This window comes from Diabrotica undecimpunctata, chromosome 8 (genome assembly GCF_040954645.1).
Source record: "Diabrotica undecimpunctata isolate CICGRU chromosome 8, icDiaUnde3, whole genome shotgun sequence".
NCBI classification, from domain to species: domain Eukaryota; kingdom Metazoa; phylum Arthropoda; class Insecta; order Coleoptera; family Chrysomelidae; genus Diabrotica; species Diabrotica undecimpunctata.
In genome coordinates, this window is record NC_092810.1 from 113,493,766 (window position 1) to 113,565,854 (window position 72,089).

Genomic DNA, 72,089 nt, shown 5'->3' on the forward strand with positions numbered 1-72,089 from the left:
GAAAATAGTTATGAAGGCAGCTCCAGGGATGGACCTCGACGAAGTAGAAGCAGAGTTGAGAGACCAAGGAATCGTAGGAAAAGTGACAGAACTAAAGACAAGGAAGCCAGGAACACAGAGCAGCTCTTATCTCCTCCAGCTGGATAAGCAACAAGATTTAAAAGAAGTGAAGAAGATTAATGGAGTACAAAATATCCGTGTAAGATGGGATGCCTATGCCAAACCGTCAAGAGCTACGCAGTGCTTCAACTGTCAGGAGTTCGGCCATTCTGCGAGGAATTGCTACAAACAACCCAGATGCATGAAATGTGCCAATAATCATCAGACGAGACACTGTCCACTTCCAAAAGGACAGATCAACAAAGTCAAATGCTGCAACTGCCTGGAGGCACATACGTCGAACTACCCGATGTGCAGCAAGCACATCGAGTACCTGGATAAACAAGCGGCAAGAAGAGCGAGGAATCAACCACAGCAGAAGATGGCACCACCACCACCACACCCATCCACATTCAGGACAACTACCAGCGGAATATCCTACGCTCAAGCAAGTAAAGGAGGACAACAAGCATCCACAAGTAGGTCAGATGGAATCAAGAGTACCTGGGCTGAAATAAACCAGATAGTCAACGTCGAGAAGATGATGGCAATACTGCAAGATATAAAGAAAGAATTACTCCAGGCAAAATCATTCGCAGAAAAAGCAATGATTTTCATGAAATACGAGGACATCTACAATGAACCTTAAGCATCTGAAGATACTCCAGTTCAACATAGCATCACTACGGCTAAGGATCAGCGAACTTCGAGAGGCAGTCATAAGGCATAATCCAGATGTCATATGCCTGTCTGAAACACGCTACATGACGGACTCACAACTACCAAGGATTACAAACTACGATGGATTCGGAAGAAGAGACGAACCAAACGACAGAGGAGTAGCCATTTATGTTAAAAACAACATAGAATGGAACCAAGTTTTGATGGAAACACGCCAATTTGAAAGTGTTGGAATTAAAGTAGGTATAACTAATATCTTTTCAATTTACAGGAAGTAGTCAGAAGATCTAGCCGTAGAAGAATTAGATGCCTTACTCAACTCAGCACCAACCGTAGTCGTAGCAGGAGACTTCAACGCCAAACACACAGCATGGGGATGTATGACGGATACAGCACCAGGAACAACTCTACTAAGATACTGTGAAGACAGAGATAGGATGTTATTCGCTCCAGACGAACCAACAACGACCAGCCCAATAAGAGGACACAACAACTCAATATTGGATCTTTTCATCACCAAAGATGTAATAAGAGAAGACGTCAGGGCCTACTTCGAATGCAGTTTGGATCACAAACCAGTAATAGGAAGGATGACATCAAGAGTCGACTTGCCAAGGATAGAACCAGTGGAAAGATGGAGATGGAAAGATGCTAACTGGCCTAACTACAGAAGACAGCTAGCTCAACCAAATGGAAATGAAGAGAGAGTTCCAATCAACAGAAGAAGTAGAAGAAAAAATCGAAAAAATCACAAGAAGAATTCAACGTGCCATGGAAGCCAACATTCCAAAATCCATGACGAACAACAGAGGACTGGTCATCCCAACAGAACTACAGGACATCATCAAGGACAGAAACAAGGCCAGAAGAGCATTCCAAAGGACTAGAAGACAGGAATTCAAGGAGTACGGAGACATCCTATCTGAAGAAATAAGAGTAAGACTGAGAAGTCTTACTGAAAACCAGTGGTACAACAACATCAGAAGAGCTGAAGAAAACCATGGAAACGTTTGGAAAATGCTGAAGGCAAGAAGAAGAGGAAAACAAAAGATGCCACAAATCATGGACAACGAGGGAACATACTACGACACCCAAGGAAAAGTAGATGCAATATCAAGGAAGATGGCAGCCACACACAGACAAAACCAGGATATGTCGGATGCAAGAACAAGGAGGCAAGTCGAACAAGAATACAACAGGATCAGAAGAAGGAACGAGTTCCAAATAGACGAGGAAGACCATACCAGCCCAAGCGAAGTTGCGAAAATCATCAGGAAGCTGAAAGGAAGAAGAGCCCCAGGACAAGAAGGAATCCATAACATCACCCTCAAGGAACTTCCGAAGAAGATCATAGTACAGCTGTACTATATCTTCAAATACTGCCAGGAAAAAGGACATTTTCCGAACAACTGGAAACACGCCAAGATCATACCTCTTCTGAAGCCAAGGAAAGATGGAAGAAGACCGGAAAGCTACAGGCTCATATCATTCCTGGAATCGATGGGAAAAATTTTGGAAAAAATCATCTACAAGAGACTGGTGAAGCACACAGAAAGAAGAAGAATTATCCAAGAAGACCAGTTCGGATTCAGAAAAAGAAGAAACTGCAAACTTCAACTAGCAAGGATTATCAGCGACACGAAGATAAAATTCAACAGGAAACAGAAGACAGGATTAGCCATACTGGACATAGAAAAAGCATACGACACGGTTTGGAAGAAGGCACTAATCTTCAAGATGGACAAGGCTAGACTTCTACACTACCTCATCAACATCTGCGACATGTATCTATCCAATAGAACATTCCAAGTTTCAGCTGACCAAAAGATGTCGACGATCCAAGAAATCCAGGAAGGAATGCCTCAGGCAGCATTTTATCACCTATATTATATAACATTTTTGTTTCAGACCTTCCAACAGATCCAAGGACTTCTACAGCCCTGTATGCAGACGACACAGCAGTGTATGCATCCGGAAAAGACGAAAGAAGAATCATAGATGACATGGAGAACCACCTGGAAAAAATCACGGACTACACGGAAAAATGGAAAATCAAGATCAACGCAGAAAAGACGCAGTTCATCATATTCACCCAGGACAAAGGACCACCACTGAACGAGAACACAGTAGGAGGCAACAGAATTCAGGAATCAGAGACGGTCAAATACTTAGGAGTCCTCCTCGACAGAAGACTCAACTTCCGGGTGCATACACAAAAAACAAAGGTAAAAGCTAATGCAGCTAAAAAACTAATACTTCCTTTCATTTTTAGGTCCAGTCCACTTTCGAAGGCAAAGAAAATTCAACTCTACCAAGCATATGTTAGGTCGGTGATTCTGTATGCTATACCAGTGTGGAGCTCCATTGCGGAATTACACTGGAAAAAGTTAGAATCAACTGAAACATCATGCTACCGAATCATCGACGGAGCATCATGGGAGGATAGAGTTACCAACGCGACAATCAAGAACAGACTAGGATACACGCCACTGAGGGAGGTGGCCGAGAATAGAACCAGGTGGTTCTTCAACCAGGCCACACGAAGACTACGTAAGACCAGGGATATCCTCGAGAAGAACAGGATCCAGAGGATATTTAGATCCACCCATAGACTGATCGACCACCTGATCAGGGTCTAGAAAACCAGGCATGCAGGGAAGTAGGTACGTTTGCCGATACAAGTACCTACAGAAGCAGACGAGGACACCACCAAGGAAAATCCAGGAGCCGAGAGGAAGAAGCGACAAACGCTGGCGGTGCAAAAGCGGTACGCCGAAGAAAGAAGGCTGAAATTTTATTTAAGTTTGACATGTACATATATTTTTAAGGCAATAAACGTTTTTATTTTTATTTTTATTTTTATTTTTATTTATTAGGAATCTTTCTATGTTATCGAGTCTTAGGTGACTTGGTACGTCGGTGTATCTCCCAAAAATTTTCGCACGCATCTGGACGTCGAAAGTAGTACAGCATGATCTTATATAGATGTTCATTTAGACCCAGCTTTTTTATGTTGTCGAGGAGGTTCTTCGGGATGACTCCAGTGGTAGAAAGAATAATAGGTATCGTCTGGGTACTTTCCATTCTCCATTGTCTCCTTAATTGTATTTCCAGATCTCTGTACTCGGCGATCTTTTCGTTATATTTAAAACGCAGATTATTGTTGTTAGGTATCGCCACATCGATTAGTGTTGTTTGTCTTGTTAGTTTATTAACTAGCACGAGATCTGGTCTATTATGTGCTACAGTTTGGTCTGTGAGCATAGTGCGATCCCAGTATAGCTTGTAGTTGTCATTCTCAAGCATACTCTCAGGAACGTATTGATAATATGGGAGATGGTTTGTTTGTAGAAGTCCCAGGTTAAAAGCTATCTCTTGATGGAGGGTCTTCCCTACTGAGTCATGCCGTTCCTTATATTCAGTTTCAGCAAATGCCTGGCAGCCCCCGGTAAGATGTTGGATAGTTTCTTGGGCTTGACATCCATATCGGCATTTGACGTTTTGGACCTGAGGCTCTTTGACGATATATTTCAGGTAATTTTTGGTTGGTATAACCTGATTCTGAATGGCGAGTAATGAACCTTCTGTTTCAGGGAACATCTTTCCTGATGTCAGCCAATAGTTCGACGCTACATTGTCGACATTGTCTTGACTGACTTCATTCGGATGTCGCCCGTGCAGAGGTTTACCCATCCATATGCGCATTTTTTCGTTCTTAGTAAGATGGTTTATGCGCATTGCTTGTTCCCTCAGTTTGATCGGTGTTGTGTGATCTACTGCACAAATCGCGCGATGAAGAGTGGATGTCTCCGCCTGCACCTGAAAATAAGTTCGTAAATTAGTAATCTGTTTTTCTAATTGCTCGCTTATATCAATAAGTCCTCGTCCTCCCAAATACCGCGGTAATGTCGTTCTTTCTACTGCACTTCGAGGATGGTGTTTTTGTGCCTTTGTGAGGTGTGTTCGTACTTTTCGCTGAATTTCGCTGTTTCTATATCCGTTTTAGTCCACTTAATAATCCCAAATGAGTAGCTAAGCGCGGAAAATGCGTAGGTGTTTAATGCCTTAAACAAATTTTTACTATTAAGATGTGAGCGGAGTAGCTGTTTTACTCTTCGTATGAACTCTGATGTTAATTCGATTTTCATTCGTTTATGGTCAATTTCCCGAGCTTGCTTTACTCCTAGATATTTATACATGTCTTTTACGCCCATAGCCTCGATGTTTTGGCCATTTTGCATATCGAATCCTCCGGGCTGAACCTTTCTCTTGACTATATTTAGTACACGACATTTGTCTAACCCAAAGTGCATACTGATATCATTTGAAAACGTTTCTACAGTTTTTATCATTTGATCTAAGTGATTTCGAGTGGAAGCCATTAGTTTCAAATCATCCATATACAACAGATGATTAAGCTTCGCCCCTACAGTATTGTTGTTTTTAATGCTAAAACCTGAGTCAGTTTAGTTCAATAGCTGGGATAATGGGTTCATCGCTAGACAGAACCACAATGGATTCAGCGAGTCTCCTTGAAATAGGCCGCGGTTAATTTCGATATTTTCTGTTTTGATATTGCTTTCACCAGGTATTTGGAGGTGAATTTTAGTCTTCCAATCTGTCATTATATGTCTTAAAAAGGCCACTATATTATCATTGACTTTATATATCTACCAGCCATTCATGCGGCACTGAGTCAAAGGCTTTCTTATAGTCAATAAAGGCAGTAAAAAGGGTCCTTTTTTGGTGTATGCCTGGTTAGAAATGACTGAGTCGATAATAAGTTGTTCTTTGCAACCCATGGAACCCTTAGCGCATCCTTTCTGTTGAGGTTCTATGATATTGTTTAGTGCGCAGTGTTGGTAGATACGCTGGGCTACACAGGATGTGACCAATTTGTACAGAGTTGGAAGACACGTAATTGGCCGGTACTTGGCTGGATCTTGGGTATTATTTTAATCCTTCGGTATTAAATAAGTTGTTCCCTGAGTTAGGAATGATGGTATTTCATGCGGATTAGAAATAACACGATTAATTAGTGTTGACAAGCACTCATGAGCACTCCAGAACTTCTTAAGCCAGAAGTTTTGAACTCCGTCTGGTCCAGGAGATTTCCAGTTATGAAGCTCTTTGATGATATTTGAGACTTCTTCTGTGGTGAAGGGTTCATAGATAAGTGTACGGTTGTGTTGACAGCTGTGCGCCGTATCTTCTATCCATTCAGCATTGGTGTTAAGAGCAGCTGGTGTGGAAAGTTGGAGTTGTGGCTTGGGTATGTTTTATTGGCACTTTTGACAGTGGAATTGAGTTTCCGATAGAACGCCTTCTCGGCATGCTCAAAAAGCGCATTGTCACATTTCCGGCTGTTACTAACTTTGTACCTCCTTAGTCGTCCTGAATAAATGGAGAGTTTTTGTTTTAATGTATCCAGGCACTGTTGGGCTGTATTGTTTTCTGGATCATATTGCGAGTGTCTTGCAGTGCTTAGCATTATTTGATCAACTTTTTTAATGACTTTTCTACTTGTTGTTCCCCGTATATATTCTGTCATTTGACCAATGTCCCTACGCAATAATTCAATCTTGTGTAAAAGCCGTTTCTCCCAGGGTGCAACTCTGTTATCTATCCTTTCGACATTGGTACCCTGTCGTGTTCTGATCTTAATTCCCATTACACTAGCTGTTGCTGTTGCTGCACAGTAAATAAACATGTGTAAATATTCCAGTGTATGGGCTTCTACGACGTAATTGGGTAGGACTTCGGTATTTATAATTTGTAACAGAGCACCTAGTTTTTTAGAAGAGTTTATTTTTGGTAACGGTAGTCTGCTAAGTGGATTTGTTCCATTAAACTCTTGTACAGCACATGCCATTTCGCTTACCAGATTATCGCATAACTCGTTGTTGTCCTGTAGTGTATTATCAGGTTAAGTTTCTTGTATGGCAAGCTCAGGAATCTGCTCATGTATTTCATTAGGGACTTGATTCACATTTACCTCTTGGTGATTAATCTTCCGTTCGACTTCGCTTCTGATGGTATTGCGCCTAGTCTCTGGGATAAGATTGTTTCTTATAATTACACGGTATTGATCAGCAACTCGTTGTTCAGTTACTTGAATTTCTGGGTACTCCCTGCAAAATTTGTCATGAAGATTTTGTCGATACCCGATCGTTTCTTGACCGAGGTTTGTCACCTGGTAATAGAAGCGCAAAATATTTTCATTTATGGACGCAGTCCATTTCATGCGCTGCCTCGGTCGTCCCGCTTGGGTGAGCGCCGGCTGATGTTCCAGCGCAGCACCTTCAGCGAGTCGAGCTATTGATATTGTCCGAGCGTTATTCAGCGACCCTAATTTCAAACTATTTAACTCCATTTTCATGGGTGTGCATTTTATACCTACTGCCAGGTGCAAGTTTTTGTTCCACGTCAGGTATCCCTGCTACCCTCTAGGTATCGGTTCTAAGAATACCCAGAGAGCATCCCCCATTCGCAGGGGGCCGCGCCTGATAGAAGAACTGACAAAAAACTCCCACAGGAAACTCTTATTATTATTATTATAATATAACGCCCCAGGAACGCCACCCATTGCCTAGAAACAATATATTAGTTACACAACAGAATTCCGTGCGGCACTATGAGTATCAACCTCATTCTCAGTATGGATATACCACATATCCTCAAACAGAGTCTACAAATACAAATTCACAATATATACTATCACCACTATCTAGTGCAGAAACTCAAGAACTTGATTTGTTTAACAGCGATGAAAACTGTACTTAACGAACAAGTGTAAAAATGTTTTTGATTTATAATAAAATAGTATGCCTTATTTACTATATTAATACTTATATTTAATTAAAAGCTTACCTTAACGTAACAATGACTTTTTCTTTCGGCGATATACAGTATCGTATAGCATTATCACTGCACTTTAAGTCGTTTTCAATAATGCTCATTAAACAGTCAAATGGCGTGACCGACATCCTGAAATAGTTCAAAACCTTATCTCCATGTCTTCTCAGCTTTGGATATAAGGTAATATATTATAGACTCAAAGTGGTTCTCTCGCTTAAAATAGGAAGCACCCAATATCTTCTTTCTCTTCGTCGACGTCGATGTTTCAACCTCCGATACAAAACCCATAAACAGATTGCCTCATCAACTTCCATTTTCGACGACTACGACGCTACAATGCTGCGTTCTCGCAAACTTGAAATAAAAAAAAAACGCGCGACTATCAGATACATCATCCCAACGAGCTACAAACGTGCGTTATCGAGCGACTATGGGAACTTAGCCTTAGTGCTTTTTTTACTTTTTTTATTCTAATGTGGATGTGATTCATAAAAATACTATGGAAACTGAATATTTATAGCAATACTACATTATAATTATAATACCCTGTCAGTAGAAAAAATTAAAATAACAGTTTATAATGTCAGCCCCCAGACATTTCGACGTATTTGGAGTAGAGCAGAACCTAACAGCAGTTGCCGTTAATAATAGAAATAGAAGAATTCAAACAAATTCCGGACGAAACCATCCGTTAAAAGATAAAGGTTTGTTTGATTACCTAACACCAACATCGCTTATTCTATTTTGGACAATATTTACATTTTTAGCATATACGTTATGTTTTGTGACTGCTTTGTTAATCCTGATGGTGGATTTAGAATTTGTTTGTGGTGCTTATGGACCTAATTGCACAACACCAGGCAAATAGTGAAATTTAAAATTTAAAATTAAAATTTAACAATGTTCAACCAATAAGCAATACGAAATGAAACTTGAAAAACCTTTCTAGTGAATCTTATATTTCTTAGAAGGTTTATTTAAATGTAAATTAAAAATTAATTTAAAATATAGTTTTACACATGATTGATATATTTCTGCTTTAATAAATGAAGACGGATGAAAAAGCCGATAGAATAACTCCAACTGATTTATATGATAATACACAGATAATGCAGACAGAAAATAGAAAACCTATTGAAATAATTTAGAAAATTAAAAATAGAATGTAATACATTACATTATAATTATATTATTGCATAGAAAAGCAAAAAAAGCATCTAGCCAAGCAATGACATAAAATTGAAGAACTCTAAAACAGGTACAATACATTAAATATAATAATAAAAAAGTAAAAGAACATGGCAGGCAAATATCTATATATATAAAAGAAAGTCGTGTTAGTTACACCACTTATAACTCAAGAACGGCAGAACAGATTTGGCTGAAAGTTGGTAGGGAGGTAGCTTAGAGCCAGGAGACGGACATAGGATACTTTTTATCCCGTTCGACAGCGTTCCCGTGTGACTTGACATGAAACGTCAGTCACTATAAAACGTGGTATAACAAAAAAGAATCAGACTTGGAATAACAAAACGCAAATGACAGCTATGTAATTGACGTAAAATGACAGCTATGTAATGACGTATGGATGACAATTTAATATTTGTAAGAAATCAATATTAAAACTATTTCTATTAAATAAATAATTAACAAGTGGATTGAAGTGAAGTGAAGTTTAATTAATAATGCCGCGACCAAGACGATCGAATCTTTCCCGACAAAGCCGTAATTGAAGTGAAGTGAAGTTTAATTAATAATGCCGCGACCAAGACGATCGAATCTTTCCCGACAAAGCCGTAATGCAAGAAGAATACAAAATACTGCAAATGAAAGGACTGAAGAAGAACAAGAAATTGCACGTGAACAGCGCCGCGATAGTATGGCTCGACTTCGTGCTTCTCAATCACGAGAGCAAAGTGAAGCAGCCCGTGAAACAGCTCGGTTGGCAATGCAGAATCGTCGAGCGAACAACAGAAGGCAACAAATAGATAATTTGCGACGCAGAACAAGATATTTAGCTGATTTGAATCGAGCAGCGTTTCGATACGATTGCAGCAATGATTACAGCTTGCATCCTAGCGTTTGCATTGGGCAAATGGACGTTGTTTGCGAGTATTGTGGTGCATTAAAGTTTTCCGGAGAAACGCCTGGATTATGCTGCCTTAATGGTAAAGTGAAATTGCCAGTGTTGACTCCGCCACATGAGCCATTGTATTCATTGCTTTGTGGCGAAACACAAGAATCACGCCACTTTCTTGCAAATACTCGAAAATACAATAGTTGTTTCCAAATGACGTCATTTGGGGCAGACATTATCGAAGAAGGAGGATTTAATCCGACATTTAAGGTATTTATTTTTGTACTTACATAGAATGTAGTTAAAGAATAACTTACTTTATCTATTGGTATGTATTATATTTGCTAATACTGAACTCTACTCTCCCACAGAAAAAGTGTTTATAACCCAGTTAATACTGTCTGGTTTTTATTTTGTAGATACAAGGACAGATTCACCATCGAATTGGATCATTACTACCTTTCGAAGATACACAGAATAAATTTTTACAAATATATTTCATGGGCAACATGGAAGAACAACTTGATCGACACCTAGGGATCAATGCAGGAATGAAGCGAGCAATTATTCAAGACTTGCAGTGTCTGCTTCATGAACATCATGCGTTGGTCAGGTTGTTTAAGACTGCTTTAGAGCGCATGCCAAATGATGACTATAAAGTTGTCATCAAAGCAGATAAACGACCATCTGGAACACACGAACGCACATTTAATGCTCCAACAGTAGAAGAAGTTGCCATCCTGATTGTTGGTGAACAATTGGAAAAACGCGATATTGTGCTTACACGTCGCGATACTGGGCAAATGCAACAAATATCTGAAACTCATCGATCATATGACGCATTGCAATACCCACTGATGTTTTGGCAAGGAGAAGATGGATATTATTTTAATATTAAAATGATAAATCCATTGAATGGTAAAGTATCAGTATCTTAATAATGGTTAATGTCTGTATTATTTGTCTTTGAAATGGTTAATTATCAAATTTTTAATTTCAGGTGAAGAAACTACAAAGAAAGTTAGCTCAATGAATTATTATCCATATCGTTTGATGATTCGTCAAAATGCTGACAACTATTTGCTGCGGTTTCGTCGATTGTTTCAGCAGTATTGCGTTAACATGTATGAAAAAATAGAAACGGAACGTTTAACATTTATTAGGTTGAACCAAGCCAAACTGCGTTTTGAGGAGTACATCCATTTACGTGATGCAGTTAGTACTGAAGGAAATGCAGCTAATATTGGTCGATTAACTATTCTGCTGGCGACGTACATTGGTAGCCCACGTCATATGCATGAATATGCACAAGATGCAATGACATGTTCGTCATTACGGCCGGCCAGATCTCTTTATTACTTTTACCTGTAATCCAAAATGGATAGAAATTACTCAATTGCTGCTTCCCGGACAAACATCAAATGATAGACACGACATCACAGCACGTATATTCAGGCAAAAAATTCGGTCCCTGATGAACTTTATTGTTAAACAACGCGTCTTTGGAGATACTCGATGCTGGATGTATTCAATCGAATGGCAAAAGCGAGGCCTGCCGCACGCACACATTCTTATTTGGTTAGTGGAAAGAATTCAGCCTGACCAAATAGATGATATCATATGTGCCGAGATTCCTGATCATGAAGTCGATCCAGACCTACATGATGTTGTTACTACTAATATGATTCATGGACCGTGTGGTGCCATCAATCCCCAATCACCTTGCATGGTCGATGGAAAGTGCTCTAAACGATATCCACGGAAATTAACGGCGGAGACTGTCACTGGCAACGATGGGTATCCGCTGTATCGGCGTCGATCACCAGATGACAACGGTCGAACTGTCACAACGAAAGTGAAAAGAATGGATTTCGTTGTCGACAACAGTTGGATTGTTCCATATTCGCCACTTATTTCTAAAACGTTCAAGACACATTGCAACGTTGAATACTGCAATTCAGTTAAGTCCATAATATATATTTGCAAATATGTCACGAAAGGCAGTGATATGGCGGTTTTTGGATTGCAATCCTCAAATACCAACGATGAAATTTCACGCTATCAAGTTGGTCGTTATGTGAACTGTAATGAAGCGATTTGGCGTATATTCGCATTTCCAATTCACGAACGTCATCCTACTGTTATACATTTGGCGGTGCATCTGGAGAATGGTCAACGAGTATATTTCACGGCTTCGAATGCTACGCAACGTGCTGAAACACCTCCAGCAACTACATTGACCAGTTTTTTTGCAATCTGCCAAAGCGATCAGTTTGCACCAACTTTGCTTTACTCGGAGATGCCACGTTATTATACTTGGAATGCTTTATCCAAGAATTTTCAAAGACGAAAGCAAGGTGATGCGGTTCCTGGGTATGCAGATGTGCGTTCTACTGATGCTCTTGGTCGTATGTATACAGTTCATCCAAAGAATGATGAATGTTTCTATTTGCGGTTGTTGCTGGTAAATGTGCGTGGGCCAACTTCATTTGAGACACTACGAACTGTTAATGGTGTAATATTCCCAACATATCGTGCTGCATGTGAAGAATTGAACTTATTAGAAAACGATACCCATTGGGATACGACAATCGCTGAAGCCATTATCTCTGCATCTCCAAGTCAGATACGCACATTATTCGCTATCATAATTTCGACATGTTTTCCATCAAACCCATGTAACCTGTGGCACAAATACAAGGATAGTATGTCAGAAGATATTTTACATCAAAGTCGTGTCAGTTCCAGAAATCACGATATTGAGATGAATGAGGAGATACATAATCGTGCTTTCCTCTTGATCGAAGATATGTGTTACCTCATGTGCGGTAATTTATTAATCAGGTTAGGAATGCCAGCGCCAAATCGTGAAATGAATGACGCATTTAATCGAGAATTGGAACGGGAACGTGAATATGATCACCAGGAATTAGATTTAGTAGTTCAAAGGAATGTACCCCTGTTGAATTACCAACAAAAGGAAGTTTATGATACTTTAATGAAGGCAATCGATGATGAAAATGGTGGTTTATATTTCCTAGATGCCCCTGGTGGAACTGGCAAGACATTCCTTATGTCATTAGTTTTAGCAACTGTTCGGGCGAGATCCAACATAGCCGTACGGCTCATTCAGCATTCAAATTACCGTTAAATCTTCAAACTATTGAAGAACCAACGTGTAATATTGCAAAACACTCAGCAATGGCCAAAGTTTTAGCGGCATCGAAAATCATCATCTGGGACGAATGCACAATGGCGCATAAACGTGCATTAGAAGCACTTAACCGAACATTAAAAGATTTACGCAATGACTCGAGATGTTTTGGAGGAGCAATGATTTTACTGTCTGGCGATTTCCGCCAAATACTGCCAGTAATTCCAAGATCTACGGCTGCCGATGAAATAAATGCTTGCCTCAAATCGTCAAATCTATGGCGCTATGTGAAGAAACTGCAGCTGACAACAAACATGAGAGTTACATTGCTTAATGATACATCTGCTGAAGATTTCTCGGAGCAATTGCTGACTATCGGTAATGGTCAAGTACCTGTCGATGAATCGAGCGGATTAATATCATTTCCAAATAATTTCTGTAATTTTGTCTCATCAAAAGACGAACTTATCAACAATGTATTTCCAAATATTATTTCTAACTACAAAAATAATGAATGGTTGAGTGAGCGAGCAATTTAAGCGGCTAAGAATAAAGATGTAGATGACCTGAACTACATAATTCAAAATAAGATCATTGGAACAATGCATTCATTCAAATCTATTGACTGCGTCACAAATGAAGATGAAGCCACCAACTATCCAATTGAATTTTTAAACTCTTTGGACGTGCCTGGCTTACCACCGCACAATTCATGCCTAAAGGTTGGCTCCGTAGTAATCATGCTTCGAAACATAAACCAACCAAAACTGTGCAACGGTACGCGTTTGGTGGTTAGTAAATTGATGAACAATGTAATTTACGCTACGATAATGATAGGAAAATTCAAAGGTGAGGAAGTTCTCATTCCGAGGATCCCGATGATCCCAACCGATATGCCGTTTGAATTTAAAAGACTTCAATTTCCGATACGTCTTGCATTTGCCATGACCATCAACAAATCACAAGGCCAATCCTTAAAAGTTTGTGGTTTAAATCTAGAACATTCATGTTTTTCCCATGGTCAATTATACGTGGCATGTTCACGGGTCGGAAGACCATCTGCGTTGTTTGTTTTTGCCCCTGATAATAAAACAAAAAATGTCGTGTATCACAAGGTACTTAAGTGAAGAGCAACCTATGTACTAAAATACAGAAATAATAATGAATGATTAATGTAGTTATTTAATTTTTTTTTGTATTTTTTCCAATAAAAAAATAACACAATCTGCTTATTTATTGCCATTAAGGCGGAACAAAGTTCGCCGGGTCAGCTAGTTTGAAATAAAACATAACCTAAAATATTGGGAAAAATAGATTCCGAACCTATTCAACGACGATAGGATTTCACCTATGGATATTACTAACAGCAACGGACTCCTAAAAATACGCTCTGAGGTAGTACAAGCCATAGTCATCAAAAAATGGCAAAATGACAGGTTCTAATAAAATTCCAAGCACCATATATCGTCGGCCTAATTAGCAAATCACATTAGTCCACTTTTTGTCGAAATTGACATTGTGCTACCATCTGGTAGAGAATAAAAACATCTTTTAGTTAAAGAATATCCCACAAGTCCCAAGAAATCTGCAATGGAATAAAATTGAAAATAATACTTCACACAAGTCCAACGTCAGATGTAACAGATATGAAAATCACATAAAACTTCGGTACCGCGGTATTCACGCGGTAAACCCACGTGCGTGCTAAAGGTCTTGTTAAGTTGTTAAATTTAGGCTGAAAATTGTACATTAAGAACTAATTCACCATTTCAAGTAAGTTATTGTACTAATATTATTAATATTTTATAAAAATTAATCAATAAATTATCTGATAATTCGGCTTAAAAGGAGTTTTTGTCAGAAACTAATGATACAACAGAAGAGATCCTGCATGAAGAAGAGACCGTCGAACCAATTGTTAAAAAAAGACGCAAATGCAGACATGTTGACAAAAAGGATTGGTAACGAGAGGAGAATAAAAGGAAGAGAGAGTTGGACTCCGAATTTTTTGGGAAGAAGAAAGAAGGTAATAAATGGACATATGACTTCAAGGGATCCAGAAAGTCCTTGGCAGAGACATGTAATTGCAAGTTTGAGCCAAAAACTACCAAGTTAAAATGTCGTGCCTTTTGTGAAGAACACCGTAATAACATATTTGATACATGTTGGAAAAAAACTTGGGACGAAAAGAAGTTAATCGTTAATCTACTAACCCAACCAGTAAATACTTCGAGGGCTTGAAATATAAAGAAAGAGCATTTTCTTATAATTATTATCTTAAAAAGAATGGATTAAAATTAAGAGTTTGTAAAAAACTATTTTCAAACACATTAGGCTTAAAACCCTGGACAATACATAATTGGTTAAAAGATTACCATATTATTATAGAAAATAATGAGGATATCAAAAAAACAATTAATGAGAACACGACAGGATTAGAAAAAACAAGAAAATCTTCTTAGAGATAACACTTGGAAGATTTTTTTTAATCGCTTGCAAAAGTTGAATCTCATTATTGTAGAAGTTCATCCTCAAAACAATATCTTGAACCAATTTGGAAATCTAAATCAGAATTGATACTATTCTCTCCATTCTCTCCTGTTGCCGACAAGAATGTAGCGTAGAAGAATTTTTAAATAATTTTAAACTGTTTGTCCTTATTTTAGTGTAGTGTTTATTACATTCTGCGCTTGCTGGATAGCAAAAATTTGACGAAATGCCCCTGATAATGCTGTAGAAACCGAAATTACTTATTAAAATTGTGCTCGATATTTGCCTTTCATTTTTCAAAATAAATATTCTTCCTGGAACTTCTATGATTCGTAATAACCTTTCCATTTTGGGAATACAATAAATAAATAAACTCGAACACAAAATACAACCAAAAAACTGATATCTTAATAATGTTCTTGTCAAATAATGACATTGATTAGCCATATTATTATTTTAAGGTTACTGGTATGAGAATGAAGCGCGGTATTTAGAACCAGCAGTCGCGAGTTCGATCCCAATATGGGGAAAATATTTTTTTAATTATTATGTTCTGATTTTTGTCAAATTCGTTTTAAAAATCAAAGAATGGAAAAATCATAATATCTTTTTTAATATTGTTTCGATAATTTTTTACATTATTTAATTATCTAAACTATTTTATTTACTATTGAATATTTAGTACATATAGTAGTCATGGGCGTAGAGATGAAAGGGACAAATTATTATTATTTTAAATTTCTTTTATGTATATGTTTATATGTATGAAGATAAATCTCAAAAAAGTCGATTTTATTTTTAAATTAAGATTTTTTGGCATATATATGACAATAGTGACGTTATCCATCTGCGAAGAAAGAGTAATTATTTCACAGAGAGTTAATTTAATAAGATTTTCACAATTTAGTGGGGATTTTGAAACGGTACCACAAAGAATAAAAAAAATCCAGGGGCCTAATGATTTATACAAGTGCTCTCAAATAATATATTAATATCTCCATGGTCCCATTTAAAAGTATCTTACAAAATGGTGCCAAGACGCTATTAATAAAACTGAGGCTTAGTTCAGTTACCTAAAAATGTAGTAATTCAAGTTTTAAGGTTCAGAAAAGAGTTATTTGGGTTATTTCGTTTTTTTCCACGTTAGCATATTGAATTAATTCATTCATTTTCCCTAGAATATATATTAAATATGTTATAATTATCTCCACAATTTATGAGAACAAACTATATACTAAAATTTTTGACAGTTTTAATATTTATTATTACGGACTCAATAGTTATTTTTTGTCTGTTTTTCTGCCTTTATGTGCTATAAATATAAAGGAAAAATCCTAAAAACTTGATACTTGATACATAGCTTCGTCCAAGGTCGAACGCTATTGAATTTCTTCTTCTTATTCTTATACTTTATAAGAAATTCTGCTTGTTCATTGGCGAATTAATACATCTATGGAATCCGTCTTTTGCCTGGCCGACCGATACTTCTGATGACTTACCTCTTGCTATTTTGACGACACCGGTCTCCCCCATTCTGCTTATGGGGTTATTCCATTTTAATTTTTTCTATTTATTGTCTATTCGCTTATACACTGTACGGTGCATTTTCTTCTAATGTCTTCGCTGCTCTTTCGATCTCTCAGCGTATTTCCTGTAACTCTTCTCAGTACTCTCACTCTCATCTCTGCCGTTTCCAGTAGATTGTGTTTTGGCTGTGTCGGCTCTTGTTTAGGAGGCATATGTCATTATTGGTCTTACACTGACTTAATAAATTCTTGACTTCATCTCAGTGGTAATGTGTCTGTTTCGCCATATAGTTTTATTAATTCATCCTGTCAGTCTATTTGCTTTTTGTACTTGATTTCTTACTTCTTTGTCCAAGACTCCATAGCTGCACAATGTAGCTGCACATTAGTAATAATGATATTTTATTTCCATTACTTTTCATCAAAATATTGATTCAATCCTTCATTTACTATACTCCTATTACAGGGCAAATGTTGTTTATATACAGCAAACGATGCACCATATACCTATATACCTAATTCTGTTTCTCTTTCTGCTCTCTCTTACCTATAGCATTACATATGTGTTCTACCAGCAGTCCCACTGGACTGCTACACCCGCTTTTGTTTTTTAGCAGTTATAAGTTTTGATAATTGTTTCAGTATCGGTTTCCAAGGCCATGTGATATATTAAGCCATTAATTATTTATGCTTAAACTAATGTCGTTTTTAGTTATCGCTGTAGGCATTCTACATTTTTTAGTTTTACTTTACATTATTTTAACTGATCACACACAGTTTGTTTGGTGCTTTGGGTATATTCAAAATATTATAAAATGGAAACAACATATTTTATACAAACGTCTTTTATTTGAGTACAAAAATAAATACAACGAAGATGAGATACATGCACGCTAAGAGAAGAACAACACTAAAAACAACTTATGAGGTATATACATGAATGAGCAACATTTCTAGCCGTCTGAGATCATCAATGGTAACCATGTCCACCACCATGTCCTAGCGCAATAGCTACTGGGGCGTATTTGGTGACAACCTAAAATACATAAAAGAAATAAATATAATAATATGGTTTAAATCAATTATAAATTTTAAATAATAAGAATATCACTGTAAATACTAGAATATGTTTAGTTTATTAACAAATTAAATCATATTTCAATTCAATTCAAATATAATAATTTAATTTTGAAAACAAAAGGACGCTATGTACCTATTGGTAAACATGGATAAATAAGAATGATGACTTACAAACAGAAAAAAATTGGAACCAAGGTAGTCTAAATGAGAAGAAAAAAGAAAAGAATGAGAAGAACTATAATTAAATAAACATTAAATTTTCTTTCCTCGACTATATAGGTAATCAAGTTTGTTCACGGATGTATTGATGCCGATGTCGAAGGTTATCACTCCATCCATTACGCGGTCTGTAGAAGTCTTACGCTCCTCTACCTTTTCATTTTTTTCATAGTAATATTTTCATTTCACAATAAATTTTCCTTTGATGTTACTGTCATTCCGTAGTCGATCTTCCAGCCTTTTTTTATATAATTGTTTTCAGTATTCTTATCTCCACCTATTTGCCTATATGTTTTACCTATGTTAGTTTTTTTTGCTGATGAATTCATTAAAGGAAAAATACATAGTCGGAAGTATGTAAACAGAAGGTATTGGATGGGACAGAGTTTTGGAAATATAACAATATAACTACGATGTCTTCCTTGACATCATTATCATCGTCAATATTATTCTTTAACGTGCTGATTACACTCAGAAAGATAATTACGCACTAGAGAGTCTCTTATCTAATGCACTGGTTATACCAATGTCTTAAAAGTATAACCGTAGATTAGATGATACTTTGTTGCCCTGTCTAACATTTTCTTCGATAATTCAGTTTCTTACTATTTTTTAGTCTTATTGTTGTTATTGATATTACAAGGCAATTAGTAAAACCCAAAGGCAGAAACGAATTGGTAAAAATATAACAGAAAATTTTATGGAGAAGTTCAAATTCAAGTTATTTCAGGTTTTAATCAGGTTTTCTACTTAATGAATTAATCGTTTGAGTTATATTTCCTGATGTGTTTATAGTAGTAAATATATTATATTCGTTTTAAAGACAAACTTGGAGGTCCGTTTCGGGCGAGTGATCGGAGGGTGTGTCGTGTTGTCGCAGCTGGCCTTTGGTTAGAAATTAATTTCTAAACAATGAAAAGCTGCGGCGACGCTACATAGCCAATGATTGGGCGAGCTTCTGAGGCTGGCGCCTGAGCTTAACTTGGGAATGACCTTGTTATAGTATAAAGTAGAGTAAAGATGACCTATAGAACTAGTATGTAAATTTTCTACTTGCTTCGTTAAATTTATTAGAAAATAAAAAAATGATCTGAAATTTTAAATAATCATTACTTAAGGAATTAACGTTTCAAAATTTAAGGATAATGCATAAAAATATGACTTTATCTATACATCTTAAATACCTTCACTACACAATTTTACAGAAAAACACTTGTTATGGTATTTAAGTTGCTTCTATTTGGTTTATTTACATTAAATCAATAGTTTAAAAGTTGTAAACTTTCAACAATTTCACTAAAAATAAAGACCATAATTTGAATAAATCAAATAATATATTCAAAAGGACTTATTTAAAAAAAGACTAATATAAAATAAAGGAATTATCTAAAAAGATTGTTTAACTGCTAATAGAACTATCATGATCTACGTAACAGATGTAGATATGGACATGTCAGCTTGTTATTTCATTTATGTTAGCTATTTATGCAAATAATGGAGTGTAAAGCTAGTTTGCGTCCGCAATATAATACTGCAAGTGCACCCTGAGTAATCTTAATGGACTCGCATAACAGGCGCCAGACAATATTTCACAAGATTATCTGACAGAAAGAAATCACATTTTTTAAAGTTATTAAAGATAAAACTGCCAACAAATGGACCTTCTAAAGACCAATTGACAAAAGAATTAGGATCCAGTGTATGGGTTTACCAACTTAATAAAGAAGGCATAAGTAGAGCAACACGCCGAATTCTGGATAGATTTTTAAAAGAGAACTATATTGGGCTAGAAACACAATACAGGATATGATCTATTTGGTGCTGAGAACAAACTGAGACCTTAACTAGATTTTCACCAACAAGCCGGACCAACTACCAGGAGTGGCTTTGGAACGAATGACCACCTAAAAGTAATAAGATCCTTAATAGAGAAAGTTATAGAATACAAGAAGTCAATTATTCTAATTTTTGTAGACTTAAAAAGTATTTGACCAACTCCAGCATAGCTTCATATTAAGAGCTCCTAGAGAGTGCAGTATTGATCACAGGTACACAACTCTTCTTCGAAAAATTTATAATAACGAAACAGCTGTAATAAGAATGTACTATGGCGACAAAAACACATTTTTCTTTAAGAAGAGTATTAGGCAAGGACACACCATCTCTTCTAAACTATGGTTGGCTCTAATTTGAACAATACTGGAGTCAACATAAATGGGTAGTTTCTGAAAAACTTAAGATTTGCAGACGACATAATTCTTATTGCAAATAGGACAGCTCTTTCATGCAAACTCCTTTAAGACCTTCAGAGCTCTTGTGCAAGAGTTGGCCTTAAAATAAGGTTTTCTGAAATAAAATACATCGACCTTGTACTGGCCTTTTAACTGGTATTTCAACATATGGCAAATATCAACAAAAGTGTATATCTATAAGTATCTGGACCACGAGATTAAATTACCAAGAAAAAACAAAACAATAGAGTTACACATCAGAAAAGGACTTACATGGGTAATAACAAGTCTTTAGATCACATACTCTTATGTGTTTTAAAATTAAGGTCTTTGTTTTGTTTGTGATTTCGGTTTTAATGCATGGAACAAAACAGTGACTCCTACCAGAAAAGTAATAAATAAAATACAAGTGGCACAGGAAGCAATGGAGAGGTCAATTTTGATTATATTCATTAGAGAACGAGTTTCAAATCAAATAGTTTGTAGAAAAACTGGTATAACTAACGCAGTCAATAGAATAATAATGCTGCAATGAAACTAAGTAGGCCGTATTGCTAGAGTTAGAGCTAAAAGATGGACAAAGAAAATTTTAGAATGGATACCTAGACAAGCTACTTATCATAATTTAGGACGTACTTCGTGTTGCATAAGCGATTAAGATGAGTGGACGACATTCACAGTATCCATCAAAAATGGATTCAAGTTGCTTAAAACCGTAAGAAATGATATTGTTTATTGTAGGCCCATGGTCAGTAGCGGACTTAAAACGGCTAACGATTATGATAAGATCTACCTAAGAAACAAATTCAAATTACCTGTGGGTGAACTGCATGTCCGCTTCTGGTAACAACGGCGTTGAATCCGTTGTGGTCATCAGCGGTGTAGTGTACAGTACGGAGAGTACCGTCGGGTTCAGCTACGGTGTAGGAACCTTTGACTACGTCACCATCACGGACTTCTTTTTGTGATTTGTGATCTCCGGTGTGGCCATCAGCGACTCCATAGTTGAATTCGTATTTTGGGTATGCCTGAAAAAAATATAGAGAATATAGAAAAAATATAGAATAAGAAAAAATTTGCTTTAAATAGATTGAATAATAATACAAACAGTTAAGGAACGATACCAGTTAAGACTTTGAGTTAAGAGTTAGTTGAAGAAAATCGGTATCTTCAAACTTTACCAAAAATCAGTCATTGCACGTTTTCAATGAGACGAAGCTTCAGAGGAACGTGATACTAGAAGAAATTAACTATACTGGAATGAACAACGATATTCTGACGATATAATTCTAATAGAGTAGAGAAAAACACATCAAGAAAAGCTGGAAGAATTAACAGCAAAGCAGACCGAATAAACTTCAGAATATATATTAGACAAAATGCAATCGAATAAGTTTGACACAATTTATAAAAATAAACCGGACAGCGGAAACGGTGGAAATCTTTTTATTTTTAATTAAGGAAATCTTTGACACAATAACTTATTTGCAAAATTAACAGTCATTTTGGAACAAATAGTAAAACGTTAAATGTAAATTTTAGGTCTTAATATAACAAGAATTCGGAAAAATAGAACAAAGAAAATAGAATAAAGAAATATACATGAGAATAGGGGAAATACTTTAGGTAAGATGTGGAAACCAATTTCTGAATCATATTGGAATAAATTGGATGACAACAGAACGCAAGTAATATCTGCGAAGTAGAAAAAGAGATGCCAGTGTATAAAAAGGAATGTGTATAGAAATAGATTGATTACAATTCGACAGATAGATAGCATCATCACAATATTGTGATGACCGTAGCACAGCGCCTAAGCTACTGGCATATCAAACCCAAACACAAGAGTTCAATTATCGGCACCAAAATTTTTAATTCCTAAAAATTATACCAGCCGTCACCGTGCTTCGAAGGGCATGCAAAGATATCGATCCCGACTACAAAAGTGGTCGTTCTGTTGTTAGGGTGCTTGCGTGACAAAAGACCTTAGCCAGAAGATCACACAAACTTTTTTATTAGAATATTGTTCTACTATTCTTCTAGAATTCTAATCTTATGAAGAACCAAATGCAATATGACATTTAAGATAAAAGTTTATTTTAATATGATTGTTTATTGCATAAACAATTTCACTATGATATGGTAAGAAAAAGAAAAACGTAGAACTTTAAGCAGATATCAAGTTGATACAAATTTATAACAATTCACCTATTTTCAGTATTATTAAATAAAATTATGAAACAGTTAACAACTAAATGTATGCAACATGGGAAATCAGAAGAAAACCATAGTTTTTTAATAGGATTTTATTTATAATTGTTACAGGAATTAATCTATCTAAAGCTTTGTTAGCCGTTTTTCGCTGATTCCAAATGTAAGACATGTTATTTTAATAATTATGTTCAAAATCATCAACACGAATGTGTTCAGCTATATATCTTTTAGTTGAAACTGGCTCGCAAAGGGAGTATTTTGTATATTGTTTATTTATGAGAGTCAGCAGCTAAAACTTTTTATTTTTCTGCACATCCTATGTGGGGTTTCAACTATTGTCTTTAACAGGAGAAAATGCCTCTGCTATGTTGCTAATCTAAAAATATTTTTCATCTGCATGAATCTCATAATATATGGCAATTTATTTTGATACTTCTCTATTTCAAAACCCTCTAAGTTTTTCTCTAGAGTAAAATTTAAATATTAAATTTTTACTGTGTGTGCCAAATTTGACTCTCTTTCTCATTTCTCAGAAAAAACATTAAAAATATAAGCATTTTTAAGTTTATTAAGTGTTTATTAAAGATATTTCTAAAAGTCATCCACAACCGAGTTTATCAAAAGTTGGATTCAGATATTAGTGATACACAGATGGGGTTCAGAAACGGACTAGGTACTCGAGAAGCTCTCTTTGGTTTGAATGTTCTTACACAAAGATTCCTAGACGTTAATCTGGAAGTACATGCATGTTTTATCGATTTTGAAAAAGCGTTTGACAGAGTACGCCATGATAAGCTAAGAAACATTCTTGAAAAAAGGATATAGATAATAACGATCTGCGACTAATTCTCAATCTATACTGGAATCAGAAAGCTATCATCCAAATAGAAAATGAAATATCACAAACAATAGAAATACGTAGAGAAGTATGACGGGGATGCATTTTGTCACCACTGCTATTTAATGTTTATAGTGAAAGCATCTGCCAGGAAACCCTTTTGCAAGCAAACGAAGGAATCGTAATCAATGGAGAGGTGATAAGTAATATTCGATACGCAAACGACACTTTACTAGTTGCAAGAACAGCAGAAGAATTACAACGATTACTTACAAATATAATCTTGTTTAGTAATTCTGATTACTAATAAAAAAAAATCAACTGATACTACCGAGATCCTTATGGAATGCAGCAATATTTTTAAATACAGCATTGCACGTTATATTGATTCAAAGAAGATAAGCATTATAAAAGACCTCCTTTTATGTATACTAATATGAATTAAAATAGCTAACATCTTATATCACAACATGCATAACCCCTCAGGCGCCTCTTTAACCATGCATGTCCTATTGAGGTTGTCTGTTTTTCAATGTGCCTTCAGTAAATTGTCGTTTCATCGTTTTAGTTGTCTTCCTAGTGATCATTTTCCTTTTGGAAAACCATCTCTTGCCGTCTTTACTACTCTATTTGTTGTCATTCGGCTTATATGATCGTTTCATTCTACTCTTTTATTCTTAGTCAAAAAAACATTATTAATAATGTTATGTAGTTACTATGTAGTAATATAATTACTGCGTAGCTGCTAAGATGTACAGAATAGAAGATAACTCACTTAACTGACAACTTTTTCGTGCAACGAGTTTTTCGATTACATTCTTTATATGTTTCTGTTATCCTGATTTATTATTTATATTTTAAACAAACTATATTATTTTCAAATAATTCAATGAATTGTTATGTTTGCTCCTAACACCTCCTGCTAACGTATTAATAAAGCATTCATTGTTTACTTCTGACAGATCTGTCAACTTTAAACGAAATATTAAATCATAATAAAATATAAATATATAAATATGTTTAAAAATAATTATTTTAATTATATGGAATTATTTAAAAACAAAAAGTGTGATAAAAATTTAAATAGATTCAATATTGTTATTATTCGGGTGACATTTATGACTTAAATTTATGATCTTTAATTTTGACAAATATTCTTTTCATTTATTACTTTCCATGTCTACTAATGCCTGTATTTTGTTAGTTATTTTTCATGCAATTTTTAATTTAAACCTGCTTAGAATAATAATATGATGACTAGAAAATAATTGATCAAGATTAGTGAATCGATTTAAAGAAACGGTATTTCGTGACGCTTCTCGTGTCGAAAGACGCTAGCTCCGTGACGACTCCATCTTGTGGCGCTAGTTCCGTGATGCTCTACTCAGCATTTTACTACAGAGAAAAAAGTAACACAACGCTAGTATAGAAGCTTCGCTTCAAAATAACTGAAAAATAGAATTTGTAAAAAGTATTTTGAAAATGAAAGTCAACTAATGTAATAGCAAGTCGCTCTTTCTTAATTTTTCAAAAAAAAACAGACGTTGGTCTCTTTTTGCTGGATAAAGATGGTCTATTATAGATTTGTTATATTTTAAACACAAAGAAAAGATAACTATTTCTAATTTTTTAGAATCAAATGGTAGGTATATTTATTTGTATCAAGAATAAAATAATAAACGCCTCATAGCAGAAAATAGGGATAATCTAAAACATTAACTATCTAGTATGAAAACAACGTCATAGAAATTCAATATTTGGATCTTAATAAAATAGATACAATCAATAGAACGTGAGAGACATTATATGAAAAAAGAAATTCACCATTATTAACAGTCAAATCAAAATCTATAAACATATGTAAGACGTTTACTAACGTACGCCACAGTATCTAGAGCAGAAATAATAAGAAAAAAAAATGGAAGCCACCGGAATATTAAGAACTTTCAAAGCAATAACATTTAGCGACAAAATAAGAAAGAAGAAGTCAGTAGTAGTATAGTGTGTATTGAAATGAAATGAACGCAAGATAATGCAAGCAATTTTATGAGAAAATGTTGATAGGATAGTAAAAGATAGTTGTGTGAGATAAACTAAAGTACCAAAACTAAACTTATGAAGGCCAGTAGGGAGACCAACAAAACGTGGTACAAAAGTCCAGCGTCAAAGAAGAAGCTCAGAAAAAGGTTAAACATATTTGATTAAACAGGACCTCGTCTTACTAAATAAAGAAGATTAACAATAAGTAAAAAAAGAAGAAAAGTTAATAGAAAATAAGCATCTGAGAAAACGTTACATGGTAGTAGGAAAATTCAGTGGGAAATGCAAGCAAGATATACTTGAAAGAGGATCAGTAAAAAGACAAAGTATTTGGTGAGTGGGTATCGGATGGAGTAAAACATACATACATAAAATTAAACAAACTCTTAACCTTAAGTTAAAAATATGGTCTTTACTAAAAAAATTATTAACCTTCTTTATCGCGTTATGGAAATATAGCAGAAAATGAATTGTCTGCAAAAATCATTAAAAGGCGTCAATTCAAATACTTTAGAATAATTAATCCTGAATATTTACACATAATTTTACTCCCCATGTAGACTAAGATATACAAAAAGCTGTTGAGGAAAGGGAATAAAGGACAATAGATAAGTCTTATAAAAAAAATTCAGACCATCTAAATATTCCATTATTAAGACTAAATGTTTGAAACAGGATCTAACATATTTAGAAAGAATACGATCTTAAAAAGTTGAGAAATATTGCCAAGGAATTGCTGAAAATAAACCAATAGAGCATTTTTTTTCTGTTTACAGGTTTTATACAATTTATGTAAAGTGTTTTATTTATTATTGAATACCAACCAACAAATAAGTATCTGGTTGGTCTTTAAACTAGTTGCCTTAAAAATCTCTATAAAAAGATTGCAATTTCTATTGTGATTTAATCAGTATTTAAAGCAAATCTCTAGAATTATTCATTAAAGTGCACGACTATTCTTAACGAATCATTTAAATTCAGAATGGAGGACAAACTTTTACAAGTCGTATCGTAAACTGCATTTCCTTCGAAGATTAGCAAACGCTTGAAATGCACAGGAGAAGAAAGATCGTAATCACATCAATTACATGTTCTGGATCGTGTTCGGTATGAACTAGATTACCTTTACGTAACTTATCAACTTTACAACGGGTATAATTTTCCTAAAAACAACTCAACACTTTTAATTTATTAATTTCGAAGTAACATAGCGTAACTGCACGTTTTTGTTTTGGACTTGATTTAATAACAGTAGCAAATTACAGTGATCACAATGTTAAGCAATGGATACTGGCGTGAAAATGCATTATTAAGTCACACATTTAATGATTGCTTTACTACTACATTTTACTGAAAGTGTTAATTATTTACATAGTAATATTTGGAGTCTGAAAACTGACATAACAGAGTCATTTCATTGAAAGAAAGATTAGAAGTTTATTAGAGGTTTGTTATTAGAAGTTGTAATTAAAAATTTGTTTATTAAAACTCAGAAACGGAAAGACAAAACTTTAAAACGTTGTGTCAAACGTAATAAAACATGAAAATGTGACTAAATAAGTGAAACCTGAATCCTTAGCAGTATTAAATAACATTAAGAATGAAAGGCAAATGGTAGAATAAAACGTAACATGAATTCTTAACATTACTCTCTAAAGTTAAACTACTTATTTCTTTACAAAACTATTGTCATCATACGCTCTAACTATTTACATGGATTTAGATGACAATAATATCCCTATTTAGCATGTATTAATGATCATCATACTTATTTATTTTAAAGCAAGGTACAAGTTTTGTCTTTGAGTTAGTCAGATTTGAATGACGATATCATGACGATCTTAGATTCCAAAATTTTATCCATTCTTTTTCCCATTTATTCCTACTTTTAAATATTTAGATTCTTTGTTTTCACAAAATATAGACTTGACAGCTACGTCTCCCAATAAGGTCTCCTTGGTGACTCCTTAGAATAAAACTCTCCCCAACATAGATACTATTCTAAGTCAATATCTCAAGCATAAAACACATCCGTTAACTCTCCAACACATATTCCTAAATATTTTATAAATAATCTACTCTGATGGTTCCAAGAATAATGACAGTGTTAGTTCTGCAGTCACAACGTTAATAGACGACATCAAAAAATCGACCTTCCATCGTTTTTTAGCATTCATATAAGTGAATTAGTAGGAATACTTCACGCTATAAACTCTCTTACACCTAGTTACGCCTCTACGGCAATCTACACTCATTCTTTTACATTTATCAACTTGATAAAAAATTTTTTTACCAGACATCCAATTGTTTAAGCCATCCATTACTCAATTTTCTTTCTGGCCTCTCAAGGAAGCTTTTTGACAATCATCTGGGTACCCTACCATGTACATATTCAGGGTAATGAAAGAGCAGACGCCATATCAGCCATATCAGCACTATTATCAACGAAAAGTATTCAAAAAACTATTCAAATACAAATAGATCTAAAAAGTTATTTTAAACATTTAACACTCAACTGCTGGCAAACTCGTTGGAATAGGTTGCCTTCGAAATGAAAAGAAATCCAACCAAATATTGGTACATTTCTACCTCTTTGATTATCTAAAATACCAACATGAACAACGACTTCATGGACTCAAGTTAGCTGAATGAAGCACTAACTTCACCAACTGATACCAACCACACCACAAGCTACCTCCAGAATATAAATATTTTCAATAAAATATGAATACTCATGTACTGTAAATTACTAGCTGTTATATTCTGTTATTTTATTGTTTAATAATGTATGTATATCTAATATTTTTGTACCTGTGTCAATGATCATTGTAAACAAGGCAAATTTAATTAAAAATATTTAGACTAGTATGCGTCTGATGAGCAATATGAACTTATGTCTTTTTTAGAAATGTACGTCGAATAATTCTTCTCCTTCTTATTTTTAGCCACTTTTTGTCTACTCCTAACGTATTTCTGCATGATGTCCTATCCTGTGCTATTTGAACCAATCTACTTTCTGCACACATTTTGATATCTTGAAGCTATCTCTTCTATACTACATTTTGTTTGTCTTGATCGCCAGTGCGCCAGTTTACTTGTCCATCCGGTTTGATCTTGCACTAGATGTCCTACCCATGTCCATTTCAGCGCTGCATTACTTTTTAACAAGTCTGCAACTTTGGTTCTTTGACGGATTTTTTCGTTTGTTTTTCTGTCTCAGATTAATTCCAAGCTAAGATTTATTTTAATATTTAATTGTGTGTCCCAAATATATAATATGTTCGTCTCCGTTTTCCAATTTTGTTTTATCTTTAACTTTGACACTTGTGTATTCAACATATTCATTTTCAGGTAACATTTTTCGAAATAGCATTCAGTTCTAATTGTTAAGACGATATCATCGGCAAATCGGAGATGAGTCAACTGAGAGCCATCAATATTTATGCCTCTAGTTTCCCATGGTAATGATATGAAGCTATTTTCTAGTGCCAGGGTAAATAAATTTGAAGATATATTGTCTTCTTGAGGTACATCTCTATTTATTTTAACTCATATGTTTTCATATCCCTGTTGACTGAACCATAAAATGCGGCATTTTCATGCATATATTTTATTAGGTTTGTATATCTAGAATCTATTCTAGAATGGTTCATGGCTTTTATGAAGGACGACGTTTTAACTGAATCCAGCGCTTTGGGAAAATTAGTGAATGCCAAGTATTCTATGGTTTTTTATTAATGTTCTTAGAGTCTGTATGTTCAATAGTGCTAAACCCTTTTTGAAATCCTGTTTGCTTTACTGGTTGATAGACGTCTAACTTGTTAGTAAATCTACTGGGTAAAGAGTAAAACATCTTGGTAAAGAGTTTGTATAAATAAAAGAGAAGGCTGAATGTTCGTTTTTTATTATCACCTTTTATAAAAAGGCTATATTATCAATTGTCCTAAACCCTTTTTGCAATCCTCTTTGCTCTATTAATTAAGCATCGAATTTATTAGTTAGTCTATTTTGGATTATCTTGTTGAAGAGTTTCTATAAATGAGAGAGGAAGCTGATTGACCGATAGATTTCTATTTAAATACTTTCCGCTTCCTTAAAATGCCACTCAGGATGTGCAAAAAACTGAAAAGAAATTCGGCAGAATTACTTCTGCGTTTTTCCACACTTTCGGAATGCTATATTCTCGCAAAAATTTACTAAAAAGAGATTTCTGGGATTTTTCGATGACTGCTTCTCCAATTTTTCACACTTCGTATACAATTTAGTCTTCTCCTAGACTATTTTAATTTTTTATTTCTTTAAGAGCACCATGTACTTCTCCTTTTTACATTTATTGAATTTCTTTCGAAACCACCACGTTACAGATGGCCGTATCAGCAACACTTGGATCAGGTCTAATAGAAGTGTCAAGTCGGATATAGAAATTCTGATTATACTTAGCAATATTTTGATGAAGAAATTGTGATGCCCTGCTGATCTTTCATTTTGGTCATCCTATGCTTTCCTGGAAATAGCTTCGATATTAAAACATAAAAATCCTCATATTTGTATTTTCTTTTGGTGCTGTTTTGATTACTTTATTATTATACATTGTTCATGATTGAATTTTAAAGTTCTTCTTCTTTTCTGAGCGTGTGAAAATTTTTCTGGTTCCGATGTAAATATCAAAAGTAATTTTATGGTAAAGTTCATTAATATTTTGTTTTTGTTTATTTAAGTTCATCAACAGTAGAAAACTTGTAAGCGTGAATGAGTTTGATTTTAAGATTTGAGTTGAAAGATGCTCTTGCCATCTTATGATTACTGTTTGTGTCAAAACGGTTTAGTACTGGGACTTATGTGCAGATTTATTTGCTATTTGAGATAACAAAAATCAATTTCATTTTTGGCAGTGCCATCACGACTTCTCCGCACCCATTTTCATTTTGCTGTTGAGTTTATAAAGAAACAGGATAAGTTCTTTTTGTTTAATTAATTTATTAGCAGATTTCGTCTGTTAGCAAGCTAATAAGCGTACTAAATGTTAAAAGTCTTTAAACGTGTTGTTAATTTAATTATAATAAAATGGATTTAAAACCGACGAATAAATATAAAATAACAAATATATTAAAGACTTCTGTAAAACCTTGTTAGCTCGCAGCCTAATGAATCAACTAAGGAGAACGTCAAAAGAATAGGAAAAAACGTGGGATCAGAGGTACTACCAAATATAGAAAGAGCTTAAAAGAGCTAAAAATTAATAAAACTTCAGCATACGACGGTATAATTGCCGAGCTGTTAAAAACTAGCAAGACAGTAACAATCTCTAGACTAATAAAGCCATTTAATAGATGTCTCGTTAATAGCAAAGTCCCTAAAGACTGAAACGGGAGTCTGGTAATACTTTTACACAAAAAAGCGAACAAATGGGATCTAAAGAATTATAGACCTTATCGTTACATAGTAAAATATACAAACTGTTACTGAGAATTATTAACAATTCATTGAATTACTGGCTGGCAGACTATTTACTAATAATAAGAACATTGATAGAGAAGGCAAATAAATATCAACTATCAGTATTTCTTGCCTTTGTATATATTATGAAAAGGCCTTTGATAGTATCGAAAAATGTAGCAATATTAGTACAACTAGACAAAAATACAAATCCCAGTCCCATTAATAGAGGAGTTAGGCCAGAGTTTGACATAATATCGTCTAAGCGTTTTAATCTAGCTCTAGAAGACATCTTTAAAACTACAAATTGATCATCACATGGTATCAAAGTTAATCGTAACAAGTTAAAACACCTTAAATTCGCTGACCACATCGTGATTATAACGAGCACATTCGAGGAACTAAAAATCATGATGGGGAACGCATAGATAGCCCTGAATAGCCTAGAAATAAATATATATCCTATATTCGTTTTTAATCACAGACAAACTTAAATATTAAGGCTGACATTACCAATGTTTACTGTAGATAAGTCGATACCTAAAGTTTTCTTTTATTGAGCGTTATATAGCAAATGTTTGCCACTCTACTATTTTTCTTAGTAATTTATCTAGTTCGCCAGGATTTTCTGCGATGTCGTTGAGATCGTCTGCATAGTTAATATTTTAAATTGGACTCTATTTAATTTTAAACTTTAAATTTCAACTAAGAAATCCTGAATGCATAAAAGAAATTAGTGGCAAAATTAATAAAAGGAAACACGCTACAAAAAAGGTAACAGAAAGATTTCGGTATAAAAAAAGAGTTTGTTTGAGATGATATTTCTTATTTAGATAAGATTCTAAGGAATAAGATCAGGGATATAGATGATGCTTTATTAAGCAAGAAAGAACTGTTTGTAACTTTTTGGTTATAGGCTTTCAAAACTGTATATACTGTACACACTCTATGTACATTGTACATACAGTATACTCACTTTATCGGGCCTCCCAAAACGTAGTTAAAACTCAATAATATTCATTAAACAATATTCGTCTTCTTCTTGTAGTTCATATCCGTTTTAGATGTTGGCGACTATCATGGCAATCTGTATTTTGCAAACTGCAACTCTGAAAAGATTTGTGGTTATTGAGTTGAACCACGTACGTAGATTTTTTAGCCAGGAAATCCTTCGTCTTTCTAGTCCATGTGTTCTTTCTAATTTTTCCTGTAGAATTAATTGCAGCAACCCATATCTTTTACTGTTTCTCAGGATGTCTATTTGCTATATTGCGATGTCCCAAATTACTAAATTTAATTGACGAAATAGTCTTCTATCTGCATTTTATTTAGTACCACCTAATTGTAATACAGCTTTACAGTTCTATCTTTATTTTGCCTCTTTAATATCTGGATTGAACAAAACTAAACTTTTAAAATTTATGATTAAAATATACCAATATATTACGACGACCAAAGGACATATAAGACTGCTTAGCGAAGTCGTATAAACTACTAACTACTTAAAATATTATAGTTGGAAGCAGTGGGAAAACGTTATAATTTTCAGCAAACAAAACAAAACAAAACAGATTGGAAAAGAAGAAAAAGACAAGTAGAATAGAGTTAAAAGTAAAGATTTTACATTTTTTTGTAGGCTTCTCTAATAAATGAAAAGAAATAGGAAAATCTTCAATTTGACCGCTAAATTTAGTTGTCAGAAAATGCATATCTAAAGAACAATAACAATCACCTATACTCACATAGTAATCGACTGACTCGTGTGAGGGTTGTGCAATAGCGATTGGTGCAGCATGCGCAACTGAGACTGCTCCAAGTGCTAATCCATGTCCACCACCATATCCATGTCCACCTAATCCACCAATCAAACCTGCGCTAGCGCAGGCTACGAGTGTGGTTAGAGCTACAATCTGAAAGAGAACAAAAACAGTGTTAAAATATACTAAGAAAATTAAATAAATGATAATTTTAGATAATACCTTGGAATAAGACCTTTATTATGTGATAAAACTAGAAATAAACTATTTGTTACATCAACGTTGAGAAAATATAGAAGTTATTGTTTGACTACATTTTTTTTGGAGTCAGAAAATGCTCTAAGTAAAGTACTGACCTTATGATTGAAATTACTGTACTTTGGTTATCTTAAAATGTTATTTGAAAAATTTATCACATTTTGGATGTAACATTTTCGCTTAAACTAGAAATATCTACTACTACTATACCAGAATAAACTCTTCATTGATATTTGATAAACTTAAAATATAGCAATGAAGTTAATATACTCAATAAAATGATTAAACGAAGAAATTATCAGAAATAAATAAACTGCAAAAGAATAATAAGCAAAAAAGCTGTAAATCTGACACGGCCAACCTTATTTTCAAATCTTGCTCTAAATATAATTGAAGAAAAAAAGAAAATATATGAAGTGCATAATCTTAGATCGGCATAGAAACTTAAAGATGGACAATCACACCTACCAATACGCTTTCAAATGTTTTTACTTGGATTTAACTAAAAATAACAGCACCGTTAGCCAAGAAATATTTGTAGGGATCCTTAATGGTAATAATTGCTTATACAAATCCTAAGTCTAAAGCTGTAAAAAACAGTTGTTAGGCCAATAGTGACATATAAAAGCGAAAAACCAGACTTTCTTAATGGCTGATGAAAACCAATTAAGAATCTTTAAGCAAAAACTATTAGGAAATATATTTTGTCTAATCCATTACAACTATAGTACATGAAAAAATTAAATAAATCATTAGTTAGACAAACTAATATAAGATAAAGTATGGTTTTAACATAACTGGCTTTGTAATTAAAAAAAATGCTAATAGCATAAAATGTCACAAGTCACAAGAAAAATTAACCAAAAAAATATCACGTAAAAGCTGGATAGGTGATGTAGAAGAGCGCCTTAAAGTTAGGAAAATCAGGCAATAGAAAAAACTTAGATTGTAGAGAAGGATCAAAGAATGTGTTAAGCAGACCAAAGTCCACAAATAGTTGTACACTAAGAGCAGAAGAATATAAAAATAAATTTAGAAAAGAACTGTAATATGGGATGTGAGGACTGAATATTTCAGACGTAAGTGTTATATTGTAATTTGTATGTCTGAATAATATTAAGAGTAATACTAACGCCATACAAATGGTAACCCGGTAATGAAAAAGGTTGGAATATACTTCCTAGTTGAAGTGAAAGCGATTCCAAAGAATTAAAAGCAGACATTCTTAAAACAGTTCAAACTTAAAAAAAAATAGCTTAAGTAAAACTAAAATAGTCGAGTCCAGAATCACTCTATCTGCTTTAAAATAAATAGATTGTTGGTCCCCTCTTATCAACAAATTTTTTAAAAATGTTTCTAAATGTTATGCTAATTTTAGATAGAGCGTGGTATTTTAGATTTGCTTTTGCTTGGTTTAATTCAAAAATAGAAAATAACGAGAAGATGACAGAATAACAAGCGAATTCATAACATGCGGAAAACCATATTTGATCCAAAAGCTATTAAAAATAATAGAACAAAACAATAGTTTTAACACGTCTCTTTAAACCGATAAACCGATCCCATAAAACTACAAAGAAATCAACTGATTAAACACAACCCCAAAGCAATAATGTTTACAAGCAATAATGATTTACAAGCAATAATGTCGCGCATACCAGATATAAGTCGAGAATATGGGCTGGATCTCAAAACTAACAAAACAAAGTAGATGGTAGTAAGTAAGCGCGAAATATTTTACACATCTTTTGATAAACCAATAGCCAATTGACAGGGTAAACAGCTATACATATTTTGGTACTAACATAAACAGTGAATGGGACCACTCTACTGAAATAAAACAACGTATAGGGCAAGATAGATCAGCGTTCGTAAAGATGAAGTCTCTTTTCAGAAATCACGATTTACCACTTAGTACTAAAATCTCTATCATCAGATGCTATGTATTTTTTACATTCTTATACAGAGTAGAGGCATGGGCGCTCTCTGAAGCTTCTTTAGGAAAGCTCGAGGCCTTCGAGATTTGGTCTTACGAATTTCATGGGTGGATCGTGTGACTAATATTGAGGTCCTACGTAGAATGGGCAAGTAATGCAAGATCACTAACACAATCAAAAAGCGCAAATTAGAATAACTTGGTCATGTTATGAGAAATGAACACAGATATGGCTTATTGCAACTCATTCTTCAGAGCAAGGTATTTGGAAAAAGAGGACCATGGAAAAGAAGAATATCTTGGCTTCTAAACCTAAGGAAATGGTTCAATACGTCTACAACCGAAATATTTCAAATAGCTGCAAGTAAAGTTAGGATAGCTATGCTGATCGCCAACATACGAAACGGATAGGCACCGTTGAAAGAAGAAAAAACACAACCCAAACATTAAACTCCAAAATAATAACAAATACATTAAATAAACGTATAACACTAGTAGAAGAATAACAAGTTATTAGATTAGGAAGATCATGAACCGATGCTATATTTATAACAATGAAAATCAAAAAAGAGAAATTAGTGGAATATAACAAACTGGCATATTAATGTTTAGTGGATCTGATGAAGGCATTTACAGGGTCAAATTAAAGAACGTTATCCATTTGTACGTCAGTAAAATACCTCTAGAAATTATCAAAACTATCGAAAATATATACAAGAACAACACAATAAAAGTAAAAGTAGAAGACAAACTAAACGATTTAATTAAGGCTGTCAATAAAATGAGACAGGAGAATTTTCTAAGCCCTTTATTATCTAAGCTGATAGCTGAAGGACAACAAAACGAATGCTAGAAAGGGCAGAGACGAAAACCATTAGAGAAATTTATGCTCAATTTGAGACAAAGCTAGAAGCACAGATATAGGAAGGAGTTGCACAGTGACGAACATCAAAAATTGGGTGAAAAAGGGAAGAGTAGAATGGAAGAATCATATAAACAAAATCACAACAAATAAGGTAGTAAAGGTGGCAAGAGACGGTTCTTTAATAGAAAGGCAATAAGTGGAAAGACCACGAAAATGATGGAACGACAACTTACTGGAGTTACGTTGAAAAATAGACGAAGTCATGTCTACATAAAATAATAAAAAGAAGAAGCTTTCACTTGGTGATAATGACAATAGCAGTTAATAATGACATGAGACCAGAAAAACGTAGATTTACTATTCTACAGATTAACTTTTAAATACGTCTTCAACATTACTTATACAAATAGTTTTCATATGGAATCAAAATTTATGAATGTTTTTTAGTTATTTTAGTTAATTAAAATGCACGCGTAATTGAAAAACATATTTAAAAAGTACAAAAAGGTTTACACACACATAGAAGTTCACCATTTAAAAAAACTAAAAAAGTTATGATTAAACACGATTTTCTTAATAAACCGAACTGTAGAATAGGAACGATTTTTGTTGAAGTTCGAGAGAAATACGAAGTACGAAGTAAATAATTTAACAAATTCGGAACAAATAAACGAAAATTTTAAAGTGCCAGAGGCTATGTACAAAATAAAATACGGTTGAAACTCTTCTACTTTATAAAAAAAATTGTTTGTAAGGACACTTTTGGCAATAGAAACAGAAAACTGCTTCTGTATATTAAGATGCTACTGCAAAAAGGGTAAAGTTAATATGAAAATATATAAGAAATTGAGAAAAGACTAAAAAAATCCAAATATTCCACTGCGTATAAGAATCACTAAAAACTACCCCTCAATTCTACCACTTTACACACCTTGGCAAACATGATTAATTAATTAAATTCACTGTACTGAGTACTATGCGATACTGACTAGGGGATAGAAGTATCCCACTTATATACTAAATATTCCTTACCGCTGGACGTTCACCACAATTAAAATAAGAAAAAATCAACACAGTACCCACTAGTACTATTAAGTATACAAAGCATGCTCGAAAGTGTATATTGCGACAATAGCAAGGTCTATCTGCAGCAAATGTGCATTTTTCCTGCGAACGGGGAACCGCCTACCCGGCTTTTTTGGTACCGAATGTGCACTGGCTTGGAACCTTATTGATGCGTGATTTGGCGTATGTTGATTCAGTTGGTTCTAGGCTGGTGCGTTCGTGTGATTTTAAATAAACAATTACTTTAAGGTTTTCTATATTTGTTTTAAATTTCAAAAAAATTAAATGGAAGATAATTTCAAATTCAATTATTCCTACTAGTGTTAAAAAACTTTTTTTTTTGTTTGCCTTAGTATTTTTTAAATATATTGTTTAAAATTACGAAAATAAGTGTTTTATTCTACGTTTAAAAATAATTTCATAACGACAGATTGAGTATTAAAAGAGTACGTTCTTTTAAATAATATTTTATGTAGGATAAAACCACAATAAATTAATTGTTGTTTTGACGTTTAGATTTCCAATCCTTCAATCGTTTTCAAAAAATCAGAAAAAAATCAAAACAGATGTAAACTGTTTTAAACTTAAAACTAAACTTAAAAAATTTTTATTACAATTAATTGTGGTTAAATTCTATATGCAATAATTTTTAATTTAAACATTTCTCAAGAAAATAATTAACGTATCTTGTTATGTAAGGTTGGAAAAAAACTAACTAATAAGGTTCTGATTATGTTTTTGTTTCCTAATAGTACAGGGAAATAAGCAAAAAGACCCAGTTCGAGACTGTGACTAATACAGGTAACTACATTTTTGTTTTGGTTTTTATAGGCATAGGTATATAGAAAATCTATACATTTTTTGCAGGAATTTAGGTGTCTTTTTAATTAATAAAAATTTAGTGTAAAAAATGCCACTTTTTTGGTTTTTTGCTTACCATTAAAAAGCTTATACAAAAGCTTTAAACTGGCGATTGTTAAAAGTCGTAAAATTAATTTGTTGCTTTGAAAACTGAAAAATAAGGCAAATTGTTAATTGTTTAATACTATTTTAAAAATCAACCTAGATATTTGGTATTGCGCTCAATAGGCAAGGGAAATAAACAAAAAAAGTACCCTGTTTATGACATTGAACCGGCCAAGCAAACGACAGTTGTTTTGATTAGCATGGACCTTCGTAACAAAGACCTATATGTTTCCTGGAGTCAACTTTTTGGACTTAATTAGTTGTTAACAAATTAATGTTAAAAACGATAAATTTTCGTTTTTTCGTCTATCAGCAAAGAGTAAAGCATTTGAAACAAATTTGACAAACAAGCTTATCACACAAACTTACTTAACAAACTTATACGTTATATAAAAACCTTCAAAATAGCGTTTTTTAATATTTTTTATTCTTATTTGTTGCTTAGAAAGTTGCAAAATAGGTCAAAAATTTCGGTTTTTTTATAAATGTTAATTACTTTTTTAAAAATAGACTTAAAATCTTCCCATTACAGGAAATGTTGGGTCCTGTGGTGCCCAAAATATGATGAAAATTTCAAATCGATAAGTCAAATGGTTTAAAAGTTATTTAATTCGTTTATTACAAATTAATTTTTTTTTAAGACTTTAGGTCAGAACATTATTCAATTATAGTAATTATATGCACAGATTCTAAAATAAAAAGATTTAGTCTAATAATGCTATTTAAAAAATATTTCAAAATAATTTTACAAAAACATGTCGATTTTTAGCTTATACAAATAGAATAACTTTTTAACTATTGCCTGCCAATTATTTTCTTATATTTAGATAGCCTGCATTTTTTCACAATGTAAAAAAAAGTTATTCTAGAAAAATTTGGGACAAAGTTAGTCCTTTTTTTTTAATTGATAGCAGATTTGTTTATAATAATTAAGATATCTTATTAACGTCATTCGAAAGAACATATTTTAAAGTTTTATTGTGCAAAATTGGAAAAAGGTTGTTGTTGCCTTTTAATATAATGGTTCACAAAGCTCCAAAATATGGTCCCCAAAATCGGCCAACTGCGAAACTCGCGGGAGCAGTGGGGGGTGGGGAGGAGCTTTCAACTGCATATCTGTTTCCTGTTTATGGATTTCTACGTTTCTTTCTTAATTTGTATTAACTTTTTGCTAACATTAAGAATATGTTATGTTTATTAAATATTTAATTTTTGAAGTAAACCATCTAATTTATTAAACCATTTTTTTAGTAATATTTGAGGTAATTTTTATTATACAACATAAATATTTATGATTAGTATTTACTTCTTTAATGCAGTCTTTTCACAGCAATCTATTTTTTTAATTGTTATATTTTATTTATTGACCAGTTTTTAAATAAATTATAAAAAATGTTTTTTTGCTTTAAAATGATTTTTTTTAACCCTTCAGTACTCGTTAGGAATTTTTGAAAATTAGTAGTCGCGCACGGTCAAAACGACCGTTTGGTCTTTTACTTCTTAGTTTGTGTTAATAAAAGTCTTTGGAACCAGTTTAAGTAAAACACGATTTTATTAAGGTTTAATAAGTAGAGTAACATATTAAAAAATAATATAAAAAGTAAACTAATGTTAAAAACACTGGACAGAACATTAAAAAAACTATTTTCTACTCCGATAAAAGAAGGAAACTTTTAGTTAATCCGAATAAGTTCAGTTTAGCACTCTTCTCATACTGCAGGTGTATGTTCTCTGCATAAAAACTTTTTACATTTACAGCAGGAAACGGTCATTTTCCGGTTCTTTTTACGGTCGCAAAAGTAGCATCTCCCATGTACTCCTTCATTCGTTGGAGTGCCGTCTGTGTTAGGAATATTACATATGGCCTTAATACGTAACTTCAGATCTCTATCTAAATTGTCTACTGTTGCTCGGACCCGTAGATGTTCATCCATAAGAGAAAATGCTAAATGCTTCAAAAATTTTCTTCTAAGCATTTTATTATCAGCAAGGTTATTACTTGCCTGAATCACTAGCGAATTAATGCCTGCGATATTTAGTACGGTGTTAAAAATTACCATGGGCCAACGTCTTGTTTTTCGCGAAACATCATAAGAGGAGCATAGCTGATCAACGACGTCAACCCCGCCTTTTGTTTTGTTATAAAACGTCAGAATTTCTGGTTTATAATGTTCAAATGTTTCTCTATCTATAGCGTCGTCATCATGTAGACTTGAAACAAGCAATACAACTTTCTTCTTTTTGGGGATATACGACACTAAGGTACATGTATCGCTAAAGGCGAACATACTTGATTTTAGAGGACGAGATCCTTGAAGTAATTCAGGGGGCAGTTCCCTTTTGGTCTTTCTAACGGTCCCCACAACAGTCAATCCAAATTCTTTTTTGAAAACATTTATTAGAGGAATGCTAATGAACCAATTATCTAGAGTAATGTTGCGCCCAGAATTCTTTATTGGTGCACACATTCTTTTTACAACTTCTTTCGGGGAATTGTCTACAGTAAATGGGCCATCTGGTTGACGACCCACATAAACCTCCATATTTATGGTATATTATATTTCAGCATCACATAAACTAAACATTTTGAACCCATATTTTGAGGGTTTGCTTGGAATATATTGTATCCAAGGGCAATTCCCTAAAAATCCAGGAAGCACTTCATCGCATGTTAAATTTTGTGAAGAGTTATATCCCGATTTACACTTTTCTACGAATTTGAAAAAATACTCGGATAGCGGCCATCTTAACCAGTCTCCTACGTTCTTCACGATCGACCTTATCATCAAATCTAATTCATCTTAGAAGAAAACGAAATCGGGATAAGGACATAACTAGTCTAAATATTTCGATACCTTCGCCATTACTTTCCTAGATATCTTCTTATTCAGGTGATGGGCTTTATATGTCCCTGCCAAATATAAAAGGCCTATAAGAGCGCAAATTTCAGATGGGTTTGTAAGCTTTGCATCCCTCTCCCTAGAGAAATTGCTTGCTATACTTTCAATGTATTTATTAGTGGATTCTACAATTATGTAAATCATGTCCTCATCAATGAAATAACTCCATATTTCATAAATGTCTTTCAACTTTTTCGTAAATCTATTAGGATCAGGTGATTGTTTTACTAAATTAGGCTTGCTCATACGTACCCTTTTGTTTTTTCTTTGATGCTTACTCCACACTACCATCTTTTCCCCTAAAAACACTTTCTTTTTGTACATTATTCAGTTAAACTTCTCCTATTTCCTCTAAACCCTGTTGTTGTTCGCTTTCCGAATCTTCCGACCTCTCATCAATAACTTCCGGATTTACTTCATTCTCGTCATCGTCGTCGTCATATTCTATATTAAGCGGTTCTTCTTCCATGAGGGCTTGAAGTCTCCTTTGTTCCTTCTTATAGTCCATTCTAAAAATAAAGCCAAACAAGTTATATATAAAAGTTTGCTGTACCTTAAAATTTAAAAAAATTAATATTTGATTCTCAATAATAGAACAAAGAAAATTATGAAATATCGTAATAGTAATTTGCTGCAATGTAATTTAAAATTTGATGACTAATTACATAGTAAAAGAAAGAGAGGTATATTCAAAAGGTTACTAAACAATAAGACAAAAGTATAATAGTATATTATTTAAAAAAACTAGTGTTTATACATATCTTAAGGTGATAAGAAACACAATAAAACGATTTATAAAAACTTTTTAGCTGACTAGACGCGCGCGGAAATTATGACCTTTGCGCTGTAACTCCCAATGAACAAACCTCCCGCTGCTCTGATTTAGTACTGAGGCTCCTTGTATCGAATGAGTAAGCTACTGAAGGCCGTGGTTGCCAAATGTAATTTTTTTTTTCGAAATGTTAGCAATTTTTAATGCAAAAAGTGCGGTCTTTTTGACCATGTAGCGACTAGTTAAGGGTAATAATTTGAGGTATTCTAAAACAAAATCTATTCTTGTATTTTTTCGTAAATTAATTACTTTAAACGTAAACTGATCAAATAAAATTAAAAATGCTGAAAAAGGCGATTTTACCGTTTTTCAAAGCCATTTTTTAATAGGTTGGACATCAAATTTAAAAAACACAGAATATGAGATAAGGATTACATTAAGCAGTTTAAACATGTGACATTCCGTTTTGATTTTATATTACAAAAGTCAGTTCTAAATATCCATAAACAAGTTGATATAGCGTTGCCTTTCGGAATATATAGACTTAACGAACATGTAAACTTTAACGTTCGAAACACATTGTATGTTTCTTAAACACAAGCTAAATCTTATTTTAATCAAAAAAATATGATGCTGCAATATTGAAGTAAAAGTTATACCCAAAGTTTACCATCAGAACCTGCTTATTATAAACAAAAGACTAAATTAGTTTCAAATAAAATTGATTTTCTTTATTTGTTGAAAAACTGTTATAAATAAACAGCCCGATGTAAACTTTGGGAAAACATTTTAGTGTAATTGGAGCATTATATCCTTTTGACTAAAATAAGATTGAGCTTGTGGTTAAAAAATAAACAATGTGTTTCAAACATTAAAGTTTAGATGTTTGTCAAGTCTATATATCTCGAATCGCAACGGTATATCAATTTGTTTATGGATATTTTAAACTGAATTATACCATATAAAATCAAGATAGACTTGCAAATTTTGAAATTAATGGACTCAAGCTTTCACCTCATATTCTTTGTTTTTTAAATTCGATGTCCAACCTATTGAAAAATGGCCTTAAAAACGTTAAAATCGGCATTTTTCGGCATTTTTAATTGTTTATTGGCATTTTACGTTTAAAGTAAGTATTTTACGAAAAAAATACAAGAATAACCTTCTCTTTTTCGAAGGTCTCTGGGATCGGAATTAAAAATATAAAAGTTAAACTACCAGCATGTATCAAAAAGGTAAGAAAAAATCATTTGTATAACCAAAAATAATTTTGCAAAATATTGTTATTTTAACGTCTAAACAATAGGAATAACTTTTAAGCTATAACTCGTAGACGAAATATTTTTTCATATTTTAGAGCTGACAGTATTACACGAATCTAAACAAAAACAAAGTTAATGTATTATAGAACGATTAGGTAAAAAGTAAAGATAAGATTAAACTTAGAAAGCATTGTCTTTGAATGTTAAAAATGATTAACACTCTTAAATCAATATTAGTCATCTCTGACTCTGCAGTCTATGTCATAAATATACGACTATTTCGGATTATCGCAACAACGAATATTCTACTGTGCAACATAAGTACGAAAGCAAATTGTTCTAATAATTGGACCGCGTAATGTAATAGGGGATTAAGTGCCAAAATGTAGTTTTGAGAACTTTTTTAAAAATTATCTATATTATAAAAGTTATTCGATCAAATGTCGTTAATGATTTTTTAAGATATGTATGATTTAAAATCGAAATACCGGATTAAAAGACACATTTGGCGCTTAATCTGATGTTTCAAAAAATACGTGTTATAATAACGTTTTATTAAATTCTTAGCTTTAATACATATAAAAAGTTATATCGTTTACAGAAAATACTATGATATGTCTTCAATATCTAAGTCTAATGATCCATTAAAGCCGTCAATATCATCTTGAATGCCTTCATTCCCTACGGTATTCTTGTACTAGAATTGTTTGGCATATAATGGAATAAGACACAGGAAAAGATAAGAGGAGGAAGAAGCATAGGAAGAAGAAGAGTGTCCTGGTTGAAGAATTTTAGGGACTGGTTCAAATGTACCTAGTTCTATGGAACTCTTCAGAGCAGCAGTAGATAGAGTAAAGATAGTGATGATGATATTCAACCTCCGATCAGGAGATGGCACTAAAAGAAAAATATGTATTAAATGGACTCACTGTATAAATGTTATTATATAATACGTACCTCCGGCGCTGGTAATAAATTTTCATTATTTTCTAAGGAAAAAGAAACTGCACATTTTTTATAGCTGTACACATCAGTTTGTAACTTCTAGATCTTTTATTCATTAGGCTAAGAATATTTATTTTGATGGAATAATAAAATAAATCTAACTTAATTTTATTATGCACGTGTAACCTGGCAAAAAATTACAACACTATTAAAAAAAGAGGTTTAATCTTTGTATGTAGGTATATTTAAAAACCCTTAAAAGGGTTACATCACAAAACACAAACGTTTTCGGAATAATAATACCATCATCAGGTTAAAAAGCAGGTTAACATGCCTGAGCCACCAGAATATTAGGGTACAACCCTTTACAAAAAAATGAAGTTAGCAAAAAATGTACATGTTGTTGTTTAAAAATGAGTGATGTTTAATAATTTATTAGATTTAACTTCAGGCAACACATAACCATGCCTCACGTAAGTTCCAGAGTCCGGAGAGACTCACTATTGTCGCAACACTATTGTCGCTACTTGATTGACGACTGATGCACAATGCCCAATGATCCATTATAATAAAGAATTAACCGACTATTTGTGGCGCTTGATTTGTTATTACACTTAGAAGATAACGATTTTTGTTTTTGACAATGGATTATGTACTAATATTGGCGCTTGATTTGATATTCCTATTTTTGTTGAGGGAGTTTTTAATTCTGTAAAATCAATTTATCTTTTAATTCGATATTACAAATCTTAATGTGAGAATTTTTTTAATAAAATAACCAATGTCGCTTAATACAGGTTCTTAAAAACAGATTTATTTTGTACTTTTTTACAGAAAACACATTTTTATACATAGATTTGCACCCTATCTGCTAGATGGCACTATTATCTCGATTTTGAATTTTTGGCGCTTAATCCGTTATTATATAACGCGGTCCAATTATTTTAATTTCCAGTCGTCAGAGATTTGACCCCTAAAAATCACGCGAACAAGCTGAATTTTGCCGAGAATATAAATTTTTAGACCCCAAAAAAGATGCAATATAGTTTACCTCTTTAAGACAGCCCCGGGCTGCCCCCTAAATCCCCCCACGTTAGGGGGTAAAAACGCAAAAAAATGATTTACCAAGAATCTGTACGCCGTAGAAAAAAATTTTTCAAACAAAAAATGTAACTGCGATAATTTTGTAGAAAAATGTTTATTACCACTTTTTGCGTAGAATAAACCGTTCTCTCAGATACAGCGCTTCAAGTGACCGGCGATTTTGAATGTCAGTTCCGCACGCGAAATCAATGTTAAATAAAATTTGTATCAACTCCACGGTAAAAAATCTATATTTTTTGATCAGAGTAACCTATCGACAAAGGTCGAATAACGTTTTAAAGGTGAAGAGTGGAGCTTTCGTATCCAATTTTTTTATTATGCTGCAAAAGAAGTCAGTTTCTCTAACGCTCTTCAATAAATAAACTTTGCGCGATTTTTGCCATTTGTTACGATTCTCGCAAGATCAATAAAATTCATTATTTTCATTGACTGGTCGTAGTAAAACTTGTATTGCTAAAAACCAGTCTTTAAAACCTATGACATGAAAATTCGATTCTGATTTTTGGCAACAAATATGAGGTATTTGAAAAATGAGTAAAAACACAGAATTTAAACTTTTACATTACAAACGATCGCACGTCACAAGAAATGCCTCAAAGAAGACGGTTTTGGGTGTGTTTTATAGCAGAAATTAAGTAATTTTAAAAACCGTACTAGTGTAATTAAAAAAGGGCAGTTTGAAATGTTTTAGATCGTTTGTAATGTGAAAGTTTTAATTCAGCGTTTTTAAAGCATATTTCAAATGCCTATGCATACAAAAAATTGTATGTCATGAGTTTAAAAGATTAGTTTCTAGTTATAGAAATTCCATAGTAACCGGTTAATAAAAGGAATATATTGTATTAATCTCAGGGGAATCATAAAAAATTACAATAATCGCGTTACGTTTATTTATTTAACACCTTTATAAAAGCTGAGTTCATTTGCCGGAAAACACAAAAACTGCATACGAAAGATGCACTCTTTACCTTTAAAACACAGCTTGATTTTTATCGATAGGACACGCGGATCAAAAGATATTGAATTTTTACCGTTGGACATGTGGGTCCAACTTTTCCATTGGAACACACATATCACTCGGAGCTGGGTTTCTATTAAAAATTGTTGTGTTTGTACCAAATATTTAGGTTAATTTTTTACAATACTTATAATCAATTAAAAATCTTGCATATTTTCAAGTTTTTGACAAACAAATTAATTTTAGAATTTTTAGCAATTTTTAGCTAAATCTTTGCAAAAAATATATAGGTTTTGTTTATATAGGCGTAAAATAACCTGGATTTCTTCTTTTTCTTTTTATGTTGAGACGACTCTGTCTGTTTTTTAGTGTGCCTTAGTAAGTTGTCGTTCCATCATTTTGGTGGTCTTTCTACTGGTCACATCTACCTCGTATATCTGTACTTCTAGCTCTGTTCCACATTGTTTTACCATCAATTGTTTCCATCTCGGCTGTTTTTAACATTCTTTTTGTCCCCTCTGTGTCAGGTCGTCTTTCTGCTGCGTATGTCATTATTGGTCTAATGACTCTTTCGTAAAATCTGCCTTTCATTTCTCTTTCGGTGTTTTTATGTATTTATATTGTTTCAGTCAGACAACCTGCGACTCTGTTTGCTCTATTCACTTGATCTTCCACTTCTATTTTGAACTTTCCGTAGCTAGGTAATGTGATGCCTAGATATTTAAACCTTATCACTTGCTGTATTATCCGATTCCAATTCCAATTCCGAAGTTCCAATTTACATCTTAGTAAATATGCTGTTATAAAAATGCATTTTTTTTTTCAGAAAAAAAAACAATTCATTTCAAAAGTAGTATTCAAAAAAATACTATCGAAATGCTTTTAAACAATGGCTACCCAAAACATATATTAAAAAAGCTTATTTATAACACTTACTTTTAAACAGAGCTTTAATAAATAATCCACAAGTTTTATACAAAAAATACCTTACAATATAAAAAATTTAACAGACCAAATTGTCCCCCTTTTCAAAACATTTCCGAACAACAAATTAATTAAATACAATCCACTTCTAAATTCAAGGTTATTCTCAAAAATAAAAGTTAAAACTCCAAATTCATCAATGAGTAACATAATTTACCGAATCAATTTCAGTCAATGTCAATGTTGTTATATTGGTCAAAGTCAACAGTGGCTTAAACAACGTATCACTCAACACAAGAGTGACTGTAACATACGAAAAAACTCTTGTGCCTAAGCTGACCACCACTGGAAGACAGGACATAACATAATATTTTGTTTGCCTTTGAATTTATTATTGTAAAAATCTTGGAACAAGTTGATAATTTAATAAAATCGACTTTTCCTTAAAATGGAACACATTAATAAAACTCATAAATATATCGAATATAAAACAAACACCAACCATTTAAGTAATATCTACTGCAACATACTAAACAATACAATATGATAGATCTTAACCTTTAACAACAAACTCAGTAATCTTCTAGTAGCTCTACCTACAATTTTATTTCATTTCTAAATATCAGTATTACAATAACTGACTACGTACCATCAATTGCATTTTATAGACCAAATTAAAAATGTTCCTGATTCTTTCTCATTCCTCTATTATTAATTCCATCTTTCCACCTTATAATATAGATAATACTGTCATAATAATTGTTTATTTTCACTTATTCACTAAAAATTGTCCAATAATAATTCACTCTATAAAATATAATGTATTGCGGTTACCATAATTCGGTTTTAATAAATTAAAATCAAACAAAAATGTCATTTAGATATATTAACAAAATTTAATTTTTACTCTTTTAGTTGTAATTATTGACATATTCACTTTGTTTCATATAATAATTATTCTAATAAATTTACAGTTTTCTCCTGAAGAAGTCACAAAATGTGACGAAATATTGAGACATATAACAATAGAATTTTATTTTGTACAGACCGATTGTAACTCAACAGTCTTCCGTGTTGAACTGCGTCGGTTATCATTACGCTCAGCTTTCGCCATCCTCTTCGATGTCTTCTTCAGGGCTTCCGAGGTCTCAGTCTCCCTAGTCGCCAGACACTACTACACTGATTACTAATCAATTGGTGCTTGGTGGTTATTGGTGCTGTGAATAGGGGAAGGGTCATTTATACCGTCGATGGTGACGTGGCTTGGGTGGAGGTTGAGGTGGGGGCCAGCATAGGGATAGGCGCGTGGATCGATGCTGGGGTTGGCTTGAACATTTATGACAGTAGGTTTTTGATTGACAGGTGGAGCGGATGGTATTTTCTTTATGAGAGCTCTCCAAGTCGAAGGTAACCATATGCCGTCATTTCTTTTATTAAGACAATTTGGCCTCTTTTCAATTTTTATGGCTTCTTGAATAATTCTTGGTTTATAGAAGTGGATAATCAGGTTTTCAAAATCAATTTTGTGACCTATATGAATATGGTGTTCACCTAGAGCTGAAATTGAGTAGGAATTGCGAACAGAAATGTTTATAAATTCTATTTTTGATTCTACGATTTGTTTGGCATATGTAGTAGACCTCGGAAGCCCTAAAGAAGATATCGAAGAGGATTTTGAATGCTTGGTGCAATGATAACCGACGCGGTTCAACCTGGAAGACTGTTGAACATATATAACATACCTATATATATATATATATATATATATATATATATATATATATATATACATGATGGGGTCGCTAAACACTAATATCATGTCGACGATGGTATGCTAGGAACCTAATGATCCGGAAGTGCCACGTCTCCTAGAGTTCTGTGTAAATTCAATACAAAATTTATTTGTACAAACTCATTACTTGGAGGTTTTTGGGGGTCGCTAAATACTAATATCATATTCTTGTATAATACATACATACATATCTTTGTACTCATAAGAGGGCAGGGATAATTGTAATGATATTCGCGATTAGTGACCTCAAAATCCCCTGAGTAACGGGTTTGTACTGATTTTGTATGAAACTCGCACACCATCGTCGAAATGATATTAGTGTTCAGCCACAAAAAGTAACGAGTTTGCACTGATTTTGTATCTAATTTGTACAAAACTGTAAGAGACGGGGCCCATCCTGGGCTGCCTCGCAAACCATCGCCTACATAATATTAGTGTCCAACGACCCCAAAAACCCCTAGCCTACTGCAAAATGTAGTAGGTTTATTACTTCATTGCCTAGCCTAACAAGAGTACAAGATACATAGAAATAAAAACTGCGCCTTTAAAACTTCTGAACTTGGAAAAAAAATTTAAAAAATTAATGATAAATAAAAATTTCATCCCATTTTATAATACCTAAGACTGTAAAATAATAATTGTATATCATGTAGAGGTAATTTATTACATATTTATTGTTAAGAAAAATATTCTGAAACGAGTAGAACTGGTACATAGCTAGCAAAAAACAAGGCTATTCGAAGATTCTTAGTTATAATTTTTTGTGACAAAAATAATATACATAATAGACATATATTTTTAGTAATTGTTATTTAAGTATAGCTTATGCCATAAAAATAAAATGGATGTGTACTAAAAATACACATACAGATATAAATAATAAAAAATAGAGGATGTTGGATTTCTAAATCAAGATATATTTCTTAACAATTGTATGCAGTTGCATAGTTTTTATAAAATATTTTGAAACTTTAATTTAAAATAAAAAAAAAAAATTAAACACAATATTCTCTATACTAATGAGGCCTTTAATTATAGAGGTTTATTATAAACTAATAATTTCTGACTTCTTAGACATTATAATATTCTGTATAATATACAGTACAAAGAGTCTCTGATATTTGGCAATATTCATTGCAATTTTTTGAAAATGACGAACGAGGTCAATTTTTATGCCAAAGAAATCATCTTTTAGCCATATGGACTGTCAATTGTCAATGCTTTATTTTTTAGGAACATTAACCCTTAATTTTAAATAGGGAACAGTTCATGTGTGACACATCATTAGACAGGTATTTTGCTGGATATTAATTCAGGCGTTGATGGTTTTTCTTTTTATATTAGGCCTGTTATTGTAAAAAAGTGTCATTTTATTAAAAGTGTTACACCTTCTAAAAATACCCATTTGTTGCTAGTGTTAATAAAGAATGTTTTCATCTACGTGGAGAACTACATTAAATAAAATTTTCAAAAAGTTTAGTAATTTAAACTGCTGCATAAATATTTTTTTCAATTCGTTAGAAATGGTCTATTCTATCACAAAACTAATTGAAGTTGAATGGAAAATGTGCAAGAGAACTTCGAAATTATTTAATCAGCTTGATCACGATAAGCAAATTCATGACTCATATCTATTAAAACTAGTTCAAAAATTTTATAAAGCGTGATCAGTAGCTAATAGGAAGAAGGTGTTTGACGAACGCGTTTGGACTGAAGCCGCAGAAGTAACAATTTTATGGCATATTATTTTGGAACTTACGACAAGTACTAAAAAATAGCGTAAGAATCTGGTTTTTCGCGCCCTATTGTCTGCAAAGTAGTGAATCAGTACAAATTTCATCTCTGCATAATACATTTAGTACAGATTTGTAAGATTATGACTGACAAAATAAAAGGTAATCCAAACAGGTTAAGTGCCATGAGAGGCCAACACGGACTCACACATAAAAGTTATATATGGACTCACGCACTTTGTCGTCAGAATGCTGTGTAGCTCAACAGCAGCTTCTCGAACTCATTTAAAATATACGGGGACATTTCGAGCCCAGCCAGATAGTCTAGAAAATATACTTGGTCTGTTCTTCTGAGATGTGAGATGTAAAACAAAACGCAATAACATTATATCAAACCTGTATCTAGTATCTAAAGTACTAATTTAATTTTTTGTCACGGAATGTGTGACATCAAAATCATGATGATCAAAATCAGTTGAACAAACTCAATAAGATATTACCATAAGACCATCGTCTACAAAATATTCATAGAACTGAAAAGTTGATTTGTTGTAGAAGTTATTGTGTAATTGTGTATGAAATTTACAGAATTATAAATAGTCCTCAATTGTATATTTCTGTAAATTTTCGCTGTTGACCCCCAGAAAATAGCTTTAATTATTGTATTAGATACTACTGGTTCTTCTAAAATTTCCTGTTTGGAGACTTCAGAATGTTGGGCAATGACAGATTCTATAGCAGCATCAACATGTTCTCCGAAATTCGTATAATTCTTTCTCTGTACTGGTGGACGCCGATACATCTTGTTCCAATGGTTTAATATTTCCGGCCACACAAAAGTGTTAAATGTGTTGTGTTTTTTACAAAATACGGAACAACTTAATGTAAGTGCTGCTGTAAGACGTACTTCGTTGATGACTGATGTTAGCGAAAGAAGCATTTACAATTTCAAAAAAGAAAAAGAACAGAGTGGAACGTTGAAATCGCCAAAAAAAACGTAAAAAACGAGTGTGTCAATCAAATTCTAGAATATTTACATATGACGAGGGTGTAAGAAGTATTCTACGGAGAATTGTTCATTGTGAATTTTTCATGAAAAATTTGCCGCCATTCTTAAAGCATATACATAACTTCATACAAGGTAATGAGAATATACAGCCGTTGTCTCTTTCTACTTTATACAGACTTCTGAAAGATATTGGATTTGTTTATAAGAAACGTGGCCGAAGAAGCATCATGGTGGAGCGAGAGGATATTATTCATTGGCGCCATACTTATTTGAGAACTATACGACGTTTGCAAAAAGACCATTGCAATATTATATATTTGGACGAATCGTGGGTTAATGTTGGCCAATCTATAAATTACGAATGGTGCGATACTACGATACAAAACAGTCGTGATGCTTTTCTCAAAGGTTTAAGTACTGGCTTAAAAGCACCTACTAAACGAGGTCCACGATATGTTTTATTGCATGCAGGTTTTTCAGGAGGTTTCCTTCCTGGCACACAGCATGTTTTTCTGGCAAAGAAAAATGATGGCGACTATCACGATGAAATGGATGCCGCATATTTTGAGTCGTGGTTTAAGGAGACATTAATATCAAATTTACCAAATAATGGTCGCAGGAATGTCATTGTAATGGACAATGCATCGTACCACTCCCGTAAAGAGAGATTCCCTAACAATTCCTGGAATAAAGCTGCAATCAAGGAATGGCTAGTGGAAAAAGACATTTTTTTCGAGGAGTGTTATTTGAAATCCGAGCTATTAGAAGCAGCGCGTGCTTTTAAGGGTCAATACGATAAGTATCATCTTGATGAGTATGCTTCACAACATAATGTTTATATTTTAAGGCTTCCTTCATATCACTGCGAATTGAATCCTATAGAAATGGTGTGGAACCAAGTTAAGCGATATGTAGGTACCCATAATACCACTTTTAAAAACGACGAGGTACGCCAGTTGATCGACGACGGTTTCGCACGCGTCACAGAGCAAAATTGGCGCAATTATGTCACTCATGCTGTTGAGAAAACGGAAACTGAGATGTGGACTGCGGACAAAATGCAAGATGACGTAGACCAATTGATAATACACGCGAACACAGGGGAGAGTAGCGAAAGCGAATCCGACATCTCGGATGTAGAGGACGACTTTAGTATAATTAATTGAATATCTGTGAGTAACCTCGATTATTTTACACTGTATAACCAATAAAATGCATTTACCAGTCCAATCAGAGTATGGGCTTTTCGGATATTGGGCTGGGTGCACGGAAATCGAGTTCCCGGAGGTTCCACCCTGTATATTTATAGCTATCAAGAAATGTAATTTAAAATATATTTGTTAGTTTAATAAAGTATAAATATAATATAATGTTAAATAACTTACACTATAAACCTTATACCTGCTCATCTGGTCAAGTGTGAATAAGGAAAACCATTATCCCATATGGAATAACACAAGGTTTCGCTGAAAACTACCAGGTTGCTACGCAAAGGAACTAGGTAAACTTATATTGTGTGTAAAAAATGCGAGACTGCATTATGTTTTAACAAGGACAAAAACTGCACTTCAGATTTCCACAAAAAAAAATTTCATAGTAGGTGTTAAAATTTCGCAGTGATTCAAGTGCGCAACTTGTTTTTTTAATAACATCACCGGGATTAAAAAATGTGCAAAGCTTTTTCGATATTCCCGTTCCTGATAATTTTTCACATATTTACAAAAGAAAAAGTTTTTCTTGGATATTGGGCTGGGTGCACGGAAATCGAGTTACCGGAGGTTCCACCCGGTATATTTATAGCTATCAAGAAATGTAATTTAAAATACATTTGTTAGTTTAATAAAGTACTTATACAGTTTTATAATAAAATTCTCGCTAAAAACTTAAGGTCTTTTTATTCAAATTCATGCCTCTTATTTGGCTACTTGAAGGCAATTATTTTATCAATATATTATTTTATAATAAATAACAGAGCCCGTATAGGAGATATGTATAGAGCTAATATAGGAGTGCATTCCTATACTAGCAGTACTGCACTCTCGGTGTGACATTTTCTATAGACAAGTCAAGGCGTGATGCTCGTTGGACTCTCTTATGCTCACAGGCATTTTGTGATAAAAATCTTGGTGATGGCCGCCAAACTCCAACGTCGACTCACATTTTGAAAAATGCAATTTAAACCAAAATTTGCATTTTAGAGTATTAGATTTTGATTTAAAATTTAAAGAAAGTAATAGAAATACTTTTTAAAAAAAGATATCTGCCAACGGAGGCATTAAAATTTTTAATATGGTGGAATTTAATCTGTTAATATTTGTTTATTGAATAAATGTTCTTTTTTTATAATGGTAAATTAAATCGATACAATTGCCGCTATTGGGCTGATGAAAGCCCAAGTGTCTTCCACGAAACAGCTATTGAAATTAAAAGCTTGGAAAGGAATTTATGAGGATCGTATTATTTGGCTATACTTTATACAACAAAATTTAAACTAAGAAGCACATCTAGAAATATTATAGGACACAGTTTATCCCATTTTCACAGATATACCTAATCAAAAATGATAACAAGTACCAAGAAGGCGGTTTGTTGTTTTAACAAGACCGCGCAACTCTAAATTATGGCATAAACGTATAGTGATATCCTAATAACCGGTTTTCATGAATTGGATAAAGAGGTTTAATTAAAAGGCCAGCAAGATCCCCCGATTTAACTTCCCTAGACCTCTTCGCATGGGTTTATTTAAAAAAACAAGATTTATAAAACTATTTTTATTTTATTGGAAGAAATAAGATGATGAATAGTGCACGAATGTGGTCTTCGTTTTCTTTAGGTGCCGTGTCCATATTCAGTCGTTGGCCATCGTTGTGTTTACAATTTCCTGAAACGTTTCCACCTCACACGGGTTATTCAAAGAAGACACGTTTCAAACCCGGACGACACCTTGTCAATCAATATAGTGTCTATACGGAAAATTCAAAAGTGTTGTTATGAAATTGTTCTAAAATAATTACTAATTATGCAGAAGTAAAAATTAATAATAAATCTCGTGTCTAATTTAAATCGTGAAGTGTTTAATTATTAGTTACTAGTATAGCTCAAGGTGTATATTTAATTACTGTGTATGCAAATAATGTTTCAGCAATTTATATTAATTAGAGCAACAAAAAACCATTTTCACATATTCTGAAATAAATATCAGCCGATCAGTTAGAACTTCATTGTTCAATTCATTAGTAGGTAAGTATTTATGCACACAAAGAAATATAATCAACAGATAGTTCAAGGTGAGATATTTAATTACTATTAGATTTTGTAAGCTCAAAAATATTCAGGTCAATTTTCCACAATGATTCATTTCCGTGAATAAGTTTTGAACTGATACACTAAGATATATTTTGCTTGTTTTTTCTAGTGGAACTACTAGTACTATACAGGAAAATATATAAATAACTTTATGGCTAAATATTATTGCATATTGCTGGCAAAAAATTACTTAATCGTTCGCATAGTCTATAGTATATATGTTGGAGTCGAAAATAGGACTTCCCATGCAATTGTATTTTTTTGTCAGTAAAAGATCACTTTATTCAGGTGTATGTTCACAAATATTATATGGTTTTGTTTTTTGACCCTACTCGCTGTTATTTGTAGTAATTAAGGAGACAATATTGTCAATTAAAGATTATCCAGTTCTGAAATAATCTCTTGTTCAATCTATAAGTTTCTCTCTGAAAAAAATATTAATCACATTTCGTATAACTAGTGTTTTAAGGAACATACTAATAATAATACATAATACAAAATGCTTATATTTAAAGAGAGGAGCCGAAAGAAAAAAAGGCGAATGAACTAGCTAAAATGTTTACATTGTGGTGTGTAGAAAGAAAACATAGTAAAATTGTAAGAAATACTAACGGAATAATCTAGGTGAGATTTGAACTTAATAACAAGGTGTTAAATGTTGTTTTTATGACCTAAAATCGAATTGAAGAGAGTTATTTGAATGTATAGGTTTTACAAAATTTCTTGACTTGCTCAAAACTATAAAATTTGTGATTATAGTCAAGGAAACAAGGTGGGGAAGGGGGCATGTTTAAGTATTCACTTATGATGTCCCCTCGGTACCTTGAATTTGAGTTTTTTGGTGTAAAGAATTGATTTTTCGAGGCTACCAGGCTGAAAACCCGGCAGATAATTTGTTATTAACAATTAAATTATTTAAATGATAATATCTGCTAAACTATTTGAGATATTTAATTGTACCACAAATGAAATTTGTCCGTTTTACACAAATAAATAAAATAGCGTTAGAAAAACTTATGGCCGATTATTAAAAACGGAGTTACAATAAATTTTGTAAAAAACAAATGCAAAATAGGCTTTCGATAGGGCTTTTTCTAGAATAACTTAGCTTTTGTACGCGTCAAATAGTTTAAAATTGGGTAAATGTGTTAAATTATTGATCAAGAACTTTTTTAATAACGCTCTCTGAGGCGGACGGTCAGCTTGTGACGAATACGGGCGCGCTTAAACCGCTCGCGTAAATCAATTTTCAATGTATCAGCAAAAATTAACATAGAAATATTTATCAAAACTCTATATAAACACTTTATAAACAAATTGGTTCACCATTTTTTAAAGAAAATTTTAACTATAAACTGCTATAAATTTTTTATTTATAACGATAAAGTAATATCCATCTTTGAATCCATAGATTTTACGTACGTATTTTACTTATTATTATAGTATACAGTGAACGGCTAAATTATGGAATAATATAATTATTTCGAGAACCGTCGAGTTTTGGGGGAAATCCCGAAACACGTCGATTTTTGTTATAAAATACCTATGTTATAACGTACATGGAGTAGGGATGATGTCAACGGTGTAGATGTAGTGACGTAATCGTTAATTTTTTTAAATAGAAATCGGTATAATGCGACACCTCATTTAAACGAGAATTTAATTCTCTATTTAACATTACATTTTTAACAAAAATATTTTTTTAAGGGTACAAAAACAAATTTTTTTTTAATTAAATTTCACTTAAATGTTACCAAAGAATTAATTAATAATATACCATTATACCATTATATAGTAACCAAATTATGCATAATAGTTATTTTAAATTAAATGTTTGAAATGCAATCCATCGGTTTCTTGACAATATGCGAATCTACGGACACATTCATCAAGTACATTGCGAAAGACTTCTGGAGTAATTAGACTCATTTCATGCCTAATTCTATCTTTTAAGTCCTGGTCCATTAAGTATTAAGTATGTAAGTTTTGGGGTCTATTAACATAAAATTTTGAATTTATGTAATCCCACAGGAAAAAGTCTAGAGGTGTTAGATCTGGCGACCTTGCTGGCCACTCTATATAACCTCGTCTTTCGATCCACCTCCTGGGAAAGCAAGGATTTAAAAATTGACGAACTTCACGTGCGTGAAACCAGATATTTTCACTAGGTAAATTTTGATTATTGGCATTTGGACACATGTTAGCAAGGACAGGTACAAGTTGATTTCTCAAAAGAGTTAAATAACGTTCTCCTGTTAGATTTTCTTTAAAGAAAAAAGGGTCAATGATTCTGTCATTAATGATCCCTGCCCATACATTTACTTTCTGAGGATATTGCGTGTGTGATTCAGTCATCCAATGTGGGTTTTCTTGACTCCAATATCTGCCAGTTTGACTATTCATGGTACCATGTATAAAAAATGTGGCTTCATCGGAAAACAGAATTTGATTTTTGAAATGTGGATTGCGGATACATAAATCCTGCATAATTTCATAAAATGGAAGCCGGCGGGTTCGTCGTCGGGATCGTTGTCGTTTAATTCCTGATGTAGTTGAATTTTGTAGGGATGGTATTTTTCTTTTTTTTAAATACGTAATACCGATCAATGGGAAACTCCAGCATATTCACTTATTTGTGTTGAACTACTGTGAGAATTGTCATGTAAATTTAATAAAATATCAAGTTTCACATTGTCTTCAATTTTAGGATGCCCAGCGCTTGGAATATGTTTGACGTGCCCAGTTTCTCCAAATTTTCGGACTATTTTACTTACTGTTGATTGGCTGATGGGTATGTCTGGATGTTTTGCGTTGAATAAATTGCATACCTAGTTCTGTGTTCTTTTTTTCATCTCCGCATCTGCTAAGAATTAATATTTCTATGCGTTGTGTTTCATTTAGATGAGCCATAATTTAGTATTCAAAAGTAAAAATTACAATTGACAACTGATGACAATTCACAAAATCAAAACATTTACGTCAATAAATATTACAGTAACTATGCCACTATCACCTGCTTGAATTAACATTTTGACAAAAAGTTTCAGTGTTTATGAGATAACTTTTTCTGTCTATTATTAGGTATTTTTACTTATTTTTGCTTTTTTAAGTATTTACTTCAGAAAGTCTTGGCAGGAACCGATGGATGGTATTTCGAACATATAATTTAATATAATTGTTATGCATAATTTGGTTACTTTAAAGTACATTATGAATTAAAGCATTAGTTGTAATTTAGTTGAATTAAACTAAAAAAAATTGTTTTTGTACCCTTAAAAAATATTTTAGTTAAAAATGTAATGTTAAATAGAGAATTAAATTCTCCTTCAAATGAGGAGTCGCATTATACCAATTTCTATTTAAAAAAATTAACGGTTATGTCACTACACTCACACCGGTGACGTCATCCCTACTCCATGTACGTTATAACATGGGTATTTTATAACAAAAATCGACCTATTTCGGGATTTCCTTCAAATCTCGACGGTTCTTGAAATAATGATAATATTCCATAATTTAGCCATTAACTGTATATTACGTTAGTATATTATTATTACGCGTTATTAACACGTTCGCTGCCAGACATATTTTTTAACGTTTGTCCCCCATGCCGAACATATATTTTATTTTGAGCTCTAGTGGGTCGCCATGTGAAAAGAACGTTATAAGAAGAACAGTGTAGAGTATGGACGCCAATATGCAATAAAAAAAACTAAAAAGATAGATACTTTTTGTAGAGGTTATGCGAACGAACCATTTTTGTGTATACCTTGTTTTAATTGACTTTATAAAAATAAAATAAGAATTTTTATTGTTCGTATAGCGATTAATGATTAAAGTAATATGTGGTTAAATACTCGAATAAATGAACTTTAGTCAAATAAAAGGCAGATATCGAGCACAGTTTTTATTAACCCTTTAAGGCATATTTTTGTTTTTTGTCAAAAATAAATTCTCAGATAAGAATTTAAATTCTATTTTTACGTAAAAATATTGAAAAAAATCTAGCTACGAGGAAAACCTTATTGACAAAAAAAATTTTTGATGCCAAATATGGAACATCATGCAACAATGTAATATTAAAGTCAAACTATTTTGAAGCTACAGTATACACTATACAGTATGAAACTGCAAATAACAGTTTTTTTCTATATTAATACACAACGGTATTGTGCATTTATGCACACTATAATATATGTTTTCCCTGTACAAACTGGAAATTTGCATCTTGACCTAGTGCTTTCATCCCAATAGGGAAAATGATGAAGCCCATCTTTACGGATGTCTTCTTGGGGTATTTCTTTAGTGGGTCCCTTTTTTCGTTTGTTCTCGTAAATATGCTGAATGCTACTACTTGACGGTCTTCCTACTTTGTTCTGTTTAATTGGTTTTCCGGCTTTGCATAAAGCATCGGCTATTGCTAGTTTGGTATCCAAAAGGGGTAAATCAAATTTCGCTCTTTTGGCTAATAACCAACAGTTCACGGCTATCATGGCAGTGAAATGAAAAAATATTTATAAATAATATTTCTTCGACCTGATTTTTATACGATAAAATCCTAACATGGAATCAAGGAGATCTACACCTCCCATGTAGTTGTTGTAAACTTTCTTGTTTGCAAAATCTTCTTTTTCTCCCTATGGTTCACTTTCAGCATATGTTTACATTGTAGTAACGATTTTATTATCAAACCAGGACACTACACTGACATCCACATTGTCTATATTGGCTATTTTCTTTACTATATGACCTCTGCCGCGCTTCTGTATTTCTTTCTCAGCTGGCATCACAACTCCAGGAACACGATTAAGTCTTACTGCTCCCAAAGGTAAACTGCCCTCTTTGGTCAGATATATCATAAGAGGTATACTGGTAAACCAATTGTCAAAAAACAACTTGTAATGTTGATGTTTTGGTATCAAATTTTCTAATTTGACAAACACGTTGCTGCTCATACTAAGATTTGGTGCTCCTAGAGGTACAATATTACTCTGGGAACATAGCTCTATCCCGAAATACCATTCAGCACAAAGTTTTTTTGGGTTATACTGCTTTAGCTGGCTTCGCGCTCTTGTTGGTATAATCTGTTCATCTACAGCTAGAAATTTTTCTTTCGGAACCATGAGTAGTCGTATTTTGATTTTTTCTCAGAACAGGTCTAATTTTGAATAATCTGTCATGTCCAGGCTGATCATTTTCAATCATGTCATCATTGTTATTGAAATGCAAAAAACGTTTTATTTCTTCGAATCTGTTACAGCTCATCACATTGCTAAATGTTCGGTGGCCAATATTGGCATTCCAATAGTGTCTTGTTGATGAAAGTTGAATTATCGACATGTAAATAGTAATTCCTATAACTTGTTCTATTTCATATTTTTTATATTAGCTGGTTTATCTGGACGTTGTTGCACTGAGTATAAATTTGATTGGTCTGTGATATCCTCTATAAGACTATCAGGAAAGAGAAACTTAAAAAAATGGACCGGGGTTTCTAATTGTAAAATCGAAGAAGGTAAATTTTCAGAACTAGAAAATTTTGTATCATTTTCTGATCTTCTCAGATTTCTTTTCACCCAATTATGAGATTTCTTTCTTTTATATCGTAGTCTTTCAGACAAAGGGGTATTATTATCTAAGGAATCTGAGGTTGTTTCAGAAATGACAGTTTTCTTGACATTGCTTGCTAAATTTTCACGCTCCTCATTGTCACTATCTTGACGCAATATCATCTCATTTGTCCCGTCTTCATCGGAGAGATCTGATTCGTTACTATTAGTACTATTTGAAATTCCAACTCCATTTATTGTACCATAAAAGAGTTTCGGATCCATATCTACAAAAACAATCAATAAGTCCATATCTTCATAGTGTGCCATATATAGCACAAATACTTTTTGGGATTTTCGAGAGACTTTAAACATTCGTAATTTTTAGTACTTACCTAAGTAGATATCTAATATCACAATACAATAAATTTAAATTTTTTCTAGTTGTAAAAAACGTTTTTACTATGAAAAATAACCTCTAACTTCGAGCACTGTTTCACGTGGTTCAGAATTTCAACAATAATGAACTTGAAACTGTACGCGGCTGCCTATCTCGCCGTCGGAACTATGCCGCATATCTCGCGTACACTATTAGTACGTGTGAGATATGAGCTGCTATGCAGCTACAAAAAAATTGAGTTAAAACATTAAAAAAAATTTTTTTTGGTTTGTGCCATTTATGGCACATAATGCGGTAAAGGGTTAAATTTTGCCCAAGTACTTCCTCTCTCAAATCATCTTCTTAGACAAAGGAAAAAAAGTTTAATTTTTATTTTTAGAAGGTACGTTGTGCGTGACAGCAGAACAAAGAATCTCAAATCTGGCCGCTGTATGGCACAGTAAACAAACTTGGGAAGATTGAATATTTTAAAACTGAAGGGAAATGGCACAAACCCACGTGAGAAATGTAGGACTGCTTCTCTTTAAACTAAAATCTTTAAAGTGATAGTTACCGCTAAGAATAATTTAGTTGTGAGAGGTGAAGTGGCCTGCAATACAGATTTGGCTAGAAGAAAGACAATAGAAAAAAAAAGGGAAAAAAGCTCCGGTCCCAGGGATATAACTGCTTGTATAGCAGTGAAACCAGAAAAGCCGAGAGTTATAAAAAATCTACTGGAAAAGCATTTTGGACTCGTAAAATGCGAAGCCTTCAGTTTATCTTAGTACTCTAAGACATTCGATACGCACGAGACGAAAGTTTATTTTTAACATTTACGGCTTCGAGTGGTTTACAAAACTCCTGATATCGAGTGGAGTGAATGCTTATTCCAACAGTTTTCTAAATTTTTAAACTTAGCTTTTCGTTGGAAGGAAGCCATGATCAAATTGTTATTGGTTCCTGCTATCTTGGTGCAGTTTAGGTTATTTGAACAATTTATTGAACGAAACTAATTCTAACATTTCTAAAATTTTTTTTTATTTTGCTGTATTGTGGATATACAATATTCTTATAGAAGGTACGTTATAACTGAACTGTATTGCCTTCGGACTTAAAACATGAATGACATCTGCCTCGTTTGCGTAGTTCGTACTCGGGTTGTATTTGTTCCCATTAATTTGCGTTGTGCTGCTGACTGATATTATCCAATATAAAGTTTGTTTCTTTAGCTGTCTTTCTAGTCAGCCTAAAAGCACTGTACGTTGCTATTGAGCAAGAATTCTTTTGGAAAAAAATTTTATTTTTCTTTATTGCTCCACACACGCTAACGTATTTCTTGGTCAAGTAACTCTTTAGCCAACTACACAGAAGTTAAAAAGTAGTCTGTCAAAAACCCGTATCCAAAACACAAACATGAAACCAAATCTGGTACCAGTGTCTTGCCTTGGTTTTTTTATAGGGTATTTCTATCATTTTAATAGGAAGTCTGTGATTTAGCAGGAATCCAAATTTTTATGCCGATTAGTTTTCATGTAGATCCTAAAAGGACATCTACCATCAAACGGTACCAGTTGCTCGTCTACTATCATATGCGATCCCGGGTTGTAATATGTTTGACAGTTTTTTATAAAAATTCCGGATATATTTTTTGCAGGTACCAATTTAGCTGTTGTTTTTCTCTCTTGGTCTTGTCTCTAGTCTTGTGTCGAATTGCATCTAACTGGAAATTTGCGTAAACTACTGTGTTGAGGTATTTTTTCCGAAAATTTACCAATTTAAATAGGGGTCATGTCAGAGAATCTGAATGGGTTTACGAGATGCCTTTAGTACTCCGATACATATAAACAATCCAATAAACACATATATTTCAATTTCATCGACGTCTGTTCTTTTCGATATCCAATATCCTGTTCTGGATCTAAGTTATATATCAAACAGTCAAACATTTTGGTTTAAATAACAAAATCAATAATTTATAAATTATTGTAACTGCTCGAGTAGTTTTTTTGACATAATTGCTAAAAAATATGCATATTAGTACAAAATAAGTTTCGTTATTACTGTAATTATTTTTTCAGTATCACTATCACAGCTTTAATACCATAATATGATACTACTGTTGAAATAATCTCTTTTTATGAGTGTGGTAAAGGAAATACTTAAAAATGTGAAAACTACAAAAGCCAAGGCCTCCTCGGCTACATAAAAGCATGTCCGGCAATTGGGCAACCCAACGTAAATTATCTTTTTATTGCTTCTGTAATTTTTTCTACTTCGCTTAAGGTAAAGGTGGTATAAGTCATCATGAAGGTAAATTCTTTAATACCATTAAAGCGTATCGATGTTGATCAATTAAATAACGCTAGATGTAATTAAAGGAAACAGTAAACCGAATATTTAAAAAAATATTGCCTAATACTTTTAAAAAATGTATGAGCGGTAAGGATAAGATTTTTAAATCAAATTTTATGATATGTTTAAGTTAAAATTAGATTATAGAATAATGGTTTACTTATAATATTCTAGTGAGTCCAGTTTTATAAAAAAAAGTTAAAAAAAAAATTAAGATAGAGCCATATAGAACCATCTGTGGAATAAATAATGGATGTTCGCAGTTTCTGTTCCCCAGTAAAGTTCGTATACTATATTTTTATACCGTCTTTGTGTTATAGTTAGAGTGCCCACCGGCAAATTTTTTAGAGATTTATACTCTCTTGAAACTTCTTGTACGGCTTCCTTAGACCAAGTCTGCCACAGTTTTCCTCTGTGCCTTCTTTTTTTGGTTAGGGGCGGATTTCCCCTATATTTTTCGAAACATGACCAGTTCACGACATGTGCAAAAATGATACATACTCTTGCCATATTTATTGAATGGCTTTTCAGTGAATAATAAAAGGAAATAATGTTCTCTGACGCCATAGATGGGACGGTAAGGGTGTCCACTAGGATGGAGTGAAATATGAAGATTTTTTTTTATTTTTTATTCGAAATCTAATAGCACGGAAAAGTTGCTTACTGCATAAAGGAGTACCAGGTTTTATAAATTTTTTTCTACTATTTCATCTTCAGGGTTCTACAAGGTGAAACAAAAAAAAATTAATAATTTTTTTTTCTAATGCGCGGAAGCTAAATAGATTAATGACTATTAGGCTTTTTACCAACTTTTATAGTTTCAAAAGGTCTTCTACATTGAAATAGACAAGAAAATACAAATCCTTTATTTTATAAAAAATTTAATACAGAAACCAATAAAAATCTCTCATTTTGTAAATACTTTTAATATATAGTATTTTTCATATAAAAATGCGTGCACGTCACAATTTGTAGAAAGTTACATTTATACATATTTTTATACACACATATTTAAATTTTCCAGAACGTCAACCTTAGAGTTCAAATTTTCCTAACACAGCTAATTATACGAAACCCATATGGAACTGCTCGAACTTTCATAGGCGTCAACATGGTATAATAATCAGAAAAATGTAATCATCATTATATTAGGAATTTTAGAATTATATTGATTAAATAACCAAAAACATTTGTTATTATTAATAATATGTCTAAATTTTATGAAATATATATAAATATATATCTATATTATAGAATACAAGGAAGGCAATTACAATGGTATGGTCACGTGATGAGAATGGAGGAGGAGCGGTGGCCAAAGAAAGCCTTAATGTATGTTCCGCCAGAAAGAAGGAAAAGGGGAAGACCACCAAATTCCTGGAGAAGAGAAATTACAAAAACAATGCAATCTAGAGGCTTAGAAGAGGAAGGTTGGAGAGATAGGAAAAGATGGAGGCTGTAATGCGGGAAGCGGCAATCGCCGTAGGACCCCCGTTATATGATGATGATAAATTTTATGAATTAACTCTTTAAGTCTAATAATATTCCACAAAATAATAATTTAAATTAAATATATTAGACAATTGTACGCAATTGATACGAGAATACTTGTTGCCGCTTTTTTAGAGTAAGAATTTTGTTTATGTTTTGATTTCTTACACAATTTAATCATAATATATTATATATTAATAAATTATATTTATAAATACATATTAAATTTAGATTAATAGCTTCAAAAACTAATTATTGTTGTGTATTGTGATTGTGCTATGACAAAACAACTAAATAGTCTGTAGAAAGCTGATAAGCTTTCATATAAGATAGATTTAATACATTTGTATTAAAATGTTTTCTTATGTATTTTAGTGTGTTGCAGTAACATTAAAACTAAGTGTATTTATTGGTAATATAGTAGTTTGACAAATAGTTGAGATTTTAAAAATTCCTCACTTACCAACTATTCTGATGTTTTGGCAACGCTGTGGGATTCTGACGTCGTAAATCTTGAATGACGTGTACGCATTTTTATATGAAAAATACTATAGAAAACAAACCATTTACTAAATCAACAGGTTCTCTTTAAAAGAAAGTTCAACTAAATATTATATTCCAGACTATTAAATGGAAATTAAACTGCTACTTGTCTTTAAACTTCTAAAAAATTTGTGCACTGTATTACGCCTTAGTATTAAATCGAGGTAATATGGTTCTTGAACGAATGCTTGCCCGAATAAATCCATCTCTGGAGTCATAGCCGAGGACAGAATTGAAAGCTTCTGTTACAACCTTCACACATCTTTCTACTGCTTGAGTATGACAAGGAAATGACAGAAAATTTGTTGGAAAAAATTTTTCACCATTAATACATTTTCTAATATTCTCATCAGTTGTAACACATAAAAGGGGAGGAATTGTAACAGAGCAATTTTGCCAATCAATAACTTCATAATATTCACTAGCATTGAAATTTAAATTAGGAATTAGAAATTCTCTTACATTCGTGTCCAAAGTAGGTATTTTTGTGAGCGTTTTCAACTTTCTGCGTAAGGCAAGTTGTCTTATGGCAGGACGAACATCAAAAAGCATTGCTAGGAGAAGGTTCTCCGGATGACAAAAATACGAATTTCTTTTGATAACAGGATCCATGATGGCTTTTAACTCGTTGCTCAGGTAGCGTGACAATTGAATCATTTTAAAGACGTGTCTTGCTCCTTCACTACACGATGGCTTTGTTTTAATATTAAACCACACTGGCGTATAAAATTTTACCACAAATTCAGCCAAAGATCTTAAAACCAAAGACAGATTTTCACTTATGACGTAAACACGCAATATACAATTTACCTTTGTAACCCATCGCGCATGTGATAATTTACCCGGATTACGAGTTGCTAAATCTATCGAGCACTTTCCACTAGAAACCAAATGACAAATTTCGTATAAGTACTTTTGATCACTGCTAAGGTCCCTTATAACTGCAGCATCTAATTGTGGTAGAGTGGTATGAATAGGAACAAAATGGACTACTGGCAAATTTTCGCAAGACTCCAATAGTTTACCTATAGTGCCAGAGTATTCACGAGGTCCCGAAGTTTGTCCATCGAGATTTTGAAAGTTATGCCAGAGGGGCAAATCATTTAAGTGTAACAGACAAATTGACCACTGCAGAGGACGTTTCAGTTTTGTCTCTAAAAACCGTAAAACCCCATTCTTCCTCTCAATGTTGACTGCTGTACAATAAAAAAATTTAATATAGATGTGGCAATATGTCTTCCTGTACCTGACGTTGAAGTAATGTGATTTAGATATTTAGAACCTGGTTCTTCAAGTAACGAAATGTGTTCTTCGGTTTTTATCTTGCGATGAAGTTTATCTCCAACCTTTTCTTGGCACAGACTTTTATCCTTTTTGGCTCGCCATATACTCGTCAGTTTGACGTTTAAATTGGGGCATAACTCGAGTCTGACGCAAAAACCCTATTTTTCTTTAATGATCATACTGAACTTTTAGTAATCATACACAATATTAATTAGTGCAGCAAATTAATTATACATATAATATTATTATTAAAATTGCATTTCAAATACATTACAAATTATGTATGCGTATTTTTGCATTATTCTAATTAATTAAGTAATATAGTAAGTATAATTACATATTTTAAAACTTAAAAGTGCAACATTAATCAAGGAATTTTTGTTTCGCGAAACACTAGTAAAATTTTAACATATGAGTAATTTATATAATATGATGCATACGATTTAAATTATTTGTTAAAAATAAAATTTTTTATTTATCAAAAAAATTTTAATTAACAGGTTGATCGCCGGTACCGGTGTCTGCTCTGTATCTGAAACTTTATCGATCGGTACTGGCCAGGCAGACACACTTTAACGCGTTTTAATATGCTAGCATGTCTGACGTGGCCCAGAAGAATAGTGATCTGATGCTGGGTTTTTAGTAGCTGTTTTTTTTTATTTTTTTTTTCATTTTTTTTTTCAAAACACTACAAAAACACAATAAAATATTTTAATCACTTTTAATGAAGCAAAAAATACAGAATGAAGCAAATTAACTAAAATTATAAGGGTACAACATAAATGTTTAAAAAATATAAGGTTTCCAGTGCAATAAAATTATTACTTTTTATGGAAAAAATTGAAGCACTCTAAGCAAAATCTTGGTTGTTCTTCACAAACAGAACAAAATGTTGTGACACTTTTGACCTTGCTTTTCGCTAATATTCCTTCCTGCTTTTTTTGTGTAACAGCCTCGACAGTATTTTCTGTTTTCTCGAGCTTTACAGTCTAATTTGGAAAAAACATGAGTTCGAAGATTCTGAACCGTCTGCGCCTGCGGCCCAGACATTCTAAATTCGGTTATAGACATGGTGCTCCCTTCGCATTCTTTGTAAAGAAAATGAGCATTTACCATTGATGTACCCAGAATTACCTCAATGGCCACTTTTTTATACCACCGAATTGTGCGACGTAAAGCAGTACTATAACTTGACATTTGGTCAGATATGTCGATTGAGCTTTTTCCGCGATTATAATCGATTACTGCTTTTGGTTTTTGAATCTCTTTTTCGCGGCATTGAACCTACAGTGTCTCATTGGTGTGACAGGTAGAAAGAACTAGTACATCTCTTTTATCTCGCCATTTGAGGTTGCATATTCCTCGCTCATTTTCGTGAGCAGCAATTTCGCCCCTTTTCAATTTCTTTTTTACAACATCAGAAGGATTCCCATTACGATTAGCACGTAAGGTACCCAAACAATGAGTTTTCTTATCGAGAAGTATGTTTGCGAGTTGTAGACTTATGTACCAGTTGTCAGTAATGCAAATTCTATCACTACCCAGAATTTCTTGAGACAAAGACAAGACAATTTGTGTTGAGACCAATACATATTTATTTTCGGTTTGTTCTTTCTCCTTTCCCGCATAAATTCTAAGATTAAATGTATAGCCATTATTACAGCATAACTTAAACATTTTTATGCCATATTTGTGAGCCTTCTGTGGGTTATATTGTTTGAAAATTAAACGACCCTGGTAGGGTATCATGGTCTCATCAATACAGAAAGTTTTATCGATTGCGGCTCATTACACTGCGACAAACTTCGCTTTTTAGGAGCCATTTAGTAGACCAGTAATCTCAAAGGGAGTTCATCTTGACAATGCCCATATAACCCAATATGCCAAAGAAATGTAAGATTTCTGTTCTATCTGTTGGCTCCCATTGTTGCATGCGGGCTTTATTAGTAAGGCTAACATTTTCTATAACATATTGAGTTGCGTAGTGATTTGTTTGGTCAACGATTAAATCTAATACTTCAAAATTAAGGAATGATAAAAAATATTGAATTGGTTTTTCCCCTTTCAACGCGCCCTGCCATACTGCTTTCATTCCACTTGAAAAAGTTTTTTCAAAAAATGCATTATTACCATAAACAGGCCCCCAAGTTGATTGTGAGAGATCTCAAAGAAGGTTACTTTCACTTTCCATTATTTGGCGACTATCAGTATTTTCCAAGTTTTGTTCTTCTGTTGAACTGGCTTCTGTTTCACTTTCCATTCCTTGAGGAGTAAACTTTCTTGTAGTTTGAATGGGAGAAATCTGGCGAGAAGAACTGGATGGGCCCGGATCTGATTGTTCAAATATTTTGGATGTTTTTTTAGGCGGTTGATAACCATTTTCATCCTCTGTATCACTACTAGAATCATCTTTAGAGCTCCCATTAGGAATATACCCTGGATCTTCTTCAGAATCCGTATCGTAAGGATCTAAAATAAATAAGAACCTATCATCAGATACGTGGGAAATATAGTAGATAAGCTTTTGTAAAACAGTACAGCATTTGTGCAAAAAAAAACAATAAAATGTGTTGACATTAGCTGCGCTTTTCGTTTGTTGGTTTGACTTAAACAACTCTGTGTAGTAATATAGACGTTCTACCTACCTTCAGAAGCATCACCAGAGTCTTCTTTTGAATGTAATACCATTTCCACCATCCTATCCAAGATACAAAAAACTAAAAGAAAATGACAAAAAACGGTGTGGGTCCACGGGGAAGTTTTGGCTTTTATGCATCGGCGCTCAACCTGTTAAAGAAATTTGAATAAATGTTAATATGATTACGAATACGTGCCATATAACAATATAAATTGAATGAACATTCTTTAAAAAGATTAGTTTTGCATTTATATAAAAAAATGTATAAACACACAATAATAATTGTCAGAAATAGTACAAAAATTACGAAAATAAAAAAAATAGTTAAAAAATTGCAAAAGCATAAAAAAATAGTAAAAAAAATTATTTTTTTTTATCATCGAAAGTCATTCGTCTTCAATTTCTTCATCATCGTCAGAGTCTTCACTGGCATAGTCCGATTCCTTATTTTCTGACTCTGTGATTTCATTTTCAGAATCTGAAATTTACCAATTGTGTTTATTTTTAAGGAAATGAATTAAATATTTCAAAAATGTATATTACATAATGTTAATTTACCTTCATCAGCAGATGTTATATCTTTAAACGAACGACTCTGGGGACCATCGCACCAATAATGGACATATTCATTATCAATCAATATCCACCCACAATCCTCGGGTATGTATTTTGTTGGTTGTCTTAAATGTGCATTGCACCAAATACTAGAAATGAACATGGTTATTTTTATTTGCTGGAGAAGTTCAGCTTTACTTGCATCTTTACTCGATGCATTTATTCCTTTGACCTGTAGCTTGAAAACAATCAAAGTTGTTTTTGAGTATGAAAATGCTTTGTTAAACAGCTCAACTGTCGCTAAATTGACGTCATGCGATTTGACAGAATACAATTTGCACACATACTTTTCAATGTCATGAAAAACGCTATGATTAGTAGTCATTTCTGAAGGAGAAATCTCCAGAAGTTGGAGGAAAGCATTTTGATAACTTATATTGCTTTTTAAAAGTTTAAATGGCCTTTTTTTGCCTTTAATAAAAAATGAGGGATTATAATCATTGCCAGTGAAAACATGACAGATGGTAAGAGCTATTGCCAAATTTATCCCCATTTTTTGGAAAATTTCATTTATAAAAAGGTATTCCTTCTTTTTGTTAGTGCTCAAATCAACAATAATTTCAGCACCTGACTGTAAGTATTTCATATTGGCGAAAATTATAGTTGGTATATCGGAGTCACTGCAGTGAGCGTGAATCTTATAGTCTCTTGTAACTTGATGAATGTGATGGACAATTTTTGTGCCAGCCTCTTCATGCAATAATCGATGGTTCTGTTCATATGACCATCACGCCCTTCAAAAACGTAGCATTGATCATAGTCAAGTTTGACAGTTTTGCCGTCGCACAATGCCGAGTATTCGTCATTTTTCCAATCTTCTATTAAAAATTCTATAAACTTTTCTTTAAGGTATCTGCATTGCAGTAATTTAGAAAAATCAAATGGACGCCTATTTTCTCGGCTAATGATATATTGTGTTTCATTTTCTTCTCTTAATTTATGTTCGTAATCTTTAATAGAAGGCTGGTTATACTTATCAAAAAAAATATGTACGTTATTTTTCTCGAAAACTAAAAATTTGAGTATGTGCTTAGAAATAGCTGAGATTATCTCTAGAACATTGGTAAAGGTGTGAAGTAAATAAAACTCATCGTACATTGTTATTTCTGGAGGATCAACATTAGAACTCTGGTAAGACTTCAATTCCGCAAGGATGACTGACTTTCGTGTTTTACAGATAAACCCATGACTGTGACACAAAGAAAATGGTATAGGTGTCAAAGGGTAACTTAAAACTTTTTCAAGATCGATCCCGTTTTGCATTGCAGCATATAATAATCATCCAAAAATATCTCGCTGGATGGTGACTTTTTTTACTTTATTGTTGATTTTTAGTTTTTTTTTGTTCTTGTAGGCAAAGTTTAATATTACGTTTCTCTTAATTGGTAGATCAAACCTGTCTGGATTAGTACAATTTTCTGAAATAAATGCAACACGCTGCTCATTTCCTTGTATTTCTACGTTCGACAAAAATTATAAACGACAATTAGAACCAGATTCTCCAGAAGAAATTTTGTACAAATGTTCTTTCGATAAGTCAGTAGAAAATGGGTTTGTACACTGCTTTATTATATGTAATAAAGCGACAATTTTTTTTTTGGTTATTTATTATCACAGATTTCTTCAAATCATTAGTTATACAATCTAGTGAACGTACTTACAGTACTTACAGTACTGCTGCTAATTGTTACATTATGTGCAAGCTGTAATTCATTAACCAGCTCGGGTGCTGTGATTGTTGGCTGCCTTCTGGCATTTAAAATTAAATAGCAGTCTTGAGCGACGGTTGTAGAGCGATCACGTTCTGGATGTTGCTCGGCTGGACTCTCAGTGTCTCTAAACCGACGCCACAAACAACTTACGACACTTTGGAAGACACTCATCTGGTCAGCAACTTAAGTTTGTCGCATACCAGCTTGAAGGAGGCCCACGGCTCTATTCATCTTGTCCAACGTTAAAAGTTGTTGTTGCATGGTAAAAAGACAATATCTTTAACTCACCTATTAAGCAAGAATGATACAAAGTGACTAAAATTAAAAATAAACAAAACATAAAAATGTCGAGTTTTTGTCCGTTATAAAAAAGATTCTAAAACACGTATTGCTATCAGTTTTACAATTTGTTTTTTGATAAGAAGTGAGTGTCTGTATCATCAGTTATAGTACAAGCAAATTTATATGGTCATGAAATTTCTGTCATTGGCATTGTCAAATTATTAAAATGTCCTTAGACTTTTGCGTTGTATATATATATATATATATATATATATATATATATATATATATATATAATATATATATATATATATTGGAATTTATATTTACTATTATTGCTAAGTGAAATGTTTTAAAATCTTGTTACAAACATTAATATATTACAACACATACATATTAAGTAATACACATGGCTAAATTCAGATTTTTAGGTTTTTTAAGAATAATCTTAATTACTTATCTAAGCAACGTAAAGTAATATCAGCATACAAAACAATATCATATAACGTCACTTATATAACCGTTTTACCTTAAAGACATATAATGCTGTATATAAAAAAGTAACACAATGGTCAGTGAAGCGTTTGATATTCACTTGTTCCGGCATTAAACATGTCAACTGAGATGGTTTATCGCTGAAAATGCTCATTCATATGATACCGCTTGAGATAACCCATTGCATACTTTCACACGCACTTTAAAAATAATAAAAATATCTTGATGTGGGTTACTGCAAATTGAACAGCCAT

The 72,089-nt window shown here is 33.0% G+C and overlaps 5 protein-coding genes across 5 annotated transcripts; 3 read left to right on the forward strand and 2 right to left on the reverse strand.

The window, feature by feature from the left end:
• The first annotated feature begins 11,237 nt into the window (after positions 1 to 11,237).
• LOC140449059 (uncharacterized) lies at positions 11,238 to 12,866 on the forward strand. The gene has a single exon (XM_072542199.1). The coding sequence runs from the start codon at positions 11,238 to 11,240 to the stop codon at positions 12,864 to 12,866; it is 1,629 nt and encodes a 542-aa protein (XP_072398300.1).
• A 50-nt stretch (positions 12,867 to 12,916) lies between these two features.
• On the forward strand, positions 12,917 to 13,408 carry LOC140449060 (uncharacterized). The gene has a single exon (XM_072542200.1). The coding sequence runs from the start codon at positions 12,917 to 12,919 to the stop codon at positions 13,406 to 13,408; it is 492 nt and encodes a 163-aa protein (XP_072398301.1).
• A 63-nt stretch (positions 13,409 to 13,471) lies between these two features.
• LOC140449061 (ATP-dependent DNA helicase pif1-like) lies at positions 13,472 to 13,996 on the forward strand. The gene has a single exon (XM_072542202.1). It carries the CDS (start codon positions 13,472 to 13,474, stop codon positions 13,994 to 13,996), a length of 525 nt encoding a protein of 174 aa, XP_072398303.1.
• A 3,724-nt stretch (positions 13,997 to 17,720) lies between these two features.
• On the reverse strand, positions 17,721 to 36,772 carry LOC140447873 (larval cuticle protein A2B-like). Its single transcript, XM_072540784.1, has 4 exons — positions 36,691 to 36,772; positions 32,686 to 32,853; positions 21,231 to 21,443; positions 17,721 to 17,921 (listed from the first exon to the last, which is right to left on the reverse strand). The coding sequence occupies exons 1-4, from the start codon at positions 36,700 to 36,702 to the stop codon at positions 17,856 to 17,858; spliced, it is 459 nt and encodes a 152-aa protein (XP_072396885.1). The 5' UTR covers positions 36,703 to 36,772; the 3' UTR covers positions 17,721 to 17,855.
• Positions 36,773 to 59,156: 22,384 nt separating this feature from the next.
• LOC140449062 (uncharacterized) lies at positions 59,157 to 59,618 on the reverse strand. The gene has a single exon (XM_072542203.1). It carries the CDS (start codon positions 59,616 to 59,618, stop codon positions 59,157 to 59,159), a length of 462 nt encoding a protein of 153 aa, XP_072398304.1.
• Between the last annotated feature and the right edge of the window lie 12,471 nt (positions 59,619 to 72,089).

Coding starts and splice junctions, on each gene's coding strand:
- LOC140449059 (XM_072542199.1), top strand. CDS start 11,238: ATGTATTCAATCGAATGGCAAAAGCGAGGCCTGCCGCACGCACACATT.
- LOC140449060 (XM_072542200.1), top strand. CDS start 12,917: ATGGCCAAAGTTTTAGCGGCATCGAAAATCATCATCTGGGACGAATGC.
- LOC140449061 (XM_072542202.1), top strand. CDS start 13,472: ATGCATTCATTCAAATCTATTGACTGCGTCACAAATGAAGATGAAGCC.
- LOC140447873 (XM_072540784.1), bottom strand. Junction 21,444..32,685: donor ACGAGTCAGTCGATTACTAT/GTGAGTATAGGT, acceptor TATTTTTTTCAG/GCATACCCAAAATACGAATT. Junction 17,922..21,230: donor GACATGCAGTTCACCCACAG/GTAATTTGAATT, acceptor TATGTATTTTAG/GTTGTCACCAAATACGCCCC.
- LOC140449062 (XM_072542203.1), bottom strand. CDS start 59,618: ATGGTTCCGAAAGAAAAATTTCTAGCTGTAGATGAACAGATTATACCA.